We start from the raw sequence: 72,089 nt of genomic DNA on the forward strand, positions 1-72,089 counted from the left end.
ACAAACACAGAGAGTGATGCAGTAACAAAGGGTACCAAGTGGACAAATTATACATAGATAGAAAGATGCAGTAACAAACAAGAGAAGTACAGTGGCCAGCATGAGCTGCTAAGCTTCTGTTGATGTCCTTCCCCATCATTCTGAAACAGCCATTGCTTGCAATACTAATCAGTGCAAACATACTCAGAACCCTGTGACTGAAAACCCGTTGCATTTGCAACATTAAACATGCTTAGACAACACTGGGAGAATATATATTAATTATTGTTTTTAAACAAAGTTTTCCAATGATCACTCATTCACAAGTTTTTAAATAAAAGTTTATTACAGAAATTATTTTGAACAAAAAAGGCAACAGCATCTGTTGTAATTAAAAAAAAATAATAACAAAAAAATTAACATTGTATTCATGCCCTATAAGGTGAACTGAAGAAATGCTACAGGTATTTCTTCCGCTGTCATTCTGTGATGCTTTCTAGTATGGACTAACTCACACTTGCATCACAAGAATTAAGTATGAACACAGTCCTTTCCCATGCTTCCGTCCAGAAAGTGCCGCATATTAACAGAAAATATTGCAGACAAACCACGGTTCTATTCATTCTGCAGTATTGGAACCAGTGTCTAGGGAAAAAAAAGAAAAAAAAAAGAAAAGTGTGAGGAATACATACTCCCACTACAGCTGAGTATAAATTAAAGAGAACCAATACCATTCTCCAATACCTCCCCCAAGCTCAAAAGCACTCCTCACGCATTTTAAAACATGTTCTCTATCTACCCAGTTCCCTCTACTGCTACTGAAACAGAGCAAAGTCTTAAAAAGATTAGTCAGGATGAGTTTGGTACAATGCCCTGGGTGACGCTCTGTTCTGCTGATGATGTTAAAGGAATGAACTCTGAACAATTAGGTAGTCATAAACAAAGATAAGGCGGGCATCTGAAGGAGATGAGAAGACCATGACTCAGGAGACCGTTGAACACAAGAAAGTTGATGAGTTCAAGCCAGGAAGAAGACTGAGCGACCCCCAGGAGTGAGGCTGAAGAACGGAACAACCACCCAAAAATCCCCCCAAAAGATGATTCTAGAAGGCTCCACCTCAAGCTCTGCCTAAATCCCACCTATTATGAACATGATGATTAGATGTCCAAATTAAATGAATATGTATGTAAAGATGTTGCAACCTCTCACAAAAACCGTATAAATTACCTGACTTTTCACTGAAAACTTTGGAGCTAGTTTGCCTGGTGTGAACCGGCTAGCTGCCCAACACTGCACAAAATAAATACCTTTGCTGCTTAAAGACAAAATTAGTCTCTCAGCAGTTACTCTGTGCCGTTTTGGCATCATTTTTGTGAGCCAGGCAGGAGATTCTCCGCCAGTGCTGGAATCCAGGGTCCTGGGGACCCTCAGGGGCCCCCGACTGGATCTTCAGTCACCAAGACTCCCCTACCCCTCGGCTTCTCACACAGGTGGACAAGGACTTCTGCTCAACATAAAAGGTATTTATATTTGTTCTTTGGTTTAACCTTGGTTGAATTTAGCCCTTAAGATGAAGACAGGATGCTGTCCTCGCAGGGTTATGAAAAGGGACGCCTTCTGAAAGGGGTAGCAGCCCCTATCTGGTGTGTTATGTATTTTTGGGAAAGTAAAACTTCCTTTTGGTTGCCATAAGATTTGGGAAGGTAAAACATTAAGTTTCCTTTCAGTTTTCTTCTTGTCTTGTTAGGAATTCCTGGAATGTAACAACTGAAGTAGCGCTCTGTGTTTTGTTTGTTCTATGTGCTGTCTTGTTTTATGTTCAAGATTGGAGTTAAGGTTCTTTTATGGGAAGTAATTCTGAGCGAGTGGCTGAGAACTTACCACGCCGTTTAGGACCCAAAATTAGAATTTGCCCTTTTTGCAACTGTTCATTATATATGAGCTCTGTGCAACAATTGTAGTAAATATGTATTAGGACCAAGAGGAACACAGGAGACAGGACTGAATTGAACAGTGAATTTGTATTGTATCAGATGTGGGGCCAGTCAAAGCTTAGAAGAGACCCAGTGGGGAGATTCTATTGTCGCTCCACCCATAGGTATGTGTTCTAAGAATTCACTCAGATGGCTATGGAATGTGAACTTTGCGGTCCACAGCGACATCTTGTGACTGTGTGGTAACGCAAACTGGTCTTGTAAATTTTATAATCCCTGGAGCTGTATGTTGTAAGTGCACGGTCCCTCGTACATGCTAACACCCTGTGTGACTGAGGACGAGCCCAGAGTGCGATGGGTGTGAGAGACGCAGCTCAACTGCAAAGCGGGTGAGGAGTCCCAATCTGTGTGTCCGTGTTCCCCGCGAGGGGGCCAGCCAGACATGGATGAAGCGATTGATAATTCAATATATGAAGTGGTGGAATAGATTGAGAAATATTTTGAGACAAGAACCAGAGTTTTATAAGAAACCCACTCAGCTGGAGGATACTGCCTGGAGCCTAGCACAATTAGAATTAGAGCAGGAGATACAATAGCGAGAATTGCTTGTAGAATTAAGAGGGTATATTGCATAAATTTTAAAACATTTAAGATGGAAGGGATATGAACCACTAGTAATTGAGAACTTTAGTAACTGGGAACCTATGTGGGCTCATGATCCTTATATAGGGATGGTATGTTACCGATGCTCGGAGTATTTGATAATTTGATTTAATCTGAGGAACAAGAGGGGGGAGACTATAGACAAAATATTAGAATTAACATCGTTTGGGAAAAAGCATGAACTAGCCTCTGCACTTGGTGTCGTAGGTGCTGTCTGTATACTCGAGCAAAAGGTGGCAAGTGTCTAAGATACATTATCTCCCCCCAAAAAAGACCAAGAAATAAGGCTAAATAGAGGTGTTGAGTTGTGGTGTATGCTCTGAGGTAAGTACGGTGCCGCCAGTAGTAACATACATTGTAGATAGATATACCAGACTCATTAGGGTGATGTGGAGCAGACCCAGCAAAGAAATAAATACCAGAACACCCCTGGGATGTATTTTGAAGCATTGGAAAGAATTAGGTGGAACTCCCAGAGGAAATCTGAACAAAAAGACATTTATAAAATACTGTCAGAATTGGTGGCCTCTGTATACATTAGGTGATGGTGAAAAATGGCTGCCCAAAGGAAGTCTTAATTACAACATAATTTTACAGCTTACACTGTTTCTCCATAAAGAACAGAAGGGGGATGAGGTAATGTACGCAGATATGTTTTTCACCGTAAGAAATAAACTCGATTGGCAGTAGAATTGTGGAATAAATATCCCACCACAAGACCCTTTGTTTTGGCACTAGAAAAAAGTCAGAAAAATCATGAACCAAAAAAGTGCTGCTGTGATGCTTTAGTATCGGACAGCAGTGTCTTAAGCTAGGAAAAAGAGAAAGTGATGAGGAAAGCATCACTGATTCTCAAGAGCTTCAGTCAGCTTATTATGGGAGGAGACCTGACCCAGCTAGGCAGGATAGCCTGCAGGGATCTGGACTAGATGCCAGAAGCCCAGAGAAAAAGATTCTGAGAGTATAGCAGAGTGCTTAGAGAACCCAGATGAAGGGGTAAGTAGTACCCACTACACTCGTAGTCGAACTGTGGGACAGAAAGCTAAAAGCAAAACTGGGGTTAAAGCTAAAGCTAAAACCAATGCCAGACATGTGGTTGCTCCCTCATGAGAAGTGGTAGCACCCACAGGTAACCCAGCAAAGGTAAAACCACCTTTTTCATAAGTGATCTGGACAGCTGGAGGGAAGAAGCTAAAAACTTTAAGGAAGATCCAAGTAAAGTAGCTAAGAGATTTAAACTAATTGTGAAAAACCAGGATATCGACTGGCAAGATGTGGACCTAATGTTATCAGAGCCAACAGAGACAGAAAAAGAACTTGTAATAAAAACTGCAAGGAGTCATGTGCAGGGACAAATTGCAACTGGTACCTTACAACATACCATTGATGAACATTTCCCATTAGTGAATCCCAACTGGGATCCAAATAATCCAGACCAGTATAGATTACTGGTTAGGTACAGATTGTTAGTGCAATTGGGATTGGAAAGTGCCATACCCAAGGCAGTAAACTGGGCTGCCCTGTACAATGGGAAGCAAGGGTGAGATGAGACCCCAACTGCATTCTTAGACAGGCTTAGAGCAGCCATGAGAAAATACACCACCCTGGATCCACCCTCAGATGCAGGTAAGCAGCAGTCAGTGGGTTTGTTAATAGGACAAAGCAACCCTGATATTAGAAAAAGATTGCAGAAAATCAAAGAACTCGATAATAGGGATTTAAAGACATTAATGGCAGAAGCTTGGAGAGTGTACAACAACAGAGACAAAAAGGAAGATAGGAAATTGGCGAGGGTTGTGGTAGCTGCTATAACTCAAAATTTGAACTTTCCACGACCAAGAAGTCAAGGTCAGGCAACACGAGGCCAGACCACATGAGGGAAAGGAAGCTTTCCCTCCCAGCACGCAAGAATAGGACAAAACCAGTGTTCCTATTGCCTACAAACAGGTCACTGGAAGCAAGACTGTCCTAAACTGGCAAATCATCGCTATCATTGAACTATCATCGCTCATCAGAATAGTGAATGAGGGGGACCAGTGAGTCATTCCCTAGCAGACCCACTAGTTAAAATTGAGCTAGGAGAAGGTGAAAAAGAATTAGACTTTCTGATCAACACTGGAGCCACATTTTTGGTTTTATATCAAGAACTACTGCCTAAAAGTGATGAATTTGTTCAAGTCATGGGAGCAACAGGCCAAGCAGAAAAGGCTTTCTTTCTGAAATCCCTCAAATACAAAGTTGGGAAACAAATGGGAATTCATAAATTTTTATACCTGCCGAATTCCCCAACACCTCTGTTGGGTAGAGATTTGTTGGAAAACCTGGGAGCTGTGATAAAATTTGAAAAAGGTAAACTTGAATTTCAGGTAAATGAAGAAAAATTAATAGTAGCCCTGAGTTTAGTCATGAGCTCCGTAAAGCCAGAGCAAGACAATCAAAATATCAGTCAAATTTTAAATCAAGTGTATCCCTTAGTATGGGCTACCGACGTACACAGTAAGTCAAAACAGGCAACACCTGCTCAGATAGAATTATTATCAGGAGCAAAGCCAGTAGTCAGGAAACAATATCCATTGAGGTTAGAAGACAGAAAAGGAATTGAACCAATAATTGAAAACTTTTTGAAATTGGGGCTTTTAACACCCCAATTCTCCCAGTCAAGAAACCAAACGGAACTTATAAACTAGTTCAAGATTTAAGGGCAATAAACGAGATAATTAAAACCTTACACCCCGTGGTAGCAAACCCCTATACACTTTCAACAAAATTAAGAGATAATTTGATTTGGTTCACAGTGTTAGATTTAAAAGATGCCTTCTTCTGTCTACCCCTAGCTTAGGAAAGTCAGAAGATTTTTGTTGAATGGGAAACTGTCAATAGAGGGAGAAAGATGCAACTTTCTGGACGGTTTTACCACGGGGATTCAAAAATAGTCCCACTTTGTTTGGTAACCAACTAGTCAAGGAGCTGGAACAACAGCAGCAGCCGCCGGGAGATGGCATTCTTCTCCAATATGTAGATGACTTATTAATAGCGACTGAGTGTGCAGTGGACAATCTCTCTTTTAAACTTCTTGGGTTTAAACGGTTATAGAGTCTCCCAACAGAAAGCACGGTTGGTGCAAGAAAAAGCGGTATACCTGGGATATGAAGTCTCCGGCGGACAACGTTCCCTGGGAACGGCAAGGAAGGAAGCTATGTGCCAGACACCCAGACCTGAAATGGTGAGAGATCTACGAGCCTTCCTAGGAATGACAGGTTGGTGTTGTTTACAGATGTATCAGTATGGACTACTTGCAAAGCCTTTATATGATCTACTGAAAATAACCAAAAATCGCATAATTTGGACCCCCGAGACAGACTAAGCCTTCAAACGACTGAAACGAGAACTCATGATAGCTCCAGCACTGGGTTTACCTGACGTGACGAAGCCCTTTTGGTTATTCTCGCATGAACGTCAAGGAGTGGCTTTAGGGGTCCTGGCTCAGCAATTAGGGCCATACAGAAGAGCTGTGGCATACTTCTCCAAGCAGTTGGATGAAGTAAGAGAAGGATGGCCTGCCTGCCTGAGAGCAGTGCCTGCAGTGGTAGTGGATACAGAAGAAGCCAGGAAACTTACAATGGGACAGAAAATGACTGTGTTGGTGTCCCACACTGTATCAGCAGTACTGGAACAAAATGGTAACTGTTAGTTGTCACCTTTCTGGTTCCTGAAATACCAGGCGATCCTAGCTGAATCAGATGATGTAACCATTCAGGTAACTAACACTGCCAATCCAGCTTCATTCCTAGAAGGAAGAATTTCAGTTAAACCTGTCGTCCATGACTGCTTGGAGACCATCGAGGCAGTGTACTCCAGCCGCCCAGACCTCAAAGAAGAGCCGTTCCAGGATGCAGACAACTGGTTCTCGGATGGCAGCAGCTTTGTAAAGCAAGGTGTAAGGACAGATGGCTCTGCAGTCACCACCATGGAACAGGTAATCGAATCAAATCCTTTGCCTGCTGGGACTTCAGCCCAGAAAGCAGAACTGATAGCTCTCACCCGAGCTCTTGAACTGGCAAGCGGAACGCGAATAAATCTATGGACTGATTCTAAACATGCCTTTGCTATCATCCATGCCCATGGAGCGATCTGGGAAGAACAAGGGCTACTGACTGCCCAAGGAAAAGCCATAAAGCATGCAGAGGAGATCCTACAATTGTTCAAGCCGTCCAACTCCCAGCACGGGTGGCTATAATGCATTGTAGGGGACCCCTGAAGGGTAACAGCGTTCTAGAAATAGGTAACAGAAAAGCTGATGTAGAAGCTAAATTAGCTGCTGCAAGAAGCAAAGAATTATCAGTAGCAGCTCTAGTGCCAGAAAAACTAGACACAGATTTTCAGCCAGAATATCAAGAGACAGACTATAAGTGGATACATGAAAATGAAGATAAGCAATTGGACAATGGGTGGGGTCAACTGAAAATGGGACAGTTAGTATTGCCAGAAGAACTAGTATGGCAATGTGCAAAAGCAGAACACGACAAGGCTTACTGGGGCTTAGACCCACTTTATCAGCATTTAAGAGTCAGAGTAGCAGGACCGAACCTATTTACCACAATAAACAGGTCACATCTCAATGTGAGGTTTGTCTGAAAAATAACCCAAATACTGGAACCAAAATACAACAAGGGGCAATAAACAAAGGGCAATTCCCAGGTGAAATTTGGCAAATTGATTTCTCCGAACTCCCAAGAAAAGGGGGGTACCACTATCTCTTGGTTTTAACTGATACATTTTCTGGATGGTCTGAAGCTTTTCCATGCAGAACAAATAAGTCGAGAGAAGTGGTTAAAGTTCTGTTGAACGAAATCATACCACGATTTGGGGTGCCTAAGAGCATCTCTTCAGATATGGGCTCACACTTTTGTGCACAAGTCATGCAAGCAGTAAGTAAAGCATTAAAAATCAACTGACAATTGCATATACCCTACAGACCCTAAGCAAGTGGGCAAGTACAAAAGATGAACCATCTCACTAAACAACAAATTGCCAAAATATGCCAAGAAACAAACTTATATTGGTACCAAGCTTTACCTATTGCTTCAATCAGGCTGAGGGTCAAACCAAGATCAAAAGAAAAGCTGAGTCCATTTGAAATTTTGTATGACAGACACTATATGATGCAGGTTGTAAATAGCAAAGCTTTAGATCAAATAGGCAACCAGTAGGTGTACGATTATGTTATAACTGTAGGAAAACAAATAAAAATACTACAGCGGTGTTAGAATACCAACCTAAGGAAGCTGTCTATAAACGACATCCGTTTAGTCCTGGTGATTTGGTATATGTTAAGAATTTTTCAGGAAACCCTCTGCAAGAAAAGTGGGATGGACCCTTCCAGGTGTTGCTGACTACATTCAGAGCAGTATGGATAAAAGAGAGTGACTTGGATTTACTATTCCCGAGTCAAGAAAGCTCCCGAGAAACCATGGACCTCCGAAAAAGAAGTACCTGCTCTCAAGCCCTCCCAATGCTAATTTTTGGACTTTTGACAAGTATAACCTTATCTCAAGGCCCCACTCTAGAATGGCCATGGTCTGATGCGCAAATTGTCAAATCACTTCCATGGGTTGGTGCGCTGCTCTCAACTAGCCCAGGGCCTAACCCAGGTTTAGCCATTTATGTTTTACACAACAAGTCGTATACGCAACGAGACTGGAATAAGATCCAGGGTTCAGTAAATACCATAATAGGAAAAATGGAAGATGAGATCCAGACAGGGTGTAAAGGTGTTAACGTGTTACGGCAAGAGACAAATCAAGTCAAGCTAACAGTAACACCTATGAAGAACCGGTCACTTACATTTGGTCATATGGGAAACATTGACAATAATGTTTGGCTAAAAAAAGGAAGGACCAGTTTCCTGCCTGTGGGATAGCGTTAAAGAGGATCAAAGAAACCAAGACCAGTGCGAGCTTAAGCTATTGTTAGATCAATCAGTTTCAGTTATGTGCTTATGGGCTAGCAAAGACAGAGGTGCTTCTGAAACGTTTATCATTAAGCTTGAAGAAAGTCCTACTACTAAGCCACCTATTAAAACAACTGTCAAACCATTTATTGGGACAACTGACACACCTACAACTCCTTTTATGAGCTGTGAAAGTGTCCATAACTTTACCTTCATTGGACCTTATGTAATTAGGCACTCAAATGAGCAAAAGCTACTATTAGATCCCACATATTCGCTAAAGAGAGTTCAGATAAATTTCCAGGCAAATATATCTCGCATACAAAAAGGTTGCCAGCCTTACATACAACAAGGTCTTAAAGGATGGAAGGCCTGGCTAGCAACTAGGTCTCACCACACTAGAACTCAAAGAGATACAGCAGGATGGATTGGCCAGGATTGGGTGTATTAGATACCATAGACCAAGAAGTACTAGTCAACAGGCTCAGTGCTGTCCCTTCTGACCTGGGAAAGCTAAGTTCCCTTGAGATCATCTGTGCTCACATTAGCAGAAACCCAGTCATTGGCAGTTAATAGTTAACATTAGTAGCTAAACACACAGCCGAGGATTTCACCAAAATTACCGACTATACTGGGGGCATTAGCAAAAAGGTTGCACTTGCTATACAACATATCCAAATTCAGCAGTGGGTACAATCTGTAGCCGCAGGAATACTAAGGGAAGGAACATCAGGAATACTATCTCAAGAAATAAGGGAAATAATAGCCAAAACCAGCTTCACCACTCGATTTGAAAAAGATCACCAGGCTTGGTGGGAACTAGTAAACTTCACCTACAACCCACAACAAATTGAAGCATAGGTGCTCACAATTAGTGCAGCAAAAGAACAAAAAATCTTTCCTGTTTTGACACTGGCAGCCATACACCAGAAAGTCATTGTCAGACCCCGAGGCCATAATGTCTGGGCAAGTTATGATCGGACCAAAGGCAAGTGGCAGTCGGTTAGCATCGAGCATGCACCCCCACGGAACCGCTGGGATACATCTGTGAAAATGCAGTAGTAGAGAGTGAAGATCTGTGTTTAGATATCAAAAAGGCTACGTGTACTTTCGAAATGTTTCCACATACTAAAGCCGAGCCACAAGTATTTTATGTAGGAAATGGATGTGCATGTGTTGGAACTTCTTGTGTTAATGTTACTATCGATAATTGTCACAAAATGGCAAATGGTACTAATTTTTCTGTATATAATTTTACTACAATTGTAGGCTGCGATTTTGATTATGTTGTTCTTGTAACTACTAGACAGTTAACTGAAGCTGATTATACCCTGTATCATGATGTACCTACATTACAAATAGGCATGAACATTAGTCTCTTTAAAGCAATGCTCAGACACCCCGACATAGAAAAACTGGTCCAAGAAGTAAACAGAACATTCCAACGCATGCTTTGGCAGGTAAAGCATGACTCTGAAGATATAAAATCTATCTTAGTCGATGCAGAACAAGTAGGAGAACATTACTGGTGGGGCATCTTCGCAGGACATTCCCCTAAGGCAACATAAGTATTCCACTATTTAATACATCCCATACTCATCATGTTGGGAGTAATGATCCTGTTCTCCCTCTTGAATGTCTGTCTGTGGTATAAACTAAATGCCATAATTAAAAGAACACAAATAATATGGGCAATGATGCATGTCTACCAAAACCCTTTGTCTTTGGAGCTTGACAAAAGAATTCATAAGTCTTAAGAAAAAGGGGGAATGAAACAGAGCAAGGTCTTAAGAAGATTAGTCAGGATGAGTTTGGTACAGTGCTATGGGTGATGCTCTGTTTGTGTTGAGGTAAGACAAATACTTTTTTTTTTTTTTTCCTGCTGAAAAGTTAAAGGAATGTACTCTGAACAATTAGGTAGTCATAAACAAAGATAAGGTGGGCATCTGAAGGAGATGAGAAGACCATGACTCAGGAGACCGTTGAACACAAGAAAGTTGACGAGTTCAAGCCAGGAAGAAGACTGAGCGACCCCCAGGAGTGAGGCTGAAGAAAGGAACAACCACCCAAAAATCCCCCCAAAAGATGATTCTAGAAGGCTCCACCTCAAGCTCTGCCTAAATCCCACCTATTATGAACATGATGATTAGATGTCCAAATTAAATGAATATGTACGTAAAGATGTTGCAACCTCTCACAAAAACCGTATAAATTACCTGACTTTTCACTGAAAACTTTGGAGCTAGTTTGCCTGGTGTGAACCGGCTAGCTGCCCAACACTGCACAAAATAAATACCTTTGCTGCTTAAAGACAAAATTAGTCTCTCAGCAGTTACTCTGTGCCGTTTTGGCATCACTACCAATGTGATGCATGAACTGCTTGCGCCGTTTCACTTGTTAGCAACATTGAAAAGAGCCAGCACAAAACATCCAGGTCGTGCACGTACACATCATCTGCTATTAAGGCATTAAACATACAGGAAGCTTTGCTCTAACTTGCAGTGATACACCAACACCTCACTGCAGTCAGCCACAAGCACATCGAGCTAAACCACAAGATCTACTAAAGAGAAAGGGTTTTGTACATCCAGTAGCATCACCTCCTACAGAGCGTGGGATATAGTTTATTATGTGTTATGAAACAGATGCAAGAATGAGCATGATCCTCATAAACCAAAAGCAAGTCTCTGTTCTGAACTTTTGGCAGAAGCACCAATAAACACCAGGGCAACTTCCAGTATTACAACCACTATTGCTTTCTTGTTCTTAGCACTACGGAAAAAATACGTAACTTGGATACGGAAAAAAACAAGTCAGTGTTTACTGCATTCCTTCAGCAAGTCACCTTTTTGTGGGGAAAAAAAAAGCTGTAACACTAATAGCAACTTCAAGTCTCCCACTTCTTTAAGTCTTCCCTGCATACTTTTATCTAGAGTGAAAATGACTAATACTTGGAAAGTAAGGTTTCCTCTACTAGCTATAATAAACACACAAAAAATAAACAGAGCAAGATTATAGGCTTGGCTAATACCAGAAGTTGAGTAAACAAACTCTGTCAAATCTTTAGAACTACAATTTGAAGTGACTATTGTAATCATCCAGGATCAAGCAGCCATGAAGAACCTGTTCCAGAGGTCTAGGGTGTATTCAAATAAAGCCTTTTCATTCTCAGTTATTCCTTTTAGCGTAACGCCCCCAGGATGAAACAAGTGGCACCATTTTACACGTCTTTATTGATATTCTGCCACATCGATGGTTTTGAAAATTATAAACCAGCTTGCCACAGAAGTCACCGAATTACTTTTTCCAGCAAAGAATTTCAAGGAACACTGACAAAAGTAATCCAGTCAAACACATAAACTCCCATAAGCAGTGTACATACAGTGGGCCCGCTGAGCAACATATAAATCTTGTAACACAAATTGTCAATGCTAGCACTAGATTTTGATGTGCTTAGGTCCCCTACTATCAAATCCAGCAAACAATTGCTTAGACAGTTTTCTCAGACAATTGCTTGCTCAGACTGATGAAGCACTCCTTGAATTCAGTAAAACATGGCGCTGTTCTAACTAACAGGTTAACACTAGAAAAATCACCATACAGAAATTCAATTAAGATTACTTCCAACTTTCTAACTGCTTCAGTAGTACCCAAGTAGTTCTCAAGAACAGATCTACAATAGTCTCTACCACGTTCCTATTTCAGTGCTTAAGCGTTAGGGAAGCATCTAGCTGGCTTTTGTTTCATGTCTCATATGCAAGAGGGAGTGCTGAGCCCTACTTTTATCTGAATACAATCAATCTAACTTTAATCATACATTCGGTCAAAGCTTTCTATAAATGATCAAGTCTTGTGTCTCAGCTCATTTATATCATGTTCCATACTTACTTTTTCCATCACATGCTACAATTTTCACTTTATCCACTTTCACAAGTTCAGTGACCTCCCTAAATTCAACATCGTTCAGTACAAATGTCCATACGTTGTCACAGAACCTGTATGTATTCAGAGACCCCTTTAAAAAGACAAGAGACATTTTCTATAGCATACATCCCAAAAGTAACAGAAAATATTACGTTTACTACCTACATACCTTCTAGAACTAGCTTTGCCATAAAGCCAACTGTGAACCTGAGTGCGTACAAACTTGGCAATCAAGCAATTCTGAGGAAAACTGTAGTTTAAATGCCCTCCAGTGGCTGAAATTTTCAAGCCTGTCCAAGGGGAAGCTTCACGGGTACGCCAAGAAGTTTTGTAACTTTTCTGATGTGTATAAAGAACCATTATCAGAAAATATTTCTTAAAGCATAGGCCATAAGAAAAATCAGTTACAGCAGTGATCATAAGCTATGAATTCTGCCACTGTTCAAATAAAGTAATACTTTTCATTAAAAATCAAGACAAAACTGACCTATGTGACATAAAGCAGTATCGCTCATGTTTGATGTATTACGGAGGGCATTGATATGTAAAGCTTTTGGCCTTCACCTTCACGTATTTTACGCTGATACCCTTGAACTTGAGCTCCAAGTAACACTTTTTTAATTTATCCACTAAACACATTCTGAACAGTTTTCTATACTACGTTACAGACAAACAAGTTACATGTGTTAGACAAAAGAAGTTATGCCCTTTTTAACATATTTATATGGTTTAAAAATCTAAAATCTTAAGTTCTCACTTCATTAATGCATTCTGCACAGACTGTAGAAGTGTTAGGACGTAAGTTGACAGAACAACTTGGGTTTTTTTCTGAAAACAACAATCAGGTTCACATTTAGCAATCTGATACTAATTGAGGTGGCTGGCTGTGAAAAAAACCCACAAAAACAAAAGAAAAACTTATTTTTCTATGATATCTACAGAAAATAGCAACAAAATGACCCAGTGACTTGCATAAAGGTAGCTCTACAACTCTCTAGTCTCTCTTCGCATTATAGATGCGGCCTCATCTTACTTCTGCTAGGTACAACTAAGAGAAGCAAACATCTCCCTCCCCATCTGCAAGACGCTGAGGATGGCAGTGCTACCCTCAAAGCATTCCCCTCTTCCCCTTCCCCTGCTTTCACTCACCCACCCAATCTCTTTCTGATTTTTGCATTCCTTCAAAAGATCCCTGGCAGAATAAGAAGGTAACAAGCCTTACAACTGCATACAGAATATACATGTAAACAGTCACTATTTCAGAGTCAAAATGGAAGTTCCTAAGTTTTTGCTTAGAGCACACAGCTTTTAAAGACGTTCTGCATCGACGCTTAGTTACTGTACCTCATGAAGAACTTTTATGTGCTGTTATCTTACCCTGAAATTGACTCTGTTCCTGACTCGTTGTGCCAATGCCGAATTTATAGCTTTATCAAACTGAAGTAGCACCTGAAGGGCCAGCTGAGGAGTGATCTGCTGTGACTAAAGTAGTTTAAAAAAAAAAATAAATTTGAGTTGTTTCAAAGAAAACTCACAAATGCAGTAAAAATTGAAAATATCAAAACAAAGTTCATGGGAGGCAGATCTCTAGAACAACTTACAGAACTAGTATGTTCCTGTGCTTATTTTCTTTTTCTTGTTTTAACTCTGAGTGAAGAAACAGTGTGCTAATGTGACTTTTTGGTGCTACATGGATTTCTTCTGCGAAATATTCATTGGAAACAACCAGAAGAGCAGGAAATGGATTACAGTGTTCCAGGTCAATCTGGGTGTTCATTTGCTGGGCCATGCAACAGGGCATTACGCCACTTACGTAAAACTTTTTTTTGTTCTGAATGTGAAGAAAAAGGCTTCCCACATGAACGAGTACCGACAGCTTTTGATGCCAGCCAGCGTGCTGTCCAACCGCCAGCCACAAGCGCCCCATACAGCGACCGCCCTGCCCCGTTAGCACCCAGCACCGCACCCCACGCACCTGGATGAGCTCATCCAGGCTCTCCTGCAGGCTGTTCCCCAGCGTGGTGTTCCGGTACAGCTGGTAGGCCATGGCTCAGCGGGGCGGGCCGCACACCCGGGCAGCCACGGCTCGCTCTCGGGTTAAAAAAAAAAAAAAAAAAAAAATCATTTAAAAACATCAACCCACCGCAACACAGCCCCGAATGTACAACGCACAGCAGAGGCAAGAGGAACCCCCGCTGGGAGCGCTGAGCAGCGGCGGCCCGGCCCGGGGAGGCTGCAGGCCCGGCCGGCCCGCACCGAGATGCCCCCGCACCCGACGGCCGCGCCGCGCCGCCACGGGGCCGCCCGCCTTCACTCACCGCCCGCCCGCTCAGGGCCCCCGCCCGGCCCGGCCCGGCCGCCCGCCAAGCCCTTACGGGGATTACAGGCAAGAGCAGGGGGCCGAGCGGCCCGCCGCCCCCCGGGCCCATCGTCCCCCGCCAACCCGCGGGCAGGCGCCGGAGCCCGCCCGGGCAGCCCCAGCGCGCCCGGCCCCGGCCCCGCGCCTCACCCGCTCCCAGCGGCCGCACCAGGCAGGGCCCCCGCGGCCGCCCCCTGGCCCGGAAGCGGAACGGCGAGGGCGGTGCCTGCGCCCGCCTCGGCCCGGCCGCCGGCGCTGGAGGCGGGGCCGGCGGCAGCTCCCGGCGCGCAGCCACGGCGGAGGGCGGCCCGGCCCCGGGGGCAACGCTCACGCACCACCCAGGAGTTCCAGCGCCTCCCGCTGGTTTCGGTTCGCTTCCCCTACGCCGGTGACCGAAACCCACCCCCGCCTTCAGCCCCGAGCGCAGGCTGCAGAGCGGCCAGAGCCCCGGCAAGCCCCGGCTCCAACCCCCTCACCGCCTTGGAACCCCCCCCGCGAGCTTCACAGGTGGTGCTGCACACCCTAACAAAAGACTCATGTTTCAATCTGTTATTACTAAGCACTAAAATAAAACGTTCAGACCTTTGCCAAAGGGATTTATTTGATACAGCATTTATTTTTCTCCTAATTAAAAAAGTTTCCAAAGTTTCCCGTAAGTATTAACAGCTAGCACATTCAGAAATGCATTCATTGCGTTACTCCGTGACGCTTTGCAACACAAACAGAAAACAGCAGCTCGTTTAAAAAGAAAGGATCGTAACATTTTAAGAGGTAGGTGAAGAGTCTTGTACATTATATTAAAGGGGCAAAGGAAAATAGTCACATCTGTGAAGAACATCAATAGTCAATTTAGGCCAGTTATATCACCTACTACTCACAAACTGTGGTTTTGCATGATTACTGCAGCTTCCTTTTGTGAAACACTGCACATTTCCCACATCACACGTATTAAAGTTTACTGGTACTAATAGACATTGTCTTCACCCTTCGATCTACCACCCGCCTGGTAGCGCACCCCACTACTCAGGCTTTGCTTTTTAATAAAAGGGCTTTGATCAGATGACTGAGTAAGAAACGCTGCAGAACTGCAGAGCCACTGGGAAAGCAAGCATCTGTCTGCCATCAACATGTTTTGTAATTATTAACCTGGAATTGCGTGTCATAAATATTAAATGGCAGCTGAGTAAGCAGCATGGTAAGATAAGGACTTGACTTTTTGAAAACACTCCAGTAGCTTCTCCTCAGATAGTTTTCAATACTAAAAAAAACAACCACCACCCACCAGTATGTTTAAATCAAAGTAATCTGGGTAGTCCAAATTGCAAAACTGAAAAAAGACTAGTTGAGAAAAGAATGGCTTTGATTTCACTGATCTCAGTCATGCTTGAAGGGAATGATGAGAAACTAACACAACTTATACCTCTTCCCTTCACAAATGCCCTTCCCCTCCGTTAGCTCAACATAGGGAACAAGATGCAATAAAGGAAACCACGTAGTTCAGCTTACAATTCTGAAGCTAGGAAAGCTGCAAGATCTTTCACAATATGACTATTTAAAAATTCCTTACATTTCAGAGTGCCACTGACTAAACCCAGGTATCCTTAGAAAGTACAATTAAAGCACTTATTTCAAATGCCTCTGACAGCTAGTCAGTGAAACAAATCCTCTAGAGAATGACCTGCATCCACAAGGATTGAATAACAATTTTCACTGAAAGCTATACAAGACCTGCGGTTACAAAAAGTACGCAAGCTGCTGTCCCTCCCCATCGTTCCTCATAGGAGACTTTTCTCAGGGAGACTGGAATAACTGGAGAATTAAAGCCATCTCCAAAGACAACAGCTTTTGGTAAGAGATGCATTTAAGCCATCTTTCTATGTAATAAATACTGTATAAATCCATAGGATACACAGACAAAAATTTACTTTTCACCAAGAAAGTTACTTTTGTGACAGATTTAGTTTAGAAAGCGCCCATTCACAACGTAGTTCCATTCTTTTCAGTTAACTACAGTCATTTCAGCAGATGACATCCGTGAAGCTGACCCACGACTAGGCACCACTGGCACCCTCTCCCTGTGACACACTTTGAGGTCATTTCAGAAAGGATTCCATTATTGACATGCAATCTAATCTTGAAGTCTGACACAAATTAACCGTTGAAAGGCTTTAAACTGTCATTAGAGCATTTAAGTGTATGAATTCACAAACGTGCTGAAACATGCCAACAAACAGGTTACATACTAACGGTGTGCCATTCAGAACACAACTACTGTTTTTCAGTACAAAGCTCCTCACAGCAAGAAGTACTATTCTTTGCGTGTTCGCTGAAAATAAAGGGGAAGAAATATGCTAAACAGCATTGTTATGAACAAGGCTATGTACTATGCTAACTAGTTCTACGCTTTTTGGAACCAAAACTTCTCCATTTTAACAAACAAGGACCTCAAAGACTTCGATCTGCTTCAGCACTAAATCCTCAGACACTCCGTTACTTTCCAACGGCACGTGGCTTTGCCATACCACACAGAACATCAAGAGCATTCAAGCAATCCTGAGCCTACTTACATCAGTTTTTCATGACACTTTCTCCAAAATATCTTTGCCACTTCCAAACACTTCCCCTATTGTAGAAATCAATTTACTAAAGGCCACATACACAGAGGGGCCGCTGGCCCAAACGCCTCAATTTCAGTTGCACACAGTAATAGCAAAAAGATAACTAGCAACTTATTACCACACACGCACATATAAATAGGCTAATGGGCCCTCTAAATCAAAGGTAAATTAGTGACTTGTGAAATTATCTCTTCTTGACAGGGCTCAAACTGTATTCTAGCAACGGAAATTGTACTTTTGGAAGGAAGAGCTATTGAAAGATGAATTTCCTATGATACTGTATCTTACTCCAAAGTGAGTCGAGTTTTAAAATAACTTTAATACAGCTTCTCATGTTTTTAAATATTAAAATATATTAATTTTATAGAATTTTAAAAAAGGTAGGTTTGACAAAAAGTTACCCATAACTTTGGGACCTCTTCCCTTTTAGTAAACATGCACCTCACCATTAAATGATGAACTGCAAAAGGTCAAAGGGGAATAATTCTTTAGTACACCTGTTTCTTCAGCCACACGCCTTTAGGGACAGAAGAACTGTCATGCTGCACATTCATTCACAAAAGCTTATACTAGAGAAATAAACCATTCGGTAAGCACATACGCATTTCAAAAAGAAATAGTGCTACTGCGGCATGGAATTGTAGAACCACTCAGCCACCAGGGAAGACAATAACAATCCCATTATTTGATAATACGGCCTATACAAAGGACTGGCTACTCTATACTGCACTATACACATAGGAAGTAAAACGTGTAGAACTACAATCCTTCCACTAAGAATATGATTTAACTGAGAAGAGTACTTTTGTTAATCAGGAAAAATTGGAAGTGAGATGATTAGAACGCTTAGTATCTAGCTTAGGGCCCACACGGAATCAGGAGAACTCGGGAAGGTGTGCAGGTTTGCACACTTATACACCACACTGGAAGGATTAGAAGCGAGCGGGCTGCGAGTGTCCAATTTACAGACCAGAACTTTACATGAATCTAGGGTCAACATCAAAACTGAAGCAGGAGAGAAGACAGCCCCAACAGTTTATTTACTGTTCGCATCCGTGTTCTGCTTTCAGAGCAAGATCCAAACCTGATGACATGATGGAAGGCAGCTTGACATTAGCACCACCTGTTCAAAAACACCCTGCACACAAAATCTCTTTGGAACTGCGATACAGAAGCTGCTGTAACAGAAGGACCTAGATCTGGAGATGAAAATCTCCGAATTGCAGACTTGTAACTCCCAGAGACACCAGCAACTTGCCCTCATCTGACACGAATACGCTATCAGGGTCTATGCATGTATCATTAGAGACTGTAGATTTATTGTTAATTGGTAATAGGTCTTGACCATGGAACTATCTCTTGACTGCTATTTATCAGTGGCAGGTAGTAATCTAGTTGAACACAACTTTTTTTTTTTTTAAATAAGAGAACTATAAAACTAACTTGTAATATAATTAAGTATTGATATTTTTGGTGTGAAGACAAAATTGTGACTGCAGTAAAAACCAGAAGTGAAGGTTTAATATATTTGCTACAATATTATGTTGCTCAGCTCCTGAATGGGTTTATTTGCATGCACCTGTCCTTACAGGGAAATAGCAGTGATTATCAAAAGATGTTACAAACTTTTACAGCATATCAACCAGTGCATTATTGTTGCCCTGATAAACCTATAAACACTAGTTACATGTCCAAGAACACCTCTCATAGATACACATTTACTACCATTGTGGGGAGAAAAAAGACCCCAACCTTAAAATAATTTAAGTGAAATTAGTGCTGGTATCACATATCAAACTAAGAACTTTAGAATTGCATGTTCCATCTGCCAGGATGACACAGGTAGCGTAAGACTCCCCATACACCTGCAAACAATTGATATTTTGGCCAGAATTATCTGTGTAACTCCCAAGCTCTACTAAGCATGACCAGAGTTCCTACTGGTGACAACAAATACTCATCCAGGAAGAGCCACAATGAACTCATTTCCTACTGGTAGCTGAGATAGCCTTGATTTACTGCAACAGGATCTGAATTTTCAACTTACATTGCGAAAGGTCCGATATCTGACTAGTCATTCAAACCGTTCCGCTTCTCTTGTGGTTTAGGCTTCAAGCCTTGGCCAACAGACTGAAGTTCATAGAACTGCAGTTCCACCTTCTAAACAACGGACTAAAGGACACCAAAGCTCACGCTAGTGAGGAAATGAGTACTGATTCTATTAGGTATGTGAGCAAAAATAAGGGTCTCCACACTTGTGAAAGACTACATTACGTGACTGTTAATATCCAAACAAAGTAAGGATTCTGTGACAACAAAAGAAATGCACTTGACCATTTACAGCAAAACAGATTTATACAAGTAACTCATTGCCTTGTCTACCTGCAAATGAATTCCTTCAGCAGGTACACACAATATATTGCTCAGTCATAAAAATATATATTATCTCTTTCCTTTAACATTTAGGTATATAAATATTTTACTGAAGAACATGCATCATTTAGATAAACAATTGCAAGAACATCCTCTGAAAACATGGGGTTCTTTGACATTTAGCAATATAAAATGATTACATGAACATAGCTATTAAAGTCAGGACAAACCAATACAGCAGTAAGCAGTCCATTGTGTGCCAGTTCAAAGAAATTAAGCACCTTTTGCAACAGGTTATATAATATATACAAACACGCAGAGAATGCATTGTAAATGGAGCAAAAATAGCATCATTCCATCTGCATATTCTTCAGTCTTATTTGGACTCCAAACTTACTGTTCACTTTTCTGCTCTTGTTTTCCATTCAGCTCTTGGTCAACTCTGCTTAGCAAAGAAAGCAGTAAAATTAAAATGATGTTAAGCAGTAGTTTAGTTTGACAGCTCATATGTTAAGTATGAACTACTAATCTTAACAGGAACAAACAAAGCTTTTACATGGAAAAAGCTTTACTAAATAAATATTAACATTTTTATTGATTGCGGTCACAACAATACATTGGGTTTTAATTATTTTCTTACCTCCCCCTAGAAATTAAAATTGTTAAGAAAGCATTTAAAAACTAGAGCATTTGAAAGGAAGCATTTGAGAAGTGCAAGTGAAGTTTTACTACAGAAGAGAAAAAAAGCAGGTTCTGTGCTTTTTATTAATGAATGCAAGCAGGAATACAAGTTCACAGGTAACATGACAATACCATCAAGCACTGCTACTTGCATGAGTTCATACACTGCAGGATAAGCACAGAATTACCTTTAACGTTACAGTATTTAAGCCAAGAAGGTAACAGCACTAGGTGACTCAACAAGTTAAGTGGCTCCTTAACTGCAGTACTTCCATCTACTAGGACTCCTGTATTACCCAGGAAAAACTCACCATCATGCTGCTAAATCTCTTTTGTCACTTGTCAATTTGGTTTGGTTTTTTTTCTATCTGCCTTGGGACTAGCAAACAAAACGTTGCTTTGCAGAACCCAGTGGATGGTTGACAGTCCTGCACAAGGTCTACTTTTCCTCTCTACAGTAAAAGCAAGCTACAGTCTTAATTATACCTTCTGGGAAATAAGTTGTGCATGGAGGTAAATTATTGTTAAAACCAACAGCACTTCCAAAGGGAGAGAGGCTAAGGCCGAGTTAGTCTTCTAACAACTAACCTACCTGTCCAGTCTCTCAAACTATAACCAACTAGTTTTTCAGAATGATAAAAACAATGACAGCTCTTCCAGGTCATGACCCCACAAAAAGGGGAGGCAAGATTTTTGGAGGTTTTTTGCAACTGTAAGAATAGCAGCAAGTATGTAAGGACCCCATAGGTTTGGAGCAGTGCTGCCCAGAAGCAGCAGTCCTAGCTGAGCAGCTGTTCACCTGCACAGTATGTAGCTGCAACTCATCCCAGTCCTCACTGCAGTATCTTAGAAAAGCATGTTTTGACACAACTTTTAGGACTAATCACAGAAAGTATAAGAAAATGTGGTGCACACACAACCTATGCGTAAACATACAGATGACAACATAAATCCATCGAAGTATATCATATTCTAGCTTCCAAAGTGACTCAGAGACAGGGCCAAAGATATCCTACTGCCATCTTCAACCAGGTTACTAAACTTCAACACATCTCCTTTCCCCCTGTGGTAACGCCTACAGCTGCTTTCAACCTGACTGAAGTCTCAGTATCAAACAGTGCCTGGGAGCTCTCCTCTATACATAAGTTTCAATTTGGAACATGCTATTTTTCACAAAAGTGATGGTAGTATAAGTGACAATAGAAAGGGACGCTAAAAAGTGCTTGCTGTACTGGAGATTTTAAAGTTTTCATGTTACTGTTTCAATGTCTCAGGTTTGCACCCTGATTACAATGGATCTTGCAACAGAACTGAATCAAATTATGTACAGGGGGTGGGGAGGGGGGAGAAAAATTGTGCAAAACTATTGTTCGATACATACTGAGAGTTTCTTAAATTTGACAGGCTTAGTACTTCAGGTTACATGCTACAAAATTATCACTTAATTGGAGTAATTCCTAGAGGATGTTCAACACTTGTCACTAGCTTACCTGCTAGCTTTCAGAAAGGATTTAAATTCCTTTTACTTTACTCTCTCAGTGCTCCTCTCTATGTCCATTCCCCAATTTAGACAATAAGCATCCCTCAGTAGTTATGCACACACAGGAAGAGTAATTAAAAAAAGCAAAAGTTAGTGGCAAAACCCTTCAGAACATTTGTTAGAGTGAAAAAAACATTCAAAACATTTCATCAGCCGCTGGAATAGCTTCAATAGTTAGCAGAAGACTGGATTTTCATTTTGTTAATTTTCAATGTTTATTAGCAAGGAACACAGCCACTGCAAATACAAACAGCACTAAAAATACTGACTTAGATTGCATCTGTGCAAGTACATAACTAAAAAGGTAGTGAATACCAAAAATACAAAATACAAGGTTCAATATTAGAACTACTTCTAGAGTCGCATCTCTGCTGATGCATAGCTACAGCTTAGCACCTAAAAAAAGCTCTTCCTTCAGACATCACTTCTTGTTAGAAAGAGTAAAACTTGATTTAATAAATTCATACAGAAGCACTACTTTTGCCTCTTGAGGATTCAGTTGACAATCCACTTATCCCCCTTAAAAGTGAGCCTCTCATGTAATAGAATAATAGACACTATTCACAAATAATCTGTTTGGCCATCCAGCGTGAGCTCTTTTAGATCATATGCAGGAAGTAGTCACTTTCATGCATAAAAACTTTGTCACTAGTGCATGTTGGTATTTACAAATGCTTATTCCTTTGTGCAAGCCAATCAACTGGGAGTTAGTTGCAGTGCAAATAGTCTTATCTAGATGCAACCCTAATCAAAATATGAATATACCTTTTCTGTTTCTTTCTAAACTTTTCTTCTTCATACCTTGGTGAGGAAAAGTTTGATTTCAGTAAGTGTAACATATGAAGGCCAAATTCAACAAGCTGCAAACTGGTATTAGTGTCAAAACAGTTTGTACAAGCATACCAAGTTTTGAAACCCATGTAATTAACAAAAAAATGTATTGTACTTCCAACAGTTATAAGCATTAAACAAGAAGCATTAAGATTTAATTACTATGACATAACATATGAATTCAATACAACTTCTTGTACAGTATTAACATCCATCAGTGAAATTTAAAGTCTGTATTCGTAACAGTCTGAAGACAGACATAATCCTCCAAGGAAGTCTGACAATTAACTCCGTAAATCAACCAAGTTCAGCCTTTGCAGGACAGTTAAAGGTTCACCAGTACAGAAAGGAGTCTTTAAAGACATGGAATGACAGTCTGAATATTCATAAGACATCCTTCAAAAGCTCCAGTAAAAAAGTATTCTCAAGATAGCACAAGGCTGTTTCAGCCTTGCCATGTCTTTCCTCCCTGCCCCAAGAAAACTGCGTTTTCTCTACTTTATAAAAAGTTAAATTGTAAACTGATACCAGCTGAATGCCTACAGCAATAACCAGCCATCTGTGGGGGCTGGGGGAGGTTTGTTGGTTTGCCTGGCATGGATGTGCCCTTCTGTCCAGACAGTGAGACTATGTGCCATCCTTCCTTACAGAGCTCCCAGCCTGTGGGTACATACTGTGATGCACAGTCTATAGGTTTTGTATGTTATGCCCTCCAAGAGGCTGATCAATTTATCATCAGAACTGTTAGTATTTTTATCTGGCTTTTTTAAGACCCAAGTTTATGGTTTCTACTCCGTTACTGCACCCACAAATGCTATTGACAAAAGTATCACCATCATATTTGAGAGCACAGTTGTGCCGATGTTGAAATGGGTGTTCATAATCTGGAGGGAAGGAAGAGCAGACCAAGGACATTGATGTTGCTGCCTTCAGCTCTTCACTGAGGCAGTTTTAGAATCTACTTTAGGTAGAGATTCACCATTTTTCTACCACAGCTCTTCTTCTAAATGAAATCCCAATCCAAGTGGTATTTCACCACTTAACTTATTCCACATTGTAGCTTGAACAGGGAAGATACTATAACTTCAGTATCAACATGCCCAGAATTTCTCACTCGCAAGCCAATTTAGTATACTAAGAGGGAGAACTGGAACGAGAACTTGCCTCTAGGAGACTTAATTCACACACCAGAACTTGGTAGTTACACAAGGCACTATATGCAAAAATCCCTATACATTAACATTTTGGCTATCCATGCCACTACATACCAAACTGTAGTTAGCAATACGTTCAAACATGGATACTCCTCCTAGAGATAGCAAAGATCTCAGTTAAGTTTTGTTAAATGCTAAGTACTACATCCAAACCAATCGCTGAATACAATATATACCCGTTCTAAAACATGATCAGTGTAGAACATGTTTGAATAATAAAACGTACTGTTTTATGCATTCTGGGATGCCAACGTATTCCATGGGGATGAGTTCAGCTAGTTCTGCCAGGCTAAAGACATACCTAATTTTTTGGCTGAATTTTGAGCTGTGAAAGAACAAATGCAGAGTACAGTTAGAACTTAAAAGTTTTTCAGTTGGTCAATATTAAAAGACTTTTTGAAGTTTCAAGTAAACAGTAGTTAGGATTATTTCTTTATTTTTTTTTTTTAAAAAAAGAAATTTCTTCCAGAGCATTACCTAATAAAAGGTTTTGTGATGGCCAAAAGCGTTCTGATGAACCAAGAAGGATGAACTATGATTAATGACTTCAGGTTTTTCCTTAACCTAAAGAATTCAAACAATGGGCATAATTACTAGAACAAAAAGACAGCATGACAGCAAGACCTTCTTAAATAATAAAAAGTATGTTTTTTTCAAGCACAACTGTCACATCAATCTAGTATTCTGACATTCCATTATTAGAAATTATCTGCAAGACAAAAAAAAACTACCACACAAGTGTATAGTCAAAATTTAAGATACAATACCAGTTTGACAACAATGAGAAGGAAATAACATTCCAAAGAAAGGTTTCTTTGAATCTTTTTACAGAACTAATGAAGTGATTCAGAGAGGATCCCCCCTTACTAAACTTATCACATTAATACATGAAGGTTTAAGGATATTCTACGTGGTTACTGTTTTCACTAAAACAAACAAACAAACCACCACCAAAAAGACACCACACAACAAAAAACCAGCCATGCCTGTAGTATCCCACATTGCCGCGTTTAGGAAGAGGTTTTCAATATACAAAGCAATTTGCTTAATTAAACCTTAACCAGTAGGCACCAGGCACCACATAAACCAGCAGTTTTTCCTAAATACGTTTATCACTGGGCATGTGAATATTCTAAGAAAACACAGCTGTGCTTCTTACCTTCTGTCAATTTGCTGGTAACATTTCCTAAGCCAGCCTAAACTTGGCATTTTTCTCCGCGTTGTTGCACCATTCAGGTAAACTATCATATAGTTCTCTGCTACTAACAGCTCTAAAGTGCCAATTACATACCTGCAGAGACAAACAAAGAACTTTCAAGTGAAGATCTGTGGATATTACAGTAATTCCTAGTAGTGCTCAAATATATTTAAAATATACAGTTGGCAACAGTGCTGAGCAACACCTAATAATTTTTTTCCTTCCTCTGGACGCAGATGTAGTTGCTTTTCTATTTGTTATCTTTCCCTCATTTGAAATATAAAAAGCTTCATTAAAAAAAAAAGGGAATTAATTACCCTTACATCAAAATGGTAACTTTCACAATGTGAAATTAAGGCAGTATTCAGAAGCAGATGATGACTTACTTAAATAGATTGTCCATTAGGTATCTGTAGTTAGGCTGACTGCTTTCAGGCATAAAACAAACGGCAAACACAACAATGGCATTTAACCCGTCACCATAATAACCTAAAAACAAAGAAAAAAGCAGTAGTAGTGACAAAGGTGACTATACACTGACTACAGTTACACAAAGTCAAGTACATTCAGTAAGCTTTTTCATTATTTACCTTAAAGAGTATTCTATATGGACAAATTCATACTTTTACAGAAAACCTCAAGATTTCTTTTTCAAGTTTGTCTGCTAAAGAAACAGCTGAAGTTTCTTTCAATCAAATGCTGTGCCTACAATCAACGTCTCAGTATAGAATCTCAGCATATTTAATGACATTTTATATAGTCAACTTTTCTTCCAACCAGAACTCCACAGACTGCTGGGAACTCCTGAGTCATTAAATTGATTTATGACTTAGTAGATCTACAGTTAATGCTTTCAACACTCTTAAAACCAAAAAACTACACTGGTAGCACTGACACCATAGAAGAGATCACAGAATCATTTAGGCTGGAAAAGACCTTAGAGATCATCAGGTCCGACCGTTAACCCAGCACTGCCCAGCCCACCACTAAAGCATGTCCCTGAGCACCACAGCTATGTGTTTTTTGAACACCTCCAGGGATGGTGGCCCCACCACCTCCCTGAGCAGCCTGTGCCAGTGCTTCACCACCCTTTCAGTGACAAAATTTTTCCTAACATTCAACCTAAACCTCCCCTGGTGTAAGTTCAGGCCATTTCTTCTTCTCCTGTCGTTTGTTATCTGGGAAAAGAGACTTACCCCCAGATAAGTACATCTTATTACATATGTGCATGTTAGTAGCTTCATCTGAACATATGTACGTTTTGGAACTTGAGTTTTATAGGGAAAAAATATTAAATCAACCGTACACTTCAATATTGCAGCAAATGAATCGTCACATGAGTCTTTATGCCCAAAGCTCTTCCTGTGCCACCCCAACTCAGCTTAAAGTAGCAGTTCCCCTCAGGATATCACTAATCCTTACCACCATGACTGATAACTTTTTTGTATGGTTCAATAGCCTTCATGTCCACCCTATGGTCCTGTTCTCCAATCCTAAACATTCGCCAGCGTCGACCATCATCCTTCTCCTCTACCACAGTGTATTCAGTAAGTGATCCTTTCCTAATTACATCAGTAGTTTTTGGTTTCGGAAGATCATCTGCCAAAGTTAAAACATGTTCAAGATCCATTATGAACACTATGTGTAGTGACAATGAATTACAACATGGGTTAACCACTTTGCTATCTAATCTATTTTAATATTCTTTAGCCAGTCAGACATACCAGCTGACTTGGTTCTTTCAGTTATTACAAAATAGGTCTCATGGGTGTCACATTTTATCAAAATATTCTATGTTGGCGGTTACCCTTTGACCGTAACATTCTATGTTAAGTAAACAACAAATGTCTACCCCTGTAGGAAGCCTATTTAATTGTAGGCTTTCAGAATACAGACCTTAATAAATCTCACCAAAACAGACAAAGTGGTTAACTCCAATGACAATTACGCAGGTTGCTCGATCACAGATTTATGTAAAAGCATGATTGAAAACATTGACAGTACCTTGCAAGCAGACATGCAGGCAAATCTATTAGAAATTAAATCTAATTCACATATGTGCAATCAATATATATGAAATTTATGCTGAGAGCAATCTGTAAGAATTTGCTCCAATTAAATTATGATTCTTGACTTTGTTGCATAGACCTTACCCAAAGCGAGAAAACCTACTGCAAGTTAGTTGTCTGTTCCCAAGACAAAGCTGTTAATTGAAACTATCCTTCCAGGAAAATGAAGGCAGCAGCATTAAAGGAAGAAAAGACAGAAACCCTTTTCAGCCACTTTTAAAAACAAGACACAAACATCTGGAACATTTCCTTCGTATCACTGCATAACTAACTCTAAATACCAGTTCCTCTTCGCTAAAACGATGACAATCCTTTTACGCAGGTAAACCCAGAGTTCGTTATGAAAACTTTACCTGCAATATGTTTTTAGCTATTTAAAAAGCCCACTTTATTCTAAAGAGTGTTTGCTTCTCCATTTATAAGCTACCTTGGAATGAAGAATAGGTAGCGTTTCATACGTAACGGTGAAAAGAGGGCTTCCTGTTTACTCAGGAATTAAAATTACTTTATTTTCAGAAAAATAAAGAAATAACAGAGCTTATACGTTTACTTAAGAGACAATAAGTCATGAAGTTTATTAAGAAGAAATTAAAAACTTCAACTGTTTGATGAACACAACAAACAGGTTTTGGCTTACAAAAAAGGGCCTTAAAACATAATTAAACTGCAAGTTTAAAACTTGTGCTTTAACTCCTAAACAGATCTTTTTTTACCTCAAATAGAATTTGCTGGATTCTCCAGGTTTTGCCTATAAGGCTATCATGAATTATCTACACATTTCTTAATTTTAAGAACACTGCTAGTGTGGCTATAGCTGTTAACTTCCTACCAAGTCATTTCAGAACTTAACACAAAATAGAGGCTTTTCTACCACTTCAAGTCACTCCAGAACATGTGCAAACTCTAAGGCTATGAGCTTTTGCCATTCTCACCACAGTAAGATATGAAATCAGGTGTTACTATTTTTAAAAATATCAGATACATCCTTAAATACAAAGGCTTGAAATTCATAAATTTCTGATGAGCTGATCCATCATCTATCTCCCTTCCTATGGTTCACCTCCATTTAAAACTGGTTTCTAATACAAGTAAAACACCTTTGATTTTTTTTTCCCAGGTTGGTTCTTAAAAAAATACTGCAACAGAGAGGATTTTCCATATCTTTGAGTCTTACAGGTGTTTAATGACATTCACCTAAGCTTACTTGGAGTTACAGCTATTACGTTGCCTGTTTACTAATCAGTCAAGGTTTCATTTGCCCTTTTTAAAATTCACTGCTCCTATTTCCAGTTTCTAATCTAACCACTCCCTATATATTTTTCCTCTTGTCCTATCGAGTCATAGTCACTTCTCACCTGAAAAACTGTTGACCTGCATATAAGAAAATAGAAATGTGTTAGGGCACCGGATAAAACAAAATACTTACCTTCCCATTCAAACTCATTGCTGTTTTCTGAAGGAGTATCCAAATCGTCCAAATCAATCTCTCCACTCTCATCCAAGTCATCAGACAAAACAGATTCCTCACTGTGATCCAAAGTTAAGCTAATATCTGGAGCCATTAATTTCTTCCTCACTTTGGTTCCATTAACCTCTATATTTAAAAAAGTAAATTATTTATTTTCAAAGCTGAAGCAAGTTTAGATAAGCCTATTAACAAGACGGAAGAGCACAGTGCTTTCTCAGAATGCATTGTAAGTCAATGCCCTGAATTTATACAGTTTCTCTTTGGAGTAGAACAGCACTTAAGAGGTGAAAGCTCTCAAGTTCTCAAGACCGTAAGTTTACCCAACTGCATACACACTATGATCACAGTGGGAGACCACCACACTCCCTACAGAAGAAAAACCTGAAGCGCTGTCACCACCTAAGCAACTACTGCCCCTATTAACTATATCAGATAACTAACTCACTCTTGAAAACAATGCAATAGATTCATGCCCCTAGGCCTTTGTTTTGTTAGGTATCTGTAACATCATAAGCATCTTTGATGAAATAAAAATTATTATACAAGCTGCGGGGGGGTGGGGGAGAAGGTTGACAGACAACAGTGAGGACAGAAAATTGAAGAAACTATGAGATGAATACACATGCTTCGAGACACAAGATAAATACTTGTGTGATTTAGACAGCAATTGAAAGCAGGGAATAAATAAAAATGACTGGTCTGGCACTGGAAATGCCACAACTAAAGCAGACTGACAACACCCAGAAAATTTACAAATGTGAAAAACCCTGTCTGTGTTATTTCCCCTCTGACCATTCAGACAGGCAACGTCCTTCAAAGGCCACAAAGGTCTGACATTTGGAACCAGAATAAGGCAGGCCCTAACTGATGCACAGAAGCCAAGTAACGAATCAAGATTATAAGACAGGTCAGGAAATGAGTGCAGTAATTAATTTTTGTACAGTATTACCTGGATAGCCCTGTTCATAGGGAGGATGAAGAGTCTCATATCTTATTCCAAACCCCTTTTATTTCTAGACAACACATTTATAATACCTCTCACATATAAAAATCTTATTTAGAATGTCGTTTGCTCAAGTCTGACTCAAAAAAAATCCCCAAACCAAACCCCTAAAAGAAAACAGAGCTTTAAAACAGCCACCTAAGTAGGGAATAGTCAGCTTGACTGGACTGGAATGTTCTTACCAGCTTCACTTTCTGTTCCAGCTGCAGCCAATATATCTGACTCAACAGGATCGTCCTCTGGCAGGGGCCTGGTACACAAAGTAGAAGCTTATTACAGAAGTTTTTTCTTTTTTAAATAACCAGCTAAACGCCAAATATATAGACTTACACACTGCTAAAAACACCACCGTTGGACAGTACTGAATTTACGTATAGCCTAAGTTCAAGCTTTCAGTAAACAAAGCACCAAAGTAGCAAGAGAATTCCTTTACAGCATTCAAGCAATCATCTGTTGATGTGACAAATGCCAAAACACTGGCTGCTGCCAGTGTGTGTCATCCTTAAGATAACGTGTCATATTCTTGCTTGAGAAAGCTTGACATTAAATACATTACAGAAGTAGTTTAGTCATGTTATTACAAAACAGCTCCAGTCAGCTGGTTTAGTTTCTTTGCAGGCCCAAGCATCACTAGCAGTCTTAACTTCAAAAAGTTGCTTAATGACATGACTTGGGCCTTCAGACACCAGTAATAATATGCAAACAATGCAGTTGCAAAATATTACCACAGAAAAACAATGCCAAACTTTGAAATTTTCACTTTAGTAACACTGGGAACTTCAACAGTGGCATTCCTGTGTTAGTCAGCTCAGACATGTACAGGAGGTGATCCCTTTCCTGACCATACAGAAAGATGCCACCAAACCTTTTCCAGATTACTATGTTAATGGAAATCACTTCAAGATTATTACTGAGTGTTAACTCAGATAAAGAGGTAGCTTATTCTGGATGTTATGCATTTGATTTGAATTAAAATTAAAAACCTTGGAAAATCTTCATCTTGCCATTCTTCCTTAAACTCAACACCTTCCATTCTCCAGCCAACCTGAACTGCTAACAGAGACTCCTGATCAGCCAGAACCTCTTGTCTTCAGGACACTGGGCCACAGAGGAGCTGCAGGAACACAACAGAAGACGCCAGTTCAATACTGTTGTTATTCCTACACTTGCAATACATCCTTTCACTTATCACCAAGTTGAGATATTATGCAAAGGAAAAAACATAACAGGGAGAAGCTTATAGTTTGTTTCCTTCCCCCCCCCCCCCCCCCCCCCCTCATACGAGACTGCTTATGGAATTTTATGGTTTTTCATACAATAATTCAGGTTGGAAGGGATCTCATGTAGTCCAATACCCTACTCAAGTGGGATCAACCTCTCAGTTAAAATGAACACCCTGAGCAACCTGATCACACTAGTTCACTCCAAACTGTCGAAACCTGACAGCACTTTAGATTCCATAGGAGATTCTGAGTAAGTATATGTTTAGAGAAAAAAAACCCAGACTGTAAGATCTAAAATACAACCCAGTTCTTAAAACCAAACACACACTTTAAAGACAACTATTGCAAAAAGCGTTTTCAGAGAACTCACCATGTGATGTGCAAGTCAAGCTGTGTTTTTTCAGGTTCACCCATCACCAGCAACAAGAAATCCCCAACAGTTGAACATAATAAACCATTCTGCTGACATACAAGTCCAAGCCAGTTGAAGCTCTTTGCTGTGTTGGCTCTAAAGATTGGCAGAAACAGGTAAACTTATCAATACTAATCAAAACAGGAAATGACATTTTTAAATGCAAAGAAGCAATCAACACACACCACTAGTAAATACAAAGTTTTAATGTAATCATACTGCTAATTAAGCCAGAGACAATTTTTTCCATGTGGTTAAAAAGAACCAAGTTACACTTACTGTTTTACAGGATCACCTTTCACAACAAATTTCCTCTTCTCCTGACCTGACTACAACCAGACTGATTTTAACACACCCTGCAACGCTTAAAGCTACACAAGTTGATCAATAAAAAAATATTTAAGACTATTTTTTTTGTAGAATTGCCAGTACCAGAGACAAGTCAAACACTAATGACCACATTTAAGCTTATTTTACTGATGTTTCCCTGCTTCTCTCACTCAGAAAATGGAAGTGAAATCTCTATAAGGTAGCAACCTAGCTCCGTTGAGGGTCACTCTCCTTCTTCAAATCATTTACCCCCTGCACTGCTCAGCTGCTGGCAGTATGTACCTGCGCACACAATCTCCAAGAAGCTGCCCCCAGCAATCGTTCTCCCAGCTCTCCCCCCTTGCTATTTGTCCTTTTTGACTAACATGCTGTTTGGAGCAGTTTCTTGCTGGTTGAATCATAGGACTTTCCTCCTGAAACATGTCCCCTCTCCCATCAAGACTGATGATGTTCTCAGCATACAGTTTCTCCTGGATACTAACTTGCTGAGCGTTTGCAACAATGAATTTTAAATATTTGCTTGGAGATATGATCATATTTTGCTAAGTAGTAACAGTGAACATGCACATAGCTCTTTATGCATTTGCTTCAGGACACTGAGATGAAGCATGAGGAGTTTCACAAGGTACCCTACGCAGTCAAGATAACACAGTGGTTACAATCAGCATGGAATGGACCATCCGATGCAAATATGCAGCTGCCTGTAAACAGACAATAAACCAAAAAGAAAAATCTAAACTGATGACTTTCCTCTTAAGGGACAGATGAAGAAATGAAGAAAACTAACAGTAAAAAAATGCCGCCGCCACCACCACAAACCACTCCTATCACTGTGCAGGTGGTGATGCCACTCGAACTCGCCTGCACTGCATTCACAATACAGTTGCCGCCAGACAGTTTGAAGTACGGTTTTGCTCCAAACAGTTTTCTTACCACGCTTCTGAAGAATACCAAATGCCAAGTAACATCTATTAATTTCAGATGTACAGCATATCAGTGCAGAAGCAATTCCTACCTGTATGTATTCAATTATATTGAGACAAACTTTATACACTAAGACAGGCACAGCATTTAAGAGTTATTCATGCTGTAGTCAAAGTTTAATATACTCTTAGAAAATACTTCTCATGTTACTTAGAGAATTCTCATCAGCAACTTCTCATTAAGGTAGATTTGAAAATGGTCATTTGCTGAATACCACATAATACAAGTCCAAACTTCTTACAAGGCAAGTTCCAAGTTCAACATCAAATAAGCTTAATTTCAAATTTTTCAGTATCCTACTCAACTTGCAGACTAAGCAGCTGTTTTGGATGTTTCAACTTAAGCCTCATAAATAAAAGCACTATCATTTGTCAACTAGAAGAATGAGAAGGAAGGAGGAAGGGTAATCTCAAGAACATTTAAGAAGTGCTGACTACAGAATGATTTTACATCACTAATACAAATGCTTACAGTGTGGGGCAAGGGAGAAATCTCCTATTTCTGCTTATACAAACTAAAGCACAGTTTAGAATAGCCTTCCTATAGCCGCTCTGGTGGTGCTGACATCTTCTGGTTTTGTTATGCCAAAGTCTATTTTTAATTCTGCTGTAAATCAAAGATCTAAAAGCTCAACTTGAAAATTGTAATATATTGTAATAATGCAAGTATTTATTAGCCAGGTAGAGGAAAGCAATTAATTTCCTCCTGATCCTAGCACTCTTCATGGCCAACTCAAAAAGTCATGGTTTCCGAGAACAGCAAGCCTGGTCATTTTTACTCTGTTGCTCATTACTTTCCATTTTACTTGAAGAAATGGAATTGAAAGACTGGAAGCTATCTGAAGGTCAGAAACTTCAACACATCAAAGAACATCTGGATACAGGATTGCCATGTGGTTCTGTTCTCTTACCAGAGCCACTGGACTTTGGTGCTCAACAATGCCTTTTATATTTTTAAGTGTTTCAGCAGGCAAGTTACCATACTACAAGAAGGAAAAATCTATCACAAGGGAACACATCATTAAAAATGCATTATTCTTCCACTACAGCTAACAAACAGATTTCCATTTCCACAACACCAGGTTAAACCTACTTCAGTTTGCATCTGAAGAGTATTACTGCTTGCACCAGGAGTCAAGTATCAGTGTTCTCACCCTTTTTCCTGGAAGAGGAGATAATTTTCAGAGTTCTCTCGTTAATACCGAGCTGGCTTAGTTAGTAGGTGCTGGAACAGCAAACAACAGTGTTAAGAAGCCTATTACGAACTGCCATTTTATTCAATTTAGTTTACAGCTAAACAGAAACTAGAATATGTCCCAGATACTTAAAAAAGAGACAACAGAATGCATGAGATCACTTTTACTCATGAAGTCAAAGACCCCTCACAAAAGTTTTTCAGGCTTTCACCCTTGAGTTCTCAGAGGAATACAGAAATAAACAGGAATTACGCATTGACGTGGTCATACCTGCCTATCCAATACAAAGGCCTATATTCAGTCCTCACTCAGCACCTCAGCATTTGAAGTAGAATAAATATGAAGTTTATTTTGCAAGACAATTGCAACAACAAGCACACTGTTGAACTATGTACCTGATTGGCAAAGAGCAGCATGCTGTTTCCATCTCAGAAAGCCGAGATCAACTTTGAAAAAAGGGAGCCTACTTTTTTCTACACTCCTCCCTCACCATTTCAACACAAACATTAACTGAGCGTCAGTGGAGTGAATTCCAGGTTACAGGCATTAAAGAGGTGCCTCTACGGGTATTTTTCACGTTTGGTTTTACAGCAAGCCAAAAGTAAGGAACAGATATTTTCTGCTACACCCATCCACATGGTGCAGCTCAATATAATTTGTTGGTATAATTTTTAAGTGGTTTTATAACCCCATTGGCTTTTTGACTGTGGCCACAGTAGCCATGATCCCAGGAAACGTTTCCCACATGTGAAGATGGACACCTACATTTTATCACTTGCATGTTCGCATAAAGAGGCGATGCAAGGACTTTCACAGATAACAAGTGGGGTTTTTTTAATTCCTTTGTCTCCTTTTAATCCCTTCTCTGCGTCAAAGCATGGAGCAATCACCCAGCTAAAAAACTTGAAAACACTCTTGCTGTCGTCTATCGCGGATGCTACTTCAGACTCTGTGTTCAGAGCAACAGAAGGATCCGCACTTGGGGGTCACTGCGATGCATCTGAAGGTAAATACAAACTCATCAGACAACAGACAAAACCAGTATGTACCCTGCAGAAATGCAATCAATATAGCTTCGTCAGATCGCAATACACGCACAAATTCACCAACAATAACCAATTACGACTTAGTGTATTACGGTAGCAGATGGAAACGAGGAGGAACGGAACTGGAAGGCACTGGGAAGCAGTGGCACCGCCTGTGCCATCGCTGCGCACTGTGGGTCTGGCAGAGCCACACCGGGGTCACCCCCTCCCCCCGCTCCAGCCCACAAAAGGGGGGTGGGGGTGGTAAGTCTCGGTAACGGCAGAGACCCCCCAGCCCCACAGCGAGACTGAGGCTGAAGCTCGCGCTGCCCGGGACGGGACGGTCCAGGTGTAACACTCGGTACCGCTCCTGCCGCCGCCCAGCAAAGACCGCACGGCGCCCGGGGGGGGCACCGGCACGGCACGGCTCGGCTGTCCGACCGGCCTCCCCGCTGCGGGGCCGGGCCCAGCTCGCCGTCCGGGCAGCGCCCGCTGGGCCACCCGCCGGCGGCTCTAGCAGCCCGGGACTCCTAACCGAGCCCCGCCGCGGCAAGGCCCCCGGACCCCGGACCGAGCCCCGCCGCAAGGCCCCCGCCACCCACTGCGCCCCGCGGCCCCGCCCTGCGCCCGCCCAGCCCCGCCGAGCAACGGCCCAAGGCCTGGGGGTCGCCGCTGTAGCCCCCTCCCGCGGCCGTACCTGGTGGGGGACCTGGCGGGGCGGGGGAACGGGACGGGCTGCGGCCTCGCCCGCGCCGCGGCGGAAAAGCCCCGCTCGGCTGCGCGGCCCCGCTCACCCGGAAGCGCATAGGCCGCCGGCCCACGTGACAGCCGCCCTCCGTGGCGGTTGGCGCCTCACGCACACGCGCAACGTAACGCGCTGCGCCCCCCCACCCCCCGCGCGTGCGTGCGCGCGCGCCTTCCCCAGGCGCGGCGCGGGCGGGGCGGGGTCGGGAGCGCGCGGGCGGGGCCGGGAGCGCGCTGCCTCCTCCGCGCCGCTGAGGCGCTGCCCGGGCTCGGCTGTCGCGCCGCTCCCGCGTCTCACGGCAGCGTTTACCGGGGCGGGGGGAGGCCTGCGGCGCGGTGAACAGGCACAGGGTGGGACACGGGGAGCTCCGAGTGCCGGGGTGGTGCGCTGCGCCGCGTACCCGCGGGGCGCTGGAGGGGAGGTGTCTGAGCCGGGAGCGGCGCCGTGAGGTAAAGGGGACAGGTGACAGCAGTGCTGCACCCCGGCGGGCAGCGGCAGAGCGGTGGTGGGCAAAACCGTGAACCGGCACGTCGTTTGGAACTACAGCTGCATAAATACGGCATCCAACATGCAGGCCTTCAGCTGCGTAAATACGGCATCCAACATGCAGGCCTTCAGCTGCGTAAATACGGCATCCAACATGCAGGCCTTCAGCTGTGTAACTGTGGCATCCAACATACAGGCCTTCCTGGGGGCAGCCGTGGTGGCATTACCTGCGCGCAGGGAAGCCAGATAAATCTCATTCTCATCGTTGTGTACTGAGAGTGGCAGCGGCAGGCAGCACTGCTAGGAGTTCAGGGTGGAAGGTTTTGGCTAAGATGTAAATTTGCCAGTGATGCTGTTACACAGACAGCCACCAACTTGGTGGCACTTACATAGCACATCTGTTGCCCAAGGGTGAACAATGCAACAATAGCAACAAAGTTTGTTTTATGGTACTGAAGGAATGTGGAATAAATGTGACAGATGTGGAGAAGAAGTGTGGAAAGAGTTAAAAAATAACGTAAGGGGGCACAAAATGAATGGAGGAAACCAAGAGAAAGAAAAGTACCACAAAAGAGAAACAGGAAGCACAGGCACCCCAACCCACAAAGGCACAATCTGCAAATAATGGGAAAAAGTAGTTATAAAGGTAAATTAATTAGAGCATTTAAAATATAAATAACTGTCCTTGTTTTGGCTGGGACAGAGTTAATTTTCTTCCTAGTAGCTGGTGCAATACTGTATTTTGGATTTAGTATGAGAACAATGTTGGAACACACGGATGGTTGTAGTTGTAAGTCAGGGACATTTCAGTTTCTTCGGCCCTGCCAGCGAGGGGGCTGGAGGGGCACAAGACACTGGGAGGGGGCACAGCCAGGGCAGCTGACCCGAACTGGCCAAAGGGCTGTTCCATACCATAGAACATCACCTCAGTATATAAACTGGGGGGGCTGGCTGGGGGCTGCCGATCGCTGCTGGGGACCGGCTGGGCATCGGTCAGCGCAGGGTGAGCAACTGCACTGTGCGTCATGCAGGGTTGGTTTTTTTTTTGAGTTTTCCCTTTCTCTTATCCCTCTTTTCATTATTAGATTTTACTTTTATTTCAATTATTAAACTGTTCTTATCTCAGCCTATGTGTTTTACCTTTTTCTGGTTCCCCTGGAACTCACCAGGGAGGCAGGGAGTGAGTGAGCGGCTGTGTGGTACTTAGTTGCTGGCTGCAGTTAAACCATAACAGGAGTTAATGTCATGCACAGTAGGTGGCCTGTGGCCTGTAGGCATTATTGTGGCATAAGTTTATCAGATAATAGTTACTAATGTAAAGTGACAGCTAGCTTAAGTATAAAGAAGGGGTTTGTAACTACTGGTGGGAGAAATACAGTAAAATAGCAAGGGGAAGTAGCAAAAGGCAAAAAAATATTGTATCCAACCATCTTTGTTAACATCACTACTCCATGCTTAAGGACATTATCTTTTTCTATCTGCTCCCAGCTGCACCAAACTTCTTACTGTTGCCAGTGTACTTGGGAGCTTCCTGTGCCTGTAGCACCCCAGCTTTTAATAGTGAAGATCTCATTATGTGACTTTTGTGATCAGTTTGTAAGGTGCTTGCCTAGGTATTGAAGACTGAATGGCAAGAGACTCAGCCTGCCGATCTGGAGTAGCTGTGAACAGCTGGAGTTATTCCAGGGTGAGCTCAGTCTCACTAAGGTCTAAAGATAAAGGGCGTCCATGATTCCTAGAGGGGCACGTTGCAGGAAAGAAAAGTTCCCTTTCATGGGCTGCTCAGTTATCATGGATCAAAACTTACGTATTAGTTTGATGCCTGAATACCTGTTATTTTACCAGCAAATGCAAGTTTACAAAGTGTCAGAGTACAGATTTTGAACCAGTACTGTTCTATTCTGGTTTAGATAAAGTAGAAAATGGGATTAAATTATGCTGTACAGAATAATTTTATTACCCAATAGATAATCTTCCCTGTCTTTCAATAGAGCAGTAATAAATAAAGGGCCACTGTGACTTACTTATTAAGTCAAAAGGTTGGAAGTTTTCCAGCAAATTAATGTTTTAAGAAAAAATAAGTCTCATATTAAATACTTATAGTGCTTTTCTTAATGTGCTTCAGTTGTCGATAAACTCAAAACTGTCTTCAAAATGCACGAATGTCTCAGCTGCAGGACACCAGTGCCAAACTCGTGTCATGATGGTCGGCAAAGCTGTGCAATTTCCAATCTCGTACACGGGGTGGCACAGTATAGCTGGAAATCTATTAAGTGTTCAAATGTAACCCAGAAAACAAGCAAACAAGAGGTCAGAGCCAACTACTAGGGAATGTTGAATAATTCTATTTTTAAACATCAGACAATTGCAAATATAAGCAGTTTCTCACATGAAAGGTTTACCAAGGAGAACAGGCTTGAAGGAATGTTCATTCTGTTGCGTGAATTTTGTCCTGTGCATGGGAAAAATCAACTGTTACACAATTTCAGGTTGACGTAATTCACAATTAACCTTTAAATAGAAAGTAATCACCAAAAGCAACAGAATACAAAACATACACCTTTTTCACAGTCTTTTCCCATTTTACATATTAGAAAAATATTTTCTAGTATTTTTTTAAAAAAAGGGAAACCAACAACTAGATTAAAAATGCTCCCCTTTATAGAAACAGCTGAGAAATGTTGGAATTTTAAAACATTCATTTGAAAGACTTTCTCTGTGGGGTTAGATGTAGAGATTGCATTTGTATACAATTCCTTCTTGCTGTTTTCTCTGTACAGAAAGTATGAATACTGGTTTTTTTCCAACTTTATTTTGCCTGGTTTTGATTGTAAGGGCTTTGGGCTGTAGTTTACCTCTGCTTTTGTAGTCCCTGCACATAGTTTGGCTCCTGTCTTAGACACCTGTGATACAAATGACAAGAACACCACATTACAGAGTAGTAGCTTTCAGGTATGTGGACAAGAAGTAGGGAAGTAGGTAGTGCCTGATATTTTGCCTCACTTCTGATATTCCTGTTGGGTGCATCATCACCTCTTTAAAGCCATTCCGTTGTGCTCTGTTGTCATGCTGCTGTAGCTAGCTGAGTTGCGTAGCTGCATCCTCTTTGCATATCATGGGGTAAATTATGGATCAGAAGGTGACCCTCAACACTTTCTGTTGAGTCCTTCTATGACCCTGTGTACTTTCTCCCAAACCTCCCTGAGCTACTAGATACAATCCACGATGCCATAGTGAACTAGTTCTTCTTAAGTGGATTTGTACTTCCTGTCTCCTAACCCTCCTCCTTGACATTTTGTCTTTTAATAACTGTGAACAAATACCTCACCGTTGAAAAGAATTCAAGGTCCAAGTCAGATATAAGTGAAGATCTTGTGTTTGGAATTCAGCTAGAGAAGTACAAAAATACAAAGGATGCACATCTTTCGTAACAGTCAAACCAAACTGGACCTTTGCCATTTCAAGTTTCAAGGACATAGCTATTGCCTACCTAAAAAAGAGAATCTATTCATCCTCTGTGTGCATTATTTTCAGGGTTTTTTAATGTATTTTTCCTGTCAGAGAGCATCATAGTTTGTTGGTTACAAACAACCATAACAGTATGAAAGAAAGCAAGACCCAACTTGCTAGCCATAAGAATCTTCATGCCTGTGTTGGCGGAGGGGGGTGGGGGTGGGGTGGGCGGGGGAGACATAATGATTGTTTACAGAAGTTATTGATGTTCTTCATTAGTATTTAAATAAGATTTCTGTATCTAGAAGTAAAAGGTACTAAATGTATTGCTATTAGTACCATATTTGCTAACTGCTATACCCTCAAGAAAAATAGATATTAAACCTAAATTTTGCTTTGGTTGAAAACTGAGGGACCCGTTAACTGTGGGAATAATGTGGAAAAATAAAAGCAGTAAGAGATCTCTTGCATCTGCCTCTTCCAGATAAACAGCATTAGACCATTCCAGTGCACCAGTAGAATAACACGTGGTTGTGTACTGTTGATTGACATTCCTTAGTTTGTACTAGAAATTTGCCTATCTTAGAAAAAGGAGATAGTTACACATAGGTACAGATTATGAGGTTATGTTCTGCATAGGTGTTTTTGAGACTAAACATTCTTACCTTACTATGCCTCATAAAAAACGTCTGATCTTTGCCATTTGCAGTGTCAGCTTAATGTCTACCATAGGACTGTGTTAATAATATCATTTTTATCGTATTGTGGTCTGAATCTAATATCAAGTGTGGATGAATCTCACTGGGAAAATGTTTATGCATAATCAAAAAATCTGCAACTTCCTTCATATGAAGCTGTTGAGTTCTCAGTTTGCGTTTCTGCGTGTTCTGATGGTCAGGCTGTTACTCATACTTGCATGCAGTATGAATTCAGTGTACTTGGTTCAGCTCACTTCTTACAGTTTCTGAAAAAAACATGAAGTACCCTGTTACATGGACAGAAGATATCTTTGCTGGTTGAGCTTGAGGGGAAAACTGGGTACAATTATATATTCTTTTAATTATTCATGACTTGGGTCTGAAGTGAATGTGTATACGTTTTTCACTTATTCACTTTATAAAATTCAAAACTAAGCCCAGAAGCAGTTTTATGCTTGGCAGCGTGACAAGTTTCCTTTCCTCAACGAACCAGTCAAAGGAATTGTTCCTCAGAGAGTTTGTCATCCTCACGTATCCCAGAGAGTCAGGAGGGGAGCTGGCATTCATTACACCCCCATCACACATATGCATGTGCACTCTCTCCCTCTCCCCCCCACCCCTCTCCCTCCCTCCCTGGCTGTGACAACAAGCCCATCTCAGCGGACTGTGTTTGTACCTAGCATGTGGTTTCATTTGTGTAGCTGATTTGCAGTTCATTAATCTAGAAAGCATTGCCCAGTTCTGGTAAGGACAACATATCCATATGTATTCTGCTTATTCTGCCTTCTATCCCCAGTGCAACACACAGTTTAGAGAGATGGAAAAACTTTTTTTTTTTGGGGGGGGGGGGGGGGGTAGGGGGAAACAACTAGAGCAAAAGCAGCTGAGGAGCCAAAGCTGATGTAAACATACATTAGGAAATTGTTTTGATCTGGCCTATCAGGCTGCTGGCAATGCACTGTGCTTCCTTGGGAGACATGCAAATTTATGGGACACAACTTGACATGATTAAGGCAATGCATACAGAAGAGGTAATTGCCCTTCGGCAAGAGAATGGTGTCAGAAATCAATGATTCTTTATGTTCTTGGCAGTACAGGTAGGATCATGAAATTAGGGACCTCTTGCAGATTCATTATAGTTTAGGTGTTGGGTTGGGTATTTTTTAAACTTGTTTTTCCAGCTTTTATGGTTGTATTACTATTAGTTGTTTGTCTTGCAGGGGACCCTAAGGAGAACAGTCAATTTGTAGTCTTCAAAACCTAAATCTGTATGTGCTGATACTGTGATAGCTTGTTGAGTCTGGAGACAACAACCACAAAACAACAAAACAAGAGTGAAAACAATGCCACAGGGAGGCACCAACTTCAGCTGTTCGCTCACAGCAGTGGGGTTCTTCACTTTGAAATTTAATTATCAGAGGCACTGACACTCGTTGACAGACATGTGCTCAGAACTCATCCACATGCCTGAGTGGAGTCAGATTCATCTTGTGCCAGGGTTAATTAAAAATAACTGATCACTACCTGGGAATTTGGGGGTAAGAATGGCTGAACTTAAGGTGAAAGACTCCATATCCTATTACTACTCCCCTGGGTCAGCCTAGCAAATAGCTAACTGTAATATCTTAATTAACCATGTGTTAGAATCAACCTTATTCTCCCTCACAAGCTGTATACGTTGCTAATTGCAATAGGTAAGCATACAGGAGCACAAGGGAAGCAGCCATTAGTGCCGTGGTGGGGCAGTTAGGTTTCCCACTGTACTGTGTAGCAAGGCAAATCTGGTGTCACTGGGGTGGTGCTGAAACAGCACCCTTTAATTTAATGCAAACCCTTCCAACCCCCCCAGACAAAACAGGCACTGCAGACAAAGGCTGTCTTTGCATTCCTTTCTCCTATTAAGTTTGGCAGAGGCAGAAACTAGTAGGAAGAGCCCAAGTGTGTCGCTCTGGAAACTGTCATCTTTCATACACCCACTATACTGAGGGTCTCCAACGCTCATGTTCTGCTGCTGGGAATGCTCAGGAGCCCAAGTGTCAATACAGCCTTGCCGCACTGCTGGGGGCACAGGGAGAGGGAAGGGGAAGTGTCTTGTATTCTGGCTGTGCACAGCTGGTGTGTGATTCATCAGGGACTTGTACCATCTGGTACAGACGAGAGTCTGATCATGTTACACAGTGTCATTATCAGAAATAGGGACTTAGAAGAACATGGCAAAGCTAGGATTAGTTTGCTGGTGCAAATTTAACTTTTGAACTGCAAACCTCACATGGAGAGGCTGACCGCTTCCAAAAATCCCATTCTCCAGTTGTCCAATGCACAGTTGATAAATACTTGATTTTCTAGGTTCTGCTAGCTGGATAAAAGTGTGTAATTTCTTGTGGATTTTTAGGTCTAAAAATATAGTCCCAAAGTCCTTTCTGAAGAAGCTAAAATGCTGTAAATTAGGGTTTTTTCCATACCTGTCCATCAGTACACCATTTCTTTGACATTTCCTCCACTGGTACCTGTCATGTTCTCTTTAAATTAATTTTTGGTTCTCTGTTGCTTTATGTATTAAATGCAGTTTTTTGAGGTAATTCCCATCTAAGCTTTCTCTGTCAGTCCCTGGCCCTTCATCTCTGAGCTTTTATTCAGAATACTTAAGATTTTATCCTAGCCATTAATTTTAATTTTCCAACAGTATTTTTTGAAGAATAGCTAAATTAAATCATTTTTGCAATTAGTGTCAAATTAATCCATAATGGAAGGTAGATAACAGCAGAGATGGAGTCTCTCAGATTTTGACGGATACCCTCATTGAGTTTAATGTTTTGTATAATATCTCCTTAAGTGAGCAAACAGCTCGCCTTGACGACTTCCTTCCCTCACACCTAAGCTGCTGGCCACATAGAAATAATATCTTTGGTTATGGGGAAAACTAACTCTCTTTTTACATTTCTTGAGTTCTGAGAGGGAATGTTGTTAGCCTGATGGTATTAAAAAACATTTTTTGGCATTTTTTGGCCTTATCTCTGGCACTTGATAGCTGATGGTTGCTGAACCTCCATGGAGTGTAACATATGAAGTCTACCACAAAAAATAATAATTTTTTAAACTTGTTTTCATAGAGATAGGCGAAAAAGAAGCCAAATTATCAGTTTAACCAGTGGAAATCAAGGAATCTCCAGCAGGCACGCTAGTGGAGAGGAGGCTGGAAATGGGATAGCAAGACCAGTCATCTCAGGATCAGTTCCTGGATCAGCAGCAAGAGTTGTGTCTGAACGTACCTCAGAATCTTAGGACTCTGTCATTTAGCCTGATGTAAGGAAGCAAACACACCAGTACTTGTATTCGGCTCATTTGAATGTTTGGCTATAGACAAATCTGTGCCTGAAGTGCTTTAATTTGAGGTACCAGATTCTGAGCAGACCTTCAGCTCAGACCTGCGATTAAGCTCAGCTTGATTTTCTCTGATGATTAAATGCTTACTTTTGTCTGTTCAGGGTCCTCAGATAGTTTCATTTTCTAAGACAATGTATTTCTTTTTTTTTTTTTTTAAGTAAGCAGGGATATGCATGTAATGGTTCATTTATTCTGTCATTATATGGCATCACTTAAAATTAAGTGATCAGTTTAAGCCAAAACTTCATTTTGTGCCTGATCTGGCCTACCTGACTTCAGTGACAGTTTTTTTTAAAGTAGTATTGTGTTAAGGATTACTGTGATTCAAGAATAGATGATGAGTTTCTAAAAAAATATCTCCGACGTTTAAGAAGACAAGTAGGCAGTTCTGCTGGGGTAAGATTGTTATTTTTTACTGGGTTTGGATGAGCTTTCCTTACAAACTCTGTGAACATCCTTTGGGCTTGTTCATATCCTACTAGTCTGGCAAAATTCTCACAGGCTACTAGTAGAGCTAGTAAACAAAACCAACCAAAAAACCCCAAGATACCAAAAACCAAAAAACCTCCCAAACATTAGCCACTTTCATCACAAGTAAAGGCATATACTTTGAGATCCCAGGATTAAACACAGAGAACATGCCTGGGTAAAATTAAATAACTTAAGTCCTTAAACCAGAGGTAGTGAGACTTTCAGCAAGAAAACAATATTTTACCTTTCTGCATGTATAAGGGCCCCAAATGATGATGCATCTTGGCTGCTGCTGCACTGGCAGCTCAACTTAAAAAGCCTGGCTGCACCTTTCCGGCAGAGGATGTCGTACTGTCACAGTCTGCAGAAGAAAAAAAGTTGTCTGTTTCCTTTCTGCTACAGTTTACAGCCTGTTTTACCAGCACAGGTCAAAAGCTGTGGTAATTTTAACTAAATTATTACATTACTAGGTTAACGAGTAAAAGCTGTCTTTGCTGGCTCTACCATGGAAGCAGTAACAGAACAAGTGGTCCTGATAACCCCTCCTGAATTGGAGATGATGAATGGAATCCTTTCGGATGCCTTTGGAATGAAGATGGACATACAGAAAGTCTGTGTGTAATTTTCAGTTCTGCTTTTATTATGACCTTAGCTAAGGACAGTCACAATCTAAGGTGTGGGTGTTTAGTACCCCAATTCATAAACAAACTGTGTAGACTATAAATTCTTCTGAGCAAGAAGGATGTTAAGCTGTTAGTTTTGCACAGTGTGGCTTTGGCTTTGTCTGGAGCTACTTAATGTTGCTGTAGCAGAAATCAACAATACCAAACTATTGATTTAGGGATCATTTAAATTCAGTGTTAATGATATTTGTTCAGCTATAGTCCATGTATGAACCTCACAAATGAGAAATACTCTGAAGTCATTGAAAATCCTTCTATGAATATCCTCTGTAATATTTAAGCCTTTCAATTTACTTAATGCTGAGCTGAATGTGTGAGCTCTGCAATGATTAATGAGATCTCTGAGAAAGGGAACTCTCCCTCAAATACCGTTGCCTTATAAAGTTTGCACCTAAATTCTTCCAGAGACCTAATTTATCATTTGTGGGTATCAGTCTGCTCTCTTGCAGACATACAGTGGATCTCAAGTTCTGTAGAAATAGGGAAGATAAGGAATGGAGATACAAGCACAGCATTTTGCAGCCAAGTGGTCACATATGAAATTAAACCAGTCCTATTTGTTGGCTATAACATTGGGAAGGAGGAGATTTTTCCTGAAAACAGAACTGAAAATCCTTTGCATCACTGCTATTCACTCTAGGTAAGCAAAAGTCAGTACAGATTTGGCTAAATTTTGTTCGATTCACAGCCAAATAAAATGTGAAAAGCACTGTCACACATGTCAATGTTACGGCACCATGAGATAATAAAAAGGCAGTAAGAGATGTCTGTTGTGTCCCAGTCTTCAGTGTATCCCCCAAACATGCAAAAGAATTGAGCAAACCAGAAAGAGCCTTCTGCAGTGGAGCAATCTAGAATATTACCCTTAATTTCCAGCATATTTACAAACTGCTATTACTAAATATGACTCATCAAGATTAAAAAAGAAAAATAATTCAGTCAGAGCTGTTGGCAAGTCACTATTTAATGTTACTTTTCGTATTTGCTGTGATAAGCACTAAAATTTACACACTCCTTGATAAATCATTGTTTAGCAATGTCTAGAGGGTCTAGTAAATGGTTTAAAATTGCCACAATGTAATAAATGGTTATTTGATAATGAATGAAATTGTTTGAAAATACTGTTAAAATGTCAAGTTTTAACATATAGAACATTAGTCAAAAGGAGTGCAAACATGGAAACCATAGTGACACTATAAATATACCGCAACAAATGCATTTATTTGTACAGGGCAAATAGTAGGTGCTGTATACAAACCAGTATAAATTGATATATGAAGTTAATTTCAATCTGTAAAAGTAATTGCATTGGTTTAACTTATTTAACTCTCCTTACAGTAATATTTATAGCATAGCAAGAAAGTAAAGAAATAAATTATGATAAATAGATAAAATACATAGGAAATGGGAATTGTTTTCCAGTTTAATTACGCTGTCACATAAAATTATCACAGAAATACACTATGCCGACAAGAAGAATACATTAAAATCCCATTATGCTATGCAGAGTTGGCTAGCTTTTGTGGCTGTTTAATCCATAAATAGCTTTTCATCTTTTCAACTATCATGAAAAGGTAAACTTTATAAAAAAATATAGTGGTGCAAAAAGGACAATATAGGCTTTGCCAGTTGACGGTTAGCCTGTAACACGAAACTGGAAAGCAAGAATATAATACCTTTGTCTTCAAGGATACATCTGACCACGTAGTTAAATCTGAAGGGAAAAGATGCCCACTTAGAGTAATTTTTTTTTTCTTGGACATGACTCTTAGCTGGAGAATTTTTGTGTGGCTGTAGTCTCTATATAACATGCTCACGTATTGTAGTGATTGGACACTATTATAACTACAGTAAAAGCAGGACCAACAAGCAGGCAAAACATTACAAAAGCGCATTTGTTTTCTTCTTCCAAGCCAGATATTTGTCGTTTCAACCTGAAGTTCATCTTACCGTTTCTTTTCATGATGAACAGCATTAATTTGTGTGGTATTTTTTTATCCTTCTACTTTCTATGTCTTGGTCTGAACACAAAATGACAGCCTTACTAGAGGCAGAAAGATGCATGTAATTCTCTGAAAGGGACTTGATTTTTCTTCTTCTCAGTTTTTTTTCAGAACAGTTGAAGCTTAGTTTGCTTGCTTAGAATATAGGTAAAGAACACTGTAACGCAGCAATTAGTGCTAATAATACGGCTGCATATATTTTGACTTCTCAGATATATTGTAAATCTTGCTGTATTTTAAAATTTGCAACTTTCAAAGCTGTGTGATTAAGTAGAAGCTGGCGATTTACTTAATAATAATAATAATAAAAAAATTAGTCTTTAGGGTTCCAATAAAAAGGTGGAAAATATGATTCTTCAGAGACTTCAAATTCATAGAAAAAATTTTAATACAGACTTCATTCATTTAAAAAAATCATATTCTTTTTAAACCTACTTTATAAATCTTTAGCATCTGATTGATGAGGTTTGATCAATGAGGATAAGCAATACTCTGGGTAGAAAGGAAATCTCTATGAAATATCTATGAACAGAATACTATGTGCAAACTGAAACCCTAAAAGATAAGGCAGCTTCCTGTGTAAGATGAGATTTAGGTAATCAAAAGATATTCCTAGTACTTGTCATACTTGTATAAATTAAATGAATGGACTTGCTCCAAAACTTTATTCCAGCTCTTTAAAATTATGTGTATGCTGCAAGAATGATTTTTTAAAGCTGTCTGTCACTATAAAAGAATGGCTATAACTAAAGTAAGCTATCATTAGACTTTGGAAGGGATCACTTATTATACTCCAAAATGGCCCGCTATTTACAGTTCTTATTAAAAAAAATTGAATGTGGAATGCATTCAAATTTCAGCAAAGTTGTAATACTGTTAACTTGCCTTCTAACGGTAGAAATTATATTTTTTCTCATCATAATAAGTTATAGTCCTTATACTACCACATGAGCATTTCAAAAGGACAAAAATTGAATTCATCATTGGAATGTCTATGGAAATCAAAGACAAGCACTTTGATTCTTATTGTTAGTTTCTGATGCTAACCCATTTGTACCTTTGGTGACACATGTACAGTTATGGGTTTTGTGGCTTTTTTTTAGAGGGGCTTCTGATTTTATCAGTCCACAAATTAGATAAAAGCCTAAATTATTTATATATATATATATATATATATGTATAATGTTATGTAAACTACACTGAAAGCTAGTGCTTATCTTCAGTAGCCCCAGATATCCACCTCAAAGTATTTTCAGAACTGAGGGCTCAAAACACAGCAGCCATAACTATCTCTCATTAAAGATCTTGAAAATCAACTGCTGTAATTGTTGGGAGTTTAGACACTATCATTATGAAGACATATAAAGACATATTTAAAATAAATACAACTAATCCTAAGAAATATTTCTTCTAGGTTTTGCCCTTTATAAATTGCGCCACTATAATTTTTGCTTGGAGAGCTGGGTTTAAAAAAATGCAAAATGAAACTTTACCAGAATCAAACCTCTTTTTAGCAAGAACCATGAACTTGGCTTCAACGGCTTTAATTTGGAGGTTCTCTGTAAGATTTGCATTGTTGTAAACATTTCATGCAACAGTAAAGGTAATATCAATTTAAGGAGATAAAATATATTAAAAAAAAAAGCGCTAAGTGATATTGAATTACGAAAGGACAGCCCAGAACTGAGCGATGTCAAGAATTGCTGTCTTTATCCTATTAAAGTCATTTAAAATCTTTGAAATTTTATCTTTCTATGAAAGAAGGAGGAAACTAAGAATCTTTGCATCAATGCTTTAAGGCTTAAGATTGGTGCACACTTTTACACACCTTTTTGGGATGAAGTACTGTTCAAGCTAATAATAATAATTAGCATTAGAAATATCACAGAAATAAACAAGTAACAGTGTTTGTTACAAACACACATACACACACCCCAGGTAAAAATAGAACTAATAATATCCATCAGATTGAGTTATTACTGTTTGGCTTCACGCAGGACAATGTTTAACATCAAAACTGTGCAGAAATACTCCACAATAACATCCTAAATTCAGAGGTGTCCTGTAGGGTCATTTACACTTCCTTAATTATGGCTTCTTGGACTCCAGTCCGTTCTCAGTGTAGTCAGTAGAACCACAGCAGGAGCAGAGTTCAGGCCATTTGGCCACAGATGAGACTCTGGAAATCACTAACTTCTAGGAGTAAATTGAGGTTTCACTTGAAATTCCAGTAGTGTGCTTTTGTGCCTCTTCCATTGAGCAAGTGTCTTGGCATAACAGAAATTGTGCTTATCTTTAAAGCGTTTGCTAAGGTCTCCATTTGTCACCCTTGTGTGGCTCCTTTCTGTTGTATTTTACATGTTCATACCTTCAGCAAGAGTGTGGAGACCCTCTTATCCGTGAACATACTCCTCAAAACACAGAGAACTGAACAGAGGTAAAAACATCTATTTCTCTTGTTAGATTTTTTCATTTTCTAGAAAATAAAACTTCATACATTCAGAATCAATAATTCCTTAAAAGAAAGAAAAGGCATTGTGGGGGTTGGGGTTTTTTTGTTGTGAAAAATCAGATAATTCTTAAATGACAAATATCACTATAATGACCAAAAAAAAGGTCTTCAGAAGTCAGATACAGCACTGAGTCCCTAAAACTGAGGAAGGCGTTGCTAAAATAATCCCTCCACACTGTCACCGAAGCAGAATATGGAATTCCGGTATGTTTTTCCAGCATGTACCAAAGTTGTACTCAAACCTCCAGGGCTGTCTGTCCCGGACTTGAAGTGTTTTTACCAAACCTAGGAGAAAGTAGAAGAGCCAGGTGAGTCAGAATGTCCATCAGTTAGCATGTTGTAAAATTGGGGTTTATTAACCACTGTTGCCTACTAAGAATTTTAGCCATCTGTTTGGTAAACAGGACCCAAAGTAGTTCTGTATAAAGGCCCCAACTCAGTGTAACGTTTGAGCAACCCAGTCAGAAAAAGGGCTGTTGCTGTGCTTTACCCTCCCTGGCTGCAAGTACCTTGCTGGATCAGAGCCAGCGCAGGGCAGGAACGTACAGGCGATGCTGTGGAGCGCGTGCAAGTTACACACCAGTGGCGCTGTGGCTGAGCAGGGCCAGTCTTCCTTTCCCATGAAGTCTATGGGACACAGGGCAGTATGCTGGCAAGGCATATTGCACCTATAGTGTCTTCTGATTTGTCAGCTGGGCACTGATTAAGATACAGATGAGCCCTGTGCTAGTGAACTAAGCTCTTAAATGCAGTTTTGGGGAGGTTCAGCTGTGAGTAATTTTACAAATGCCAGCTCCGATTTTCCTTGGAACTGCATTAGCCATAAATATGGATTATTCCTGTAGGTCCTGTATATGGAGAATTTGATCTGTTTTAAAGGTTCGGCAGCAAAACGTGAACATAATCAGTTCCCAGACAGATAAATGTGTTACTTTAGTGATGTTTTGATCAGGTGACTTAGTCAAAGTGCAGAAAAAATTTAAACATTTCCATCCCTGTCTGCCTGAAACTGTTACTGTTATATAAATATATACATACACATACGTTTACATAATATACACATACAAAATATAGCAAATTTTGACAGCTTTCCTAGATCATTTTGTTTGAATAGCAAAGCAGCAAACAGGTTCCTGAACAAAAGGATAATCCCATTTCATTGCTAAAATCTAAAGTGAATTTAGGGTTTCCTACTATTTGTGAATAACTGCTATCTGAAAATATTAATTTATGACTATTATTGAGCAGGTAACCACTCAGTGCTAATAGGAACTAGCAATTAGTATATGTAAATCAACTGAGACAGCAGCATCTCAATTGCTGTTCTGCATAGAGGAATAGTTAATTTGTAGGAATACATGTTTCCAGCCCAGATTTTAAAAAGTCACGTTTTCCACTGCTGAAAACCTCAATACCTATAATATTTGTTGTGCATTTTATGATTATTCTTAATGCCCTTGCAAACACGTGTAATAAAATGCTAACAAACCGTCATCCATTGCTTAATTATGTTTATCTAGATGGATAAAGTTGGGGGGGGGGGGGGCTGAGTAAAAAATACTGTTTCCTATTTGGCAAACATAGACAAAATTTACAGCTTAATTATTCCTTGTAGTGCTGTAGAGGGATTTTCCTGTTAATCATACTTAGGTCCAGAGTTGATTTAAAAGAAAAAAAAATTGTGGATTTTTTTTTTTCAGTGAGGTTTAAAAAGTATATTGACTCCCAATTAAATCAACTTCCCCTCCAGTAGGGGATTTAAATGTTTGTGAGCCTTTACTGGGAACTACACAGGGAGCTTTTCTGACAGTGATGAAACACCTTCTGTAAGGCAAGACAAATATCTCTGAAAGTAATGTTATAGTTGCCTTCAGAAACTTTGCTTATGGAAAATATCAGAATAATTCATCTTAATTAACAAAAATACCTCTGTGTTTCAGCAACTAAGTGCAAGAAAAATAGAGGTCAGTTCAGGAAACCTTTATTCATGAGAGTATTCCACTAAATTCCGAAAGATCGCTTGTGTGCACTGTGATGCGCGTGTGATTAAAGACTGCAGTTTATCATTAGGCGTGTTTTTCAATGCTCCATGAGATCTTTTTAATTTGAAATTTTTAAACGGTGTTTTTTCAAAGCCAGATCTCTGCCAATCACCACAGGACCACTAGACAAATCAGAAATTGCGTTTTGTAGCACACTTTACTCTTCTTGCAAAGATAGCCTAGGAAGTGCTGACTGAGAAGAATCATCAACAAATCCTCATAGTATATTCTTCAGCAGAAACTGGGCAGAAGTATTCACTGCAGTGAATACTTTACATTAAAACCACTCACATTGAACTTGTACAGTAACCCATGAAAATATCTCCTTTTAATGCTGTAGCTTACCATCTTCATAGTTACCAGATAAATTTGTACATCACTTAGCTGCATTTGAAATGAACAGGTAGGCAAAAAAATGGTGTATCTGTCTTGGCTCTAACTAGCTGTGATTTCTTCTATGTTAAGTAGCTAATAAATTGCTTTCTGCTAAGTATTTAGAAGTACATACCATGAAGAGTTATTAAGTTCCGTTTCTCGCAGAGTACCTTCCCAACTTGGCACAAAACCTGCCTTTGTTGCACAAACACAAAAAACCACATCAACATTTTACACTGTGTCTGAATTCTGGATATGCATTAATGAAGTACTTTCCCCAATTTTTTTTCCTTATATTTTCATATTTTTTCCTGGTGTAAGAATAAGTTGTAGGTTGTTAAGCACTGGCAAGAAAAATGACACGAACATACTTTAGCTACAAGGGTTGAAAATCTGTTCAGTGAAATTATAAGTAGAAAAATCTTAATCCAAAACCCCATACACAGATATTGCTAAGGTCTCATTTATCAGCCCCAGTAAAATCCTGAATTAATAATTTTTGCATAGATTTGAACCTATGCTACCAGATAAGTTATGTAAACTTAGAAATTCACTACTTAACTATTTGCCTTCTATTTGCTGGACATCAATGTAGTTCTTGGGTAGCCTATTATGAAATGTTGAACAATTAGCTATATTAGTAGCTCTTGAATACATCTTTGCATTAGAACAGATTATACTTTAAGAAAAACAGCTAGAAAAGTTTTTTTTTTTTCTTAAAAATAATATATAAGAAACAAAGCAAATATTTATTTCCATGGTGTTCCACAGATCATCATGTTGCAATGAAGAATATGTAACAGCATGAAAGTAATAGTCAATACTGAACAGTCACACCAGCATAGTTACAGAAAAGGGTGTGACTTGGGCTTTTTCTGGTGTCGTCATGCCAGCAAAAATTTTGGCATGCACAAAGGTACACAGCTTTAGAAGGTGCTTTTAAAGACTTTAAAAGACTTGTGTTGTTTTCATGGAATTAGCTATATTGGTGTGAAAGATTTCCTACTGATCCCTGTCCACACTAAAGGAACTTTTTTTACTTTTCGTTAAATGATTATAAAGCAGCAGGAGCTGTTTTATTTTTTTTTTAAGCTAGAGACATGCCCTAAATAAGACCTGCTTTTTACATCAGAATTTTTTTAGAGCATGTTCTTCAAATCAGAAGAAAAAAATAGGAAAAAACAAATTAAGTCTCAAAAGTGAGCTTTTAGAACTGCTTATAATGCTGGATGCTAGCATACGTGTAGTTAGGAAAAGGTAAAAACGAAAAGATAAGGAAACATTGACATTAGGGATGCCATGTATGGACTTAAAGCTTTTGAAACTCAATACAAGGTACCCCACTGCAAAACACAGAAGCAAATTCACAGCCTTAAAAGCATTGCTAAAAGGTAGGCAAGTTTCAGCAAGACAAAAAATATCAAAGTCATTACTGATCATATGTTCCCTTCAGACGAAAGCCTTTCCAGACACTGATCAAATATTAAACAGAAGAACAGTCAGTATTGGCTGTCAGTAAAATCTGTAATAGAAAATTCAGAGACCTATAACTTAATGCTTTTTTCAACCTGACCAGGAGGGGAAGAAGAGTTAAAAAAGAGCAGTCCCTCACAAACTGTTAAAAAATAGTTAAAAATGTTTCTCCTTCTTTGAATGAAGGAACTTAATATATTAAATGAGGAAAATAGGAACCTTTAGTATGTTAATTCAAAAAGCTGAATCTTTGTTCCCCAAGTTAAGTAGGTGTGCAGACATAGCCAACCTTATTTAAGTCATAAGAATGATAATTAGGGTCGCTCTTCAGGAAAGCTCTTAATCATATGCTTACAGAAGTCGATAGCTTAAAATACCTGTCTAAGCACTTCCCTGAAACAGGCCTTACTAGGTGAAAGTTAACATATCATGATCATATGGGAAGTATCCGAATAATTTCATGCCTATTTATAGTCCAGACAAACATGAACTCTCATTTCTTACTCAGTTTTCACATGTAAAGGATTTCATGTAACTGTGGGGTTCCTGGTAATAGTTGGAATTTTTCAGCTGATGAAGTCTCCATCAAAAAGCTTATGAGACGTCATTCACTTTCTGTGACGTCTTAGAAAACCTGTTTAAAAAGTGCTATACGAGCCCAGAATATTAGAGCATCTTCTTGGAATGAAAATTAGCTATTGAGAAAAAAAAATTAAAATTCTTTTCTAGAGAATATAGACTATTTAGTACCATCTAAAAGAAAAACCAAAACAAAAAACCTTCTTCAACATTTCAGAGTCTCATAAAAATTCTCCTGGCAGATATAAAAGGTAGAATCTGTTGCGCTTATATTGATGATACAATAATTTTCTCTTAGGACGTGGATCAGCATTTAGCAAATATAACAGCTGTACTATGAATATTACAGTCTCTTGAGTTTAACTCTAAACCTGAAAAATGAAAATGCTATAAGAATCTAGATTAAATGATCTGTAGCATATTTTATATAAAAAAAAATTGGCTGTGGACCAGGTGAGTTGGTTTTGTCACGTTTCCTGTGCCCTGAATCATGAAGCAAATCCAGCAGTCTTGGTTTTACAAATTGGTATCATCTGCAGACTACAGTTGCCTATCTTTGAATAGCCTCTTAATAACATTATGGGGCAGGGAGAGAAAAAACAGCAGATAGATAGATGAGCATAGAATATTTCTAAAAACTTTTTAAAACTGTCCGATTAATAAACTTGTGAATAAGGCATGCTTGTTAAACACCTACTTGTAGAAATGCTACCTAAAGTCAAATTTATCAGACCAGTGAGAGTTTTCTTTTGATATCCTGGTATCTATGAGAAAACATTTGTTCCCCATGCTGATCTGGTAACACTACAGAGTACAATAACACCGTAAATAAAATCCATCAAGAAATTTCTGGGGAAAAAGCTGGTCATCCATTTATAGAATCAAACCCACTGTTACAGAAATTATTTTAATCACTGGTAAATAAACCCCCAAGCAAATAAAGAAATTTCCTTTAATAAAAATATCAGAGCCCATAATTATACAATTAGTTTGGGGTTTCCAAAACTGTTCAGTGGTGGCCTGACTTCTCTCCTATTGAAGTCTATAACTGGCTCAAGGGAGAGAAAGGTGCCAGGCTGGGCACTAGTATGGAGTTTGAAAAGTTTTTAGAAGGGGCATTATACTGTTACGAGACGTCAGCTTAGTGAAACCACAGCGTCACATGCAGGCCAGCTCGGGCTCTCAGAGCGCAACTGCAAAACCCCAGATCCTCCAACAGGCTATTTCAAATGCCAGTGGTCCAGATGCAGATGCTGAGGTGCGACCAGGGAGCAAGGGTACCAGATGACTGTTCATGAGCAGTGAGTCCACAAAATTTGAAAGTATGAAGCACATTTAAATATACTGTCCAACCGTTCAGTTTGTTCTCAATGGAGGTTTAAAAGAAGGACACCAGCCAGGAGCAGTGGATCAGTAATATCATCTGCAGCCACTTAATAGTCTCTCTTCTGACCCACAGGTCAAGACTGGCATGAAGCTTCCATTTGGATTGGGATGTTCGCAAGAATCCAAGCTACTGAGGAAGGTAGGTGTTTGATGTTCTGCATCTGGTGCTGGAGGCTATGGTTTTAGTATGATTTAGGTTAAGACTGTCTGCATAGACCCAGAGGGTCATATCAAGTGCTCTAGGTATCGTTAGGTTTATTAGGTAACTCTGAGTAAACCTTCCTGCAAGAAATTCTGGTGCGGTAGCAAAAGCCAGATTCATTGGTTGTGTAGTGTAAGTCTCCTGTAGGAAATTATTGTGTGAGTGCCTTTCAGCAAATATGAAAATATTAATTGTACTCAGTTCCTGAAGAAATCCAGGATTCCTGAAGACATTTCTACAGGAATTGAAGTCTTCCACACTTCAAGGTACAATCTTGCTATTTTAAGGGGCTGTGCTGAAAGAGAGAGCAGCCTGTAAGTGGAAAGTGGCATCTCCTCTACTCCCTGTTTTGTCTGGTTAAGATAAGGGCTGATGAAAGCAGATTAAAAAAACCCCCACAAAACAAGAAGCCAAACCACACCACAATCCCAGGGTGGTGCCAGGAATGGAAACTCAGCAGCAGCAGCACGGATCACTGCTTCTTCTTTCTCCCACCAGCAGTCAGCCCGGTAACAGATTCACCATTCAAAACCAACAAATTCAGCTCCAGCCATCATAGGATATAAAATCAAAAGAACATTTTCTTTCCTAACCACTGTCCCTACTGGACTCCTTCTGAGAAAAAAGCAGGCTACAGTCCCCCCCCCCACTGGCAGCAACGGTGCCAAGGAACCAATGATTCCTGTAATCTATTAATAACTGCCCTTCCACCCCCAGACCAAGGTTAGGTGATAAATTCTGCAGATTTAGAATGAGGAAGCAGAAATAAAACTGAGCAGTGGATGTAGGCACTTCCAAATTTTGTCCTTAGTAAGATTTGAAGTTAGGAAGGAGTGGAGAGACACAGGTATCAAGACCACTTTTAGTGTGACTGTTTTTAAACATAGGATACAAGATCCAGGAACTATAGTATATGTTTCAGGATGTAGCTGGAGTCAGACTGAAGTCAAGTTATTTAATCTGTTCAATTTGTATGCCAATACAACACAACAGGAATACCTGTTTTACAGCCATATTGCCAGTTATCAAAAAACCCAATTTGTAAATAAAATGGAGGACACAATAGCAAAACATCATACACCAACTTGAAATACATTTGTAATAAAAAACTCATTAGGGAAGAAATACGTCTTTTCATACTCTTCTGAATGAATTTCTGGCCCTCTTCCATAAAGGTCAGGATTTCAAATGGGGGAAAAATTGCAAAACTGCTTTGTGCTACTAATATGAATGTTTTGGAAAAAATGGCATCTCTCCTTTACCAGTTGAGAACCATGACGTAGCATGCATCATAGCTTAATATCCATTTACTGTATCTACAAATTAGATCACAAATAAAAATTTATCTTCATCCATCCAATAAAGAATATTACCTTTCAAGCATGACTATATAAAATGGGAAACTTCCTTCTTAAAGATTGAGGCAATGAACAACCTTTCTTCATCTTTCAGCAGCGCTGCATGTGATAAAATACTAGTATGTTTCATGGACAGTTGGAAAGCTGAATTTTTGCGTAAGATGTATATGTATTGCCTTCAAAAATTAATTAAAAAATTTTACTATGATCCAGAATTTTTTATAAATTGTATTATTCAGTATTTGAAACTTAACACTAGACATGGAGGGAAACCTGCCTTTAGAAAACCAACATACTTGACCATGTAAATTTTAAATACAACTGGATAACCACGATAGCTTTTGTTTTAATGGCTATTTTCAAAGATGTTCAAAGGTAGTAAGAAGTAGTTTAAGGAGCAGCAAATACACCAAAAAATCACAAGCTGCAGATGTTCATAAATACATGAATAGGTTAGTGTCTGTTACAAAACCACAGTTATAATTTCCTTAAATTTTTTATTCACTGTATTTTCTCAGTGGAAATCAAGTGAACATAGGTCTTCCCAACACACAGTAATACTTCTGCTACTGCATATTTTATAATCGAAGACCAGGATATTTTAATTTAATGGAAATTATGAGAAAATAGCAAACATTGGGGAGTGGGTAATAACATCTGTTTTAACTTTAGTTTGATGTTCCTCATATCATTTCACCTGATCTATCACAGAGCTGGCTGTGTTAGTCCATTTAAGGCAGTCTGAAGCTACTGGAATAAAACACTTAACTCAACCTGTATGACATAAAAGGAAGACAACAAAGAAAAGCCAGTTAACTACTCTTCATGAAATCCTGCAGCCTGCTTTCATTTTACATTACTGTTTCCACTGGTGTTATAGTTATGCTTGAAGACACACTTAGCCATGTACATCTTTCTATCAGGCCAGAACCACTCTCTTCTTCACTGGTGGTGTCATCATCTTGTCATCCTTTTTCAGTTGCAGGACATCTGAAAGATCCGAGTTCTTGGTGGTAGGAAATGTGGATAGGTTATTAGCAGAGCTGTTTGATGCAGTTTCAAAGAATTCTGCATTCTGCTTTGAAGGCAAATAATCCAAGATACTTTTGGGCACACAGAACCTGAACTTCTTTCTTAATGGAGTTTTAGGCCACATTTCAGTGGACCCCACTGGAAGTGCTTGTGTAAGGACATGATAGAACTCAGAGTGCAACGTCTTCTACGCCATCTGCTTAGGGGCTTAAAGCAGAAAGCTTTCAGTGTTAAAATGCATGAGATAGAACATACAAGAAAAAGAGCACTGTGAAAACTATGGCTTTGTCTCAATCTTATAAAGAAATCATTCTTTTGGAAGATAATAACACTAGGCAAATTATGTACCCTTTAGGTAGTAAATCTTTCAGTGAAATCAGCTGGACCATAGATCCCAAGCTGGGGCTCTCAGGGAATTAATCCAGAATGTAAGTCATAGAAAGCCAAACATTTTAACACTTACTTAATTAAACATTGTGACCAGTATATGTATGCTTGTAATTAGACATTCACAAATGTTACGAAGACTAAATTCAGCATCACATACAAATTGTATTCACACCCCCTTCCTAAATTTCCATCAGTCTTAAACATGTAAACAATGCTTGTGCCATCACTGGTAATGAACATGGGCTTACCTGGATCTCTAGAAGGGTCTGGGTTTTTTCATTGTCGAAGGACTCTTCATTGACTACCATAACCCTAAAAAACCCCAGCAAAACAACGTCAACAAACCTTAACATTAGAAGCCTAATATACAATCAACTTATAAACAATTTCTGCCTGAAGTCCTGGACGTTACCTGATGTTTTTCCACTCTTGGTCTTTATCCAGACAAATTCTCCATGAATTTGATGGATATTTGACAATTAAACCACAAAATATAACTTCAGGATTAATCCATTGCTCTGATAAATCCTACTAAATTAAACTAAAACAGTTTTGTTATTCTAGATCTTGATTAAAAGTTGCTATGCCATAGGGCAGCTGGGTGCTTTAGTTTAACCCTGGACTTACAGCCACATTTCTGCTCAATTAAGAATGAACACTACATTATACACTAAGACCCAAAGCATGTTTTACTTATGGAATAAATAGCACATATGGGTTTATCAAATGCTAGTCTAATTGTATTGGTGGTACATGGAATGCATGTAGGCTGTATTTCTACATTTTCTTACTCTACAGAATGGTAATACTGGATACTAGTAAGGGCAGAGGCTGGCATAATGGGACCTTCTGCTTTTTATAACAACTCCACGTAGGTTATTAAAAGGTTCAGTGATGCATCTTAACTCTCAAATGCTATTGAGAGACTTAGTAGAATTTAATGACTAATGTCAATCTACAGTAACGGAAGGCAAGATCCAGTATTTGCAAATAGATACCAAATTCTTTAGTAGTAAGCTTAAGTAGAAACTTAAATATTATTATCAGAAAAAATATAGTAAAAATATTTGCCTAATTCTACAGTAAGATTTTAATTAATATTGCTGTAAGTCTAGAATGTCAGTTTGGGTGTGGTCTTATCTCAGTCCTTTGCTCCTGAGACAGAGTTCACACTGTCACTCACACATGAAAGAAATGACATTTGGATTTTCTGGTACTTGGCAGAACTTGGAATTCTGAGCTCTTCTTGCCTTCAAATTTGATTCATATGTTCTTTTGAACAGGGCAGGTGAACAGAATATAGCTCACAGTGGTGTTTATTGTAAGCTGGAATTCTGAATTGTGAACTTGCCCAGGCCCTACACTAAAAACTGAATGTAATTGATCACTTCAGGTAGTGATAAATTTAGAATCAAGGCAGGGGGAAAAAAATAATCATCTGCATTTGAGTGATTTGCACAAAACCTAACAGAGAAAAAATGCCCCATCACTGTCGACGGAATGCATATTCTATCAAAACTACAGTCACATTCTGTTCTATTGAGATTAACTTTACCTGCTGAATGTTGTGAAATTTATTTCAGTGGCCTATGACCACCATATATCAGCATCCGACCCCTATCTATATAAAACAATAAGCATGATCTTAAGGCTGTCTTAAAGGCTGTCTGAGAGATGTATATTTACTGACATATAACCTGACTAAAGCCAAACATCATTACCCCCGTGACTGATTGGAGGGCAGCCATAACTTAGCAGTTTTATTTCCCTTCTACAGCTGAGCTCCTTGACCATGCTAGCTGAGCTGATACGGCATTTCAAGTCTTGTTATCAGCTCAATGGTTCTCTTATTTAAAAAAAAAAAAAAAAAAAAAGGGAGGGGGGCGGGCAGGACTGGAGAAGAAAAAGGAAAGGCACTTCTTCGTTTAGTCTCTATCTTGATCATTGCTGATGGACTATCAATAATTTCCACTCGGTTAAGCAGCTGGCTGAAGGTTAAATAAATTCTCCCTGGTTGTTCACATGATCATACCTGAATTCAAGAATTTCAATTTGAAGCAGATTTCTATATGGCTGCTCAATAGGAAGTTCTTACAGAGTCAAAGATAGGCTAGAAAAGAAGTTATTTTTGTTGAGAAGCATGAGAACAAAATCAAAGTTGATGGGGCAAAGCAACCACACTTTGAAATTTCTGAAAGGAAATCTAAAAGGATAGAGTAAAGGCTTCGTATGTGTATATACACACACATACACTGACTTAGATGAGGACAACAGGAACAGAGGTCATGAGTAATCCTCCAGTCAGAAGGATTCTGCCCAACTGCTTTAATAGATTGTTAAAATCTAAGAACAGCTATCCACTGATTCATGAATGAATCATATTTTTAAAAGAAAACAAAATGGGTCATGCCATTTTGCTTGCAATGTGTTCAATTATCTTGCGCACTACTTTTTTGACACCCAGAGAATTATTTACTGTGCGCACAACTACCTATGCATCTCAGCCAGTGTGTGTACCAATACGCTGTTAATAATGCATTCTGTGGACTCAGCCTTCCTCTTACTTGCATCAGCTTTATTGTTTACTTAAGTATTTAATTCTTCAGAGTATTCCTGGTTTATTTCAGTACAAGAAACTCCAAGCTCAGTATGAATCAAATACACATGCTTTCACATTTAGCTGTAGTAGGGTGATTTTGGAACAAACACACTCCTCGTTACTGAGACACAAGGAAAATGCACACTGAAATTTGTCTAAAATAATCAGAATAGTTAGTGACTTAAATAGCAGGTGCTGTCCTGTTAAAGGAGGAAAAGAATTATGGTTATGTTTTGAAGACTCATACAGCTGCTTGCCTCACACAGGTTTAAGTGTATAGTCTACTTTTACACAGCAGTTGATTTTTCTTAATCAGATTACCTGCATTTTCAGTAGTTTGCTACTGAGAGGCAGTGAACTAGTTTAGAGAGAGAAGTCAGATTCAGGTCACAAATCTGGAGTGCAAGAGTCTGCACATCTATAGTTGACCCACATAGCAAGTGCCTTGACTTGCTTCCTTCTGCTTTCACTGTTCAATATACAGAATTCCTAATACCCACAAATAAAATACCTGAACTTTGAGAGGGTGGTGGGAAATTGAGCAATAATACAAGCATGTGAAAGGGTGGGAAAAGAAGATTCAGGAAATTCCTTAGAGGTTTTCAAGATAAAGCTGGATAAAGCCCCGAGTAACCTGGTCTGATCCCACAGCTGACCCTCCTTCGATTAGGAGACTGGGCTATGGACCTCCAGAGTCATTCCAGCCTGAGTTATCCCACGACTGTATGACTCCAATTCACTGGTCAAACAGAACCGTCAGCCTGTTAAGGCTTCTAGTGAAAGCCCTGGACACAAGGACCCATCCACACCCTGCAGCACTGCTGCTCGGTGTTCCAAGGAAATGAACAGTCCCTTGTGGCACGGACATTGAGGCCCAAACCTCCTTTTTGTTCTCTATACATCAGACATTTTGGCTGTATTTTAACAATATGGAAGAAAGTATGTGTTTCACTGTAGTATAGTGCACGGTGTAATTATGGTGCACGGTGTAATTACAAAGAGCATACAATTCAGTCCTTTGCCTAGTATCCTCGAGCAGGTTTTTCAGTTTCATACATTCAAACACAATCAAAAGTGAAAATACTTCCCCTCCTCTGAAGCACCATTTCTAACTGTACAAAGAGCAGCATACATGGAACTGTGTATCTTTTCCAGCCTAGTATGCAGATGTCCAGTGCTTACTCACCAAAATTACCTCATTTCTGCAATTTGATTTTCTTTACGGCAAGAGAACAAAGATGAGATTTGGGCTTCTCTGTAAGCTTTCTTCAGGGCTTCTCAGACCACAGCCTAGGTTGTTTACCCCCCTTTTTGCTCTGAACAGCAGCATCCACCTGTCATACCAGAGGAGCCTGGAGTTACTTGCTTCTATAAGGTGACCTCTGAAACTTAAAGCGAGGGACTTGCAGACATAATAGCATGATCTCCAAATTGCTACCAGTTATTTTTTTTCCCCACTCATTGATCTGTGCTGCATGGTATTGTCCACAGACACTACCTCTTACTTAAAAGCCTTGTTGACAGAGTGTCTTGTTCCTGCCTTTGCCCTCTCCATATTATAGAAATCAGAGCAGACAGAACCTGTCGCTGGGCTGCAGAAAGCCATGCAAACAACCACCAGAATTCAGATACAGATTGCCTCCACAACAGCATTTCATAGCATAGCTTCCCAGCCAGCTGGACAGTTTGTAAACCCATTTCCCAACCCAAATCCTACACAATGAAAACCCTTGGAGCCTGCCGACTGCATAGCTTGAGAACGTTTCAGCAGGTTTGAGGCAAGGACACTTCTCTGGCTCTGTGCCTTTCCCTTGCACTTCTGGGAGCCTTGAGAAAGGCAAGGAGGATGCCCCTTGTCAGACAGCTGCGACAGTTAAACAAAAGTCCCCAAGTATTTATCTTATTCCTCCCTCATTCACAAAAAGCTTGACACAGATATCTTAACTCACAGTGAGTTAGAATCATAGACTATTTAAATTAGAAGGGACCTTTAAAGGTCATCTAGTCCAACCCCCTTTAATAAGCAAGGACATCTTCAATGAGATCAGGTTGCTCAGAGCCCCAGTCCAACCCAACCTTGAATGTTTCCAGGGATGGGGCATCTACCACCCCTCTGGGCAACCTGTTCCTGTGTTTCACCACTCTCATTGTGAAAAATTTCTCTTATATCTAGCCTGAATCTACCCTCTTTTAGTTTAAAACCAGGGGGCTAATAAACTTTCTACTGTGGAAAAAAAATGGATTTCCTCTACAAAAATAATTCCTAAATTCAGTCAAACTGCTAGTTTATTCATCAGACAGTGTGATTAATGTATCTGTCAATAACTTAGAAAATACTATCCTAATAAAACAGCAGGCTGTGATCAGCTATTAATTTAACTCAGTAACTTGGCAAAGGCCATGCAAGTTGCTCATCAACTTACATATTTTCACAAGTTACAGACACACAGCAGCAATCTCTGCACAAGAATACTAACTGGAATAAAGTGGTCATTTCGTGAAACATTTTGTGGAAGCAAAAGGTACACACAATTTGTGTTTTATTAACAATCTCTTGACCTTATAAATTTCAGTGCCTGTATTCAAAATGCTACTGTTCAGCTAACCCCTGAGCCAGCCTCATTTGTTCTCTAAGTCCAGTGGACTTGTGCCAGGAATTATTAAAGCAGAAGGATACTCAAAACAATTGAAAATTTGGAATGTTAAGTGGATAAACTAACAATTGCCTCTGTTGTTTGCCATTAAGAGAGAAAAATAAAATAAAATAAGTGTTGTCACAGTCCTCAAAGTTTCTTAAAAACAGAGCTTTGAGTTCTCAGTTCTTTGCAGAGCTTCTGCAGAAGCGTCAGGTATATTTTTTTTAAAGCCTTTGAAATATTAAAAGCCAAGTATTAAGAGTATTGTATGTCAATTCCATACTGACTAAGCATAAATTCATTGTCTGTGTTGTAGGGATGTTGGAATTTCTGCCAGTTTAGGACATTATGTGTGTGTAAATATATATACACCATATATACACACACAGATTGGCAATATCAGTGTTGCCATGTGTAAGCTATGGAAATAGCACATGACTGGAAAAACTACCACTTCCAAAAGAAACCAATACTGAGCACTGGGACATGAAGGGGACACCTCACCGCAACTGCATGGCTTATTTTGGGGTTTGAGTTTTTTTCTTTAAACAGTTTTGGGAAGACTGTTACGGAGCATTCATGGGTTTCCAACACAACCAACAGCTATCTTGAACTTTCTTACACTATATTACATGCCACGATCTTGTTGATCTTCTGGAGGCATTCAGAGAAACTTGATTAAATTAGAAAAATATATTCCTTTAATATGGTTCCCACTTTGAAATTAAATTCTGTAACATGATAGTTTTCAAAATTCTTAATTTATTAGAGTTGACAGATGTGACCCACAATTTTCATTTTATCTTTTTACTTTTTTTTTTAAATATAAAGCTTAAAAGCTCTTTAGTGAGACAATCTATTAATGTATCTATAGGCAGTTTCTCTTTTCTGACTGAATGCTGTCTCTCTGATTGTTGATGCCAGATGAGAAGTTCTATGGGTTATTAGCAAGAAAAAGAAAAGTACATGAAATACTTTTCTTTCTTCCCCTGCCCAGAGGCCCTTTGCCAGGGAAGATGCTCTAACTCTCACAAATCTCAAAATTAGCAATGCATCCTGCAAAATCTCTACATGTAAAGAAAACTATTAACCCAGGAGGCATAAATTCAATTTACAACAAGAAAGAAGAAAGACTGTTTCTTCACCAAACTCCATTTCTCTTTAACAGTCTCTCAGCTGTCAGTTTGATAATGGCTGCTTTATTCTGCACTCACGTAACTGGGGACAATTCCTATTCCAGTCCACATTATGTTCATCTGTTAATCTGGTGACAGAATCTGTCTCCTCAGGTAACAAATTTGGGGACCAGAATTTATCCACCAGTAGGTTTCACTCCCCTGAAGGGTAAATTAAGGTGGATTTGTAACATCTTTGTTTATCTGAAAAATTTAAAAATACTGAAAGAACTTGAAAGCACATTTAATTTAAGAGAAAAGTAAGGCCATTATATAAACAGCAGCAGATCTCATCCAGAATGTGTCACATAAATACCATACTATCAAACAAGAAATGTAAATTATCATACATACTCTATAATTGAAAAGTGTATTATACATTAGTGAAGTCACCCATTTATCTAATCATAATCAGTTCCAATAAAATCTCATTTAGGAAAGTTGAATGTAGTTCAGGGTGGATGGTTATGAGGATATCAGTCATGTGAGTACACACTGAAACAGTTTTAGTTCTCATACATAGAAATCCAATTATTGCATATCTCATATGAAAGAAACTTACACTGATATGGGTTAAAGCGGTGGCATTCAGAACTAGAAAAAAAAAAAGCGACTATACTGAGTAACTCTATTTAAAATAATGTTTTAAGGAAAATTTTACTCAAGATTTTACATTTTCAAGAAGCCATTACAAGAATGACACATTGTCTAATGCTGGTAAGAGATGGTTCAAAAGCAGAGGAAAAATCCCAATACATCATTTGAAGGTTCTGATGATGTACAGCTTGGGATACAAACCTCCCATCCTTGGTTTTATAAATCCAACCTTTCAGTAGGATCTGAAAATCTGACTGACCAAACATATGCAAGTCTGTTACAAAAGGAGGTAAAGTATAACCATTTTCTATTACTACTGCCCTTCTACTGCAGCATTTTAGATAAAACAGCCTCCAGACATGAACAATAAGTAGTTTTCTTGAGCTTGTTGACATAAAAAGACATGAAACAGACTAATTTTGCTATTCACACAATACATCATTCCACATGAATTGCAGGAACATTTGCTATTTTGGTTTCGACAAAAATGCCAGACAGTAAGGTAATCTGAATAAAATGTGTATCACGACTACAGCTGAAGAAGCAGTTCATGATGAATACTTAATTTGGTACCATTAGCCTCTTCTGAAATTATCATTAATGATTTTTTCTTCTGTTCCTCCATTTATTGTGCACAGCTGCTCACCTAATCACTTGCATAAACTTATCTTAACCAATGGTTTATTTATTATACATCCATCACTCTTCCAACAATAGTAATCTAAGCTATACTGATTTTATTTCTTTTACATGTTCCGAAATTTAAACTCTCTATATGGCTAGTCCCCATTCCATTGTGAATACTCATGTACATACATACTGATGGCAATATTTACATGAAGATATATTCAAAACACTTTGTAATCCATCAATAACCTGGAGAGTAACAACAAAAACGTCTAAATGTTCTTCATTAAAATTGGGTACAAGAAGTGAGAAAACATAAGCCTGACAAAAAGAATACCCATATATCTTTTTTTTAATTTTTTTTTTATTTACTAAACTCCAGCTATAATCCTCCATCAGTTCCAACCCCAATGCAATTCCACCTTATTACTTACATTGTGATATGTTTGCTTCTTCACAAAATCTGTTGGATTCTGAACAAAGGGGTTTATTCATAAACTTTTGTTACAAGAGAAAAATTAACCATTTTGACTATCCTGTTCTTGCAGCTGTAGCTAGCCCTGATTTGCTCTGCTTTGCCTGGGTAGAGGTAAAACCACATAAACATGCAATTTATCCGATTTTAATAACATACGAGTAGACTAGGGCACTTGGAAAATAGCTGTGATGATCCACAGGAGTGATCAGGATACCTTATTCCCACTTTTATGTTCTATTATGTTCTATTGCAATATTTGAAAGTAGGAGAGTGCTAATTTACAAGTATATAGGCTGTTTTCAAGAGGAAATTACAAAGAGGAGAGGAGAGGAGAGGTTGTCAACCTCTTGTGGTTGTCAGCCACATGTAGATGGAAACAAGCTGGCCAGACTGAGTGTTATACTTGCAAGCACATCATGTTAGAAGTGACTCTTGGCCAGACATAGGCCCTTCTTCCCACCTCACTTGCTTCTAAGCCTTTCTGATGTCATGAGCATGAAGTTAAATAGCATTCCCGTATTCTGGAAAACATATCCTATGGACTACATGCAGAGAAACCACCAGATCTAGACCACAAAGGACACACAGGAAGCCTACTGGCTAGAAAAGCATCTTTAGATAGTGCGGAGAGACATAAAGGAGCCGAACAGTCTCCGTGCACCAGCACAGATGCACTGAACATTCCTTACTTCATGAGAAGGGCCAGCCTGTTTCTCAGTTCTGTTTTCCTTTCTAGTACCTGTGAAGTTAGATGAGATTTTGACAGTTCCAAGGCTCCATATGCAGCTCTGTAAGAAGCCACTGTGCAGTCATTCATTTCCATTTTTAAGTAGGCTTGTATGCAACTGAATTGCCCTGGTCAAAAATACCTGCTGTTCTCACACTCCAGCCTTGAGAACAGCTACGGTGTCTGGCATTTCTGGGAGCTGTCCTTCACACCACTACCTTTGCAATCAAACCAAAGTAAAGCTAAGAAGCCCTATACGCCTTCGTATATCTGACTTCAGAGATCCCTCTTCTACTTCTCTTCTGATATGCTTGCTGTTCTGCTTGCTATTTTTCTTTTCAGACAATGGGAAGACAGATGACGGGTGGACGATTGACATGCTTGGCATTTACTAATACTGTCTATAAAACCGCTGAATTAACATCAACCACAGGGTGTTTCTTTCTAAGCCAACAGCGTACCATGCTGCTGGAGTTAGCTTAGTGAAGCAAGATGCACTCAGAAGACACATACACCTAGGAAAAACTAGTTTTCATCAGTTACACTGTACAGGAACCACATTTAATCATCTCAACCACAATTGCATGATTCTAATCACAAGAGTACAAAAAGGAGATCTAACTGCCCTCTGTAGAAGATGATGCACTACTGTTACAGAAAGGCCAAATGGCATAAAGAGCTGGATGGGCTCACGGCAAGAATTTAAGAGAAGATCAAACACTGCAAGGACAAAGACAACCACATCTAAAGAGATCAAGAGGTGACAAGGTGCAGGAGGAATGCTATGTCCAATATTCTGTACCTAGAAATTAATTCCATTCTCTGACTGTCCCAACAGCTTTAAGAGATTTTCTTCTTCTTCATCTCAGCCTGTAAAAATAGTATTGCTGATATACTGGTATGAGGATCAACTCTTGTAAGGATATTCTGAAAACCCACTGTTTAATATTTTGGTCTTGGTTCTGGAAGATGGAGCTTGACAATGGCTACAAGATCTCACTTAAAATCTGTGGATGTGGTTCACTAGGAGAACTCCAATACCCTCAGCACTCCCTAGAGAACATTTCTTTGCAATCCGAGCAGAATGTGTGAACTTTAAAGTGTTTAATTTAAGAAGAATAACTCTACAGCAGAAAAACTTTCTGTGAAGTTATGCAGAAAGCTAAAACCTGCGTACTATTCTCCTTCCCAGTTCATACCACCTAGCTTAAACCAGCAGTGAACAATTTTGAAATATGCTGGGCTTCATCCAGTAGTTTAAATGAGTAGATGTGATTTAGTTCATATTTTCAGGCCTCTTTATTAAATACCTCCCAGTTCCATCTTGCCTAATATTTGATCCAGCAAGTTTAATGACCATCCCTTCATTAAACATTACAAGCTTTTTAAGACCTTGGCAGTGCTGCATTTCATTCAATAACCTAGTGCTGCTACAAAGTCAACACTGAGTGCCAAGTTAATCCCTCGTGTCCACTAATTATGTCCAGTGCTGCAGCTTCTTGGGCGAGCCTGAATCGCTGGGGAAGTGCAGGATTTCCAGGCCAATGGATTCAGCACCCCGGCTATATCTCATGTCTTGACACTAGATGTCAGCGAAGGGTAATTGTTGTCTCAATTTAGAGGCCAGCCCAGGTAGCTCCTAGCAACCCCTGTTAATGTTTTATAGCAAAGGTGAAGTATAGCTTAATACAAGCATCTGACATATATTACAATAAAAAAGGATATAGTTGTCTAGTGTTTTTAAAGTCAGTCGTAAAAGATGAATAATGATGCAGTTTAAAGCTAAAAGACAGCTGCCAAGCTGAATGGCCATGATAGATGTCTAAACACCCAGTGTAGAGAAAACCTGTTCCCTAGAGACCACCATCCAAAAAATTAATTACTACGATTCAGCATCTTTAAATGTGCCACTTAATATACTGCCACCATAATTAAATTTCCAGCCCTGTGACCTTGAGACCATTTCCTGAGATAATAAATGAGATCAAGGTTTAATCGATGCAGATGCAAGTAGAAACTGTCCGAGGAAGCACAAAACCATCACAATGTAGTGAAGGTCAGGAAACAAAAACCGAGTGAAGCTGCGAATCAACATTAATTGCTTTCTTATGATAAAAGATGTTTATTTTAATTTGCTGTATTTGCAAACAACAGTTCCATTGTATACTCTCTGACAGCAGCTTTTAAACTCTACCCACAGATGAAGTCAGCAGAGGGCATATTTGCCTCCTCATAGATAGCACTTTTTGTAGCAATTGAAGCCATGTTCAGTAGCACACTGAGACCTGATAACCAAGCTCATCACACATCAAACAATACAAAGACAAGAAACAACTGACTGCTTCCGATACACTCCCCTCTAATGCAAGAAACCAAACAAAAAGGAGAGACTTTGGGTAGAAATACAGAGACATGAAGGTTATTTTACATCCTTTTGAGTGGCACAAAGGGTATGGTCTGACTTCCACTATTGGACTTCACTAAGTGCTCAATCGGATACCACAGTGTCTGATAAATATCTAAATATATAACACCACCTAGTAGACAGCCTGTTATTTTAACAGTAGTAAATCTTACTGGAGTTGTCGTGCACTTAATGAGTTGAAGTGAAAGTCTCAGCAGCTAAGTCAAGTCTCCTTAATTGTATGCTGTTAGAGAAATTAGAACTAGGTGATGGTAGGGGGAGCCTATGTTTAAAAAAATAGGATTTTCTAACTTTTTGAGAACAACCTTGTGTAGAGGTAGGCTTCCTTTCATTCCAAGAAGCCTGGAGGAAAAAGAAGTATGTGTTCTGACACCTGAAACCTCAGAACTTTAAAAAGCATAGAAGCCATCACTAAGAGGACAGAAGGATGAAACTGTGAAACAATGTAGATGACTTATCTTTAAATAATAGTACTTGGACATATTGTTTTGTAAAATAGGTATTAATCAACAATCTCCATCAATTCTGTCAACATCAAATAGACTAAATTATGAACCACTATAAATTCCAAGGTTAAAATGCAGTTGATACAATACAAGTCACATCTCTAAATATCTCAGGCAAATCAAGGGGGCTGGGGTGATACACAGAACCCCAGTGGAGTCAGCAACAAACATTGTAGAGAGCTCTGGTATCACTCCATGTCAGTAAGGCCAACGTACAAATATTTGTACCAAAACCAAAAGAGGAAAAACCAGAACAGTCCACTAACCAGCAGGGATTAGAGACTTCCAGTGACAGAAGAGCTCAGAAGGCATTGTGGGGTGGGGTGGTGGGAAATAACATACAGGCTGCTGCAACATCACACTAACTTCACTGAAAGTCTCCAGAAATACCATGAGGCTATGTTTTCTGAGCATACAAGTCACAGGACTGTGCCACACACATATTTAACATTCACGTTAATCCTACGACTGAGAATGTGCACATGTAAAACCTGAAGACACACTGAGGATGATTAAGACAATTATTACCTGGTCAAAAACTGCCAACTACCCTTGAGAATGGGAAAATATTGGTTAAACAACTATCGTGTCTACAATATGATGAAACAAAATCACCTTGGAGACTCAATCCAGCTGCAGCTCTGAAAGATAGGAAATACCACCAAGGTATTACTGACCCAGAACAAAGTCCTCTGGGCGTGGAGGTAACCACTAGAATTTGACTGGATTTAATCTGAGACAATACAGTACTGGAAACTGAAACCAATAATTTTTGAAACTTGTAGTTGATCTGCCTTCAGAGTAATGCAGTTAAAATCTGATTTAAAAGAAATAATAATCTACTGAAGTTAATGCTTCCAAAATTTCCACAGACTTTTGGCTGTATTCTTGTGTTTGTAGGTAGGCTGGGAAATCCGCTCTGCCTGACAGGAAACTTTTCCTCTTGTCATTCTGTAAGTACCAGTAAGAGCTTTAGAGTCTGAAAGTATGGGAAATCAAAGTCTCTAGCTCATCTGTCAGGCCGGCTGTAAATAACCGCTGTTCTAACACCATGCTCAAGAAGCCTGGTTGCATGACAAACACCAGACTGCCATACCGGTAGTTCCCATCTTTTCTTATTGAAAGATCCATTCAGATGCGTCGGGACAACCTGAAGGCTACTTCTGATAAGAACAATGGGCAGTTCTAAAGAGCAGGCATTTCAATTACAAATTTTTATTTTACATTTTTAGCCTAATTTGGTCTCTTTGTGATAAACAAGATGTTTTACATATGCCTAGTAGTAATAATTGATAGTTCACGCTTCTGTATGTTATACTTGTTAAAATATTTGCATTTAAAAGCAAAGTTGGACTTCTAGCTCTAGGCTACATATGTGTCTTTCCTAAGGAGTCTCAACTAGAAGAAGCATTTTGAATTATAATTGTCTTCCAAATCTCAAATTAAGAGAGACAGAACACTGTTAACCCTTCACTTAGATCATTTATCCGTGTGAAAACAAATTGTGGTTTAGTAAAGTTGCGCAGAGACCTGGCAGATAGGCTGGACTTGACTCCTATATTCAGTCAGTACGATTAGACAGAGAAATAAAGATTACCTACTCGGTCAAGGGTTGAAAGATCAGGCCTCAGGTAATTACAGCATTAGAACACGTCTTTATGAGATCAGTTTTACAGTTAAAAGCTTTATAGTTCGACTCAGAAAAGAAAATTAGTTGAAACTTTGCAGAAAATAGTAATAGATTATGAAAGATGAGGTGCTGTGTTCAAAACACTTGCTGAACTCCTCACATAAGCATTTCTTACCTTAAAAAAAGAAGTGTTGTATAGGATGCTTCCTGCGTTGGTCTTCTGGAACTTTACAACATATGCACTACAGAAATACAGAACTCTGAAATACAAATGGACTGGTTTTAACTGAGGCAGGTGTGAAGGAATGTCATGTTTGAAGGCTAAGGCTTTCAAAAGTGCCTTGTTACTTTTCCATGTCTCTCTCTGGTGATACGCATGTGGAAACATCAAGAATGCTCCTTCTCAAGAGGCTGAGGAGACAAAACCAATCCGTTTTCCTACT

The 72,089-nt window shown here is 39.6% G+C and overlaps 2 protein-coding genes across 8 annotated transcripts; both read right to left on the reverse strand.

Annotated features, from left to right (window-relative positions):
* Window positions 1-303: 303 nt before the first annotated feature.
* Window positions 304-15,057, reverse strand: GTF2A2 (general transcription factor IIA subunit 2). Of its 2 annotated transcripts, none has more exons than XM_037395243.1 (5): window positions 14,961-15,057; window positions 14,427-14,542; window positions 13,829-13,933; window positions 12,416-12,542; window positions 304-624 (listed from the first exon to the last, which is right to left on the reverse strand). In XM_037395243.1, the coding sequence occupies exons 2-5, from the start codon at window positions 14,496-14,498 to the stop codon at window positions 599-601; spliced, it is 330 nt and encodes a 109-aa protein (XP_037251140.1). In that variant the 5' UTR covers window positions 14,499-14,542; window positions 14,961-15,057; the 3' UTR covers window positions 304-598. The 2 variants fall into 2 exon arrangements, with proteins under 2 accessions (XP_037251140.1, XP_037251141.1); XM_037395244.1 differs by lacking the exon at window positions 14,961-15,057 and adding an exon at window positions 14,827-14,846.
* A 334-nt stretch (window positions 15,058-15,391) lies between these two features.
* Window positions 15,392-35,788, reverse strand: BNIP2 (BCL2 interacting protein 2). Of its 6 annotated transcripts, none has more exons than XM_037394096.1 (13): window positions 35,672-35,788; window positions 33,908-33,978; window positions 31,399-31,536; window positions 30,789-30,919; window positions 29,988-30,055; window positions 28,761-28,928; window positions 26,688-26,864; window positions 25,652-25,754; window positions 25,227-25,358; window positions 24,545-24,631; window positions 24,294-24,392; window positions 22,788-22,823; window positions 15,392-20,243 (listed from the first exon to the last, which is right to left on the reverse strand). In XM_037394096.1, the coding sequence occupies exons 4-13, from the start codon at window positions 30,836-30,838 to the stop codon at window positions 20,195-20,197; spliced, it is 969 nt and encodes a 322-aa protein (XP_037249993.1). In that variant the 5' UTR covers window positions 30,839-30,919; window positions 31,399-31,536; window positions 33,908-33,978; window positions 35,672-35,788; the 3' UTR covers window positions 15,392-20,194. The 6 variants fall into 6 exon arrangements, with proteins under 6 accessions (XP_037249993.1, XP_037249997.1, XP_037249992.1 ...); XM_037394100.1 differs by lacking the exon at window positions 22,788-22,823 and adding an exon at window positions 21,973-22,065 and having other exon boundaries at window positions 33,847-33,978; XM_037394095.1 differs by having other exon boundaries at window positions 33,847-33,978.
* Between the last annotated feature and the right edge of the window lie 36,301 nt (window positions 35,789-72,089).

This window comes from Falco rusticolus, chromosome 7 (genome assembly GCF_015220075.1).
Source record: "Falco rusticolus isolate bFalRus1 chromosome 7, bFalRus1.pri, whole genome shotgun sequence".
Lineage (NCBI taxonomy): Eukaryota > Metazoa > Chordata > Aves > Falconiformes > Falconidae > Falco > Falco rusticolus.

What these genes read in the sequence shown, in the direction of transcription:
- GTF2A2 (XM_037395243.1), bottom strand. Translation starts at nt 14,498, where the DNA reads ATGGCCTACCAGCTGTACCGGAACACCACGCTGGGGAACAGCCTGCAG. An exon ending in GCCTGGATGAGCTCATCCAG is followed by an intron (nt 13,934 to 14,426) that starts GTGCGTGGGGTG and finishes AAACTACTTTAG; the next exon opens with TCACAGCAGATCACTCCTCA. An exon ending in TGTAGCATGTGATGGAAAAA is followed by an intron (nt 625 to 12,415) that starts GTAAGTATGGAA and finishes TTTTTTCCCTAG; the next exon opens with ACACTGGTTCCAATACTGCA.
- BNIP2 (XM_037394096.1), bottom strand. Translation starts at nt 30,838, where the DNA reads ATGGAAGGTGTTGAGTTTAAGGAAGAATGGCAAGATGAAGATTTTCCA. An exon ending in CAAGATGAAGATTTTCCAAG is followed by an intron (nt 30,056 to 30,788) that starts GTTTTTAATTTT and finishes TTTGTGTACCAG; the next exon opens with GCCCCTGCCAGAGGACGATC. An exon ending in TTTAGAAAGAAACAGAAAAG is followed by an intron (nt 20,244 to 22,787) that starts GTATATTCATAT and finishes TTTGCTAAGCAG; the next exon opens with AGTTGACCAAGAGCTGAATG.